Raw genomic sequence first — 72,089 nt, 5'->3', positions numbered from 1 at the left:
CATCGTATTGCACAGGGACGAAAGCTTGACACAAGTGTCTATGGAAACCACATTGGTATAAGGAACTGTTCTTACTTCATTCTTTCTGTATAATGATCAATTATCCAAGTAAGCCATTGCACATTGTTGATCTTCTTGGACTCGAATGTCACGCAGGTAGCTATAATCTCCTACGTGATAAGGTCAATTGCTGCTGTAACCACAAATGCACGACTGACTTCTGTTGTTGATTTCATTTGTATGTTATTTCCTTCTATCTTTCTCATTCTAACACTTTTCATCGTATTGCACAGGGACGAAAGTTTGACACGCCTGTCTAAGGAAACCACTTTGGTATAAGGGACTGTTCTTATTTCCTTCTTTTTGTTTAATGAACAATTATCCAAGTAAGCCATTCCACATTGCTGATTTTCTTGGACTCGGATGTAACGCAGGTAGCTATAATCTCCCACGTGGTAAGGTCAATTGCTGCTGTAACCACAAATGCACGACTGACTTCTGTTGTTGATTTAATTTGTTTGTTATTTCCTTCTATGTTTCTCATTCTAACATTTTTCATCGTATTGCACAGGGACGAAAGCTTGACACACGCGTCTAAGGAAACCACTTTGGTATAAGGGACTGTTCTTATTCCCTTCTTTTTGTTTAATGAACAATTATCCAAGTAAGACGTTCCACATTGTTGATTTTCTTGGGCTCGGATGTCACGCAGGTAGCTGTAATCTCATACGTGGTAAGGTCAATTGCTGCTGTAACCACAAATGCACGACTGACTTCTGTTGTTGATTTCATTCGTTTGTTATTTTCTTCAATGTTTCTCATTCTAACACTTTTCATCGTATTGCACAGGGACGAAAGCTTGACACGCGTGTCTAAGGAAACCACTTTGGTATAAGGGACTGTTCTTATTCCCTTCTTTTTGTTTAATGAACAATTATCCAAGTAAGCCATTCCACATTGTTGATTTTCTTGGACTCGGATGTCACGCAGGTAGCTATAATCTCCCACGTGGTAAGGTCAATTGCTGCTGTATTCACAAATGCACGACTGACTTCTGTTGTTGATTTGATTTGTTTGTTATTTCCTTCAATGTTTCTCATTCTAACACTTCTCATCGTATTGCACAGGGACGAAAGCTTGACACACGTGTCTATGGAAACCACATTGGTATAAGGGACTGTTCTTATTCCCTTCTTTCTGTATAATGATCAATTATCCAAGTAAGCCATTCCACATTGTTGATTTTCTTGGACTCGGATGACACGCAGGTAGCTATAATCTTTTACGTGGTAAGGTCAATTGCTGCTGTAACCACAAATGCACGACTGACTTCTGTTGTTGATTTCATTTGTTTGTTATTTCCTTTAATGTTTCTCATTCTAACATTTTTCATCGTATTGCACAGGGACGAAAGCTTGACACACGTGTCTAAGGAAACCACTTTGGTATAAGGGACTGTTCTTATTCCCTTCTTTTTGTTTAATGAACAATTATCCGAGTAAGCCATTCCACATTGTTGATTTTCTTGGGCTCGGATGTCACGCAGGTAGCTGTAATCTCCCACGTGGTAAGGTCAATTGCTGCTTTAACCACAAATGCACGACTGACTTCTGTTGTTGATTTCATTCGTTTGTTATTTTCTTCAATGTTTCTCATTCTAACACTTTTCATCGTATTGCACAGGGACGAAAGCTTGACACACGTGTCTATGGAAACCACATTGGTATAAGGGACTGTTCTTACTTCATTCTTTCTGTATAATGATCAATTATCCAAGTAAGCCATTCCACATTGTTGATTTTCTTGGACTCGGATGTCACGCAGGTAGCTATAATCTCCCACGTGGTAAGGTCAATTGCTGCTGTAATCACAAATGCACGACTGACTTCTGTTGTTGATTTGATTTGTTTGTTATTTCCTTCAATGTTTCTCATTCTAACACTTCTCATCGTATTGCACAGGGACGAAAGCTTGACACACGTGTCTATGGAAACCACATTGGTATAAGGGACTGTTCTTATTCCCTTCTTTCTGTATAATGATCAATTATCCAAGTAAGCCATTCCACATTGTTGATTTTCTTGGACTTGGATGACACGCAGGTAGCTATAATCTTTTACGTGGTAAGGTCAATTGCTGCTGTAACCACAAATGCACGACTGACTCCTGTTGTTGATTTCATTTGTTTGTTATTTCCTTTAATGTTTCTCATTCTAACATTTTTCATCGTATTGCACAGGGACGAAAGCTTGACACACGTGTCTAAGGAAACCACTTTGGTATAAGGGACTGTTCTTATTCCCTTCTTTTTGTTTAATGAACAATTATCCAAGTAAGCCGTTCCACATTGTTGATTTTCTAGGGCTCGGATGTCACGCAGGTAGCTGTAATCTTCCACGTGGTGAGGTCAATTGCTGCTGTAACCACAAATGCACGACTGACTTCTGTTGTTGATTTCATTCGTTCGTTATTTTCTTCAATGTTTCTCATTCTAACACTTTTCATCGTATTGCGCAGGGACGAAAGCTTGACACACGTGTCTATGGAAACCACATTGGTATAAGGGACTGTTCTTACTTCATTCTTTCTGTATAATGATCAATTATCCAAGTAAGCCATTCCACATTGTTGATTTTCTTGGACTCGGATGACACGCGGGTAGCTATAATCTCCCACGTGGTAAGGTCAATTGCTGCTGTAACCACAATTGGACGGCTGACTTCTGTTGTTGATTTCATTTGTTTTTTATTTCCTTCAATGTTTCTCATTCTAACACTTCTCATCGTATTGCACAGGGACGAAAGCTTGACTTACGTGTCTAAGGAAGCCACATTGGAATGAGGGACTGTTCTCATTCCCTTCTTTTTGTTTAATGAACAATTATCCAAGTAAGCCATTCCACATTGTTGATTTTCTTGGACTCGGATGACAAGCAGGTAGCTATAATCTTTAACGTGGTAAGGTCAATTGCTGCTGTAACCACAAATGCACGACTGACTTCTGTTGTTGATTTCATTTGTTTGTTATTTCCTTCAATGTTTCTCATTCTAACACTTTTCATCGTATTACACAGGGACGAAAGCTTGACGTACGTGTCTAAGGAAGCCACATTGGAATGAGGGACTGTTCTCATTCCCTTCTTTTTGTTTAATGAACAATTATCCAAGTAAGCCATTCCACATTGTTGATTTTCTTGGACTCGGATGTCACGCAGGTAGCTATAATCTCCCACGTGGTAAGGTCCATTGCTGCTGTAACCACGAATGCACGATTGACTTCTATTGTTGATTTCATTTGTTTGTTATTTCCTTCTATGTTTCTCATTCTAACACTTTTGATCGTATTGCACAGGGACGAAAGCTTGACACACGTGTCTAAGGAAACCACAAGGGTTTGTTCTCATTCCCTTTTTTTCTTTTTGATGAACAATTATCCAAGTAAGCCATTCCACATTGTTGATTTTCTTGGACTCGGATGTCACGCAGGTAGCTATAATCTCCCACGTGGTAAGGTCCCTTGCTGCTGTAACCACGAATGCACGATTGACTTCTGTTGTTGATTTCATTTGTTTGTTATTTCCTTCTATGTTTCTCATTCTAACACTTTTCATCGTATTGCACAGGGACGAAAGCTTGACACACGTGTCTATGGAAACCACATCGTTATACCTATAAGGGACTGTTCTTATTCCATTCTTTCTGTATAATGATCAATTATCCAAGTAAGCTATTCCACATTGTTGATTTTCTTGGACTCGAATGTCACGCAGGTAGCTATAATCTTCCACGTGGTGAGGTCAATTGCTGCTGTAACCACAAATGCACGACTGACTTCTGTTGTTGATTTCATTTGTTTGTTATTTCCTTCAATGTTTCTCATTCTAACTCTTTTCATCGTATTACACAGGGACGAAAGCTTGACTTTCGTGTCTAAGGAAGCCACATTGGTATGAGGGACTGTTCTTATTCCCTTTTTTCTTTTTGATGAACAATTATCCAAGTAAGCCATTCCACATTGTTGATTTTCTTGGACTAGGATGTCACGCAGCTAGCTATAATCTCCCACGTGGTAAGGTCAATTGCTGCTGTAACCACAAATGCACGACTGACTTCTGTTGATAATTTCATTTGTTTGTTATTTCCTTCTATGTTTCTCATTCTAACACTTTTCATCGTATTGCACAGGGACGAAAGCTTGACACACGTGTCTAAGGAAACCACAAGGGTTTGTTCTCATTCCCTTTTTTCTTTTTGATGAACAATTATCCAAGTAAGCCATTCCACATTGTTGATTTTCTTGGACTCGGATGTCACGCAGGTAGCTATAACCTCCCACGTGTTAAGGTCAATTGCTGCTGTAACCACAAATGCTCGACTGACTTCTGTTGTTGATTTCATTTGTTTGTTATTTCCTTCAATGTTTCTCATTCTAACACTTTTCATCGTATTGCACAGGGACGAAAGCTTGACACACGTGTCTAAGGAAACCATTTTGGTATAAGGGACTGTTCTTATTCCCTCCTTTTTGTTTAATGAACAATTATCCAAGTAAGCCATTCCACATTGTTGATTTTCTTGGACTCGGATGTCACGCAGGTAGCTATAATCTCTCACGTGGTAAGGTCCATTGCTGCTGTAACCACAAATGCACGACTGACTTCTGTTGTTAATTTCATTTGTTTGTTATTTCCTTCTATGTTTCTCATTCTAACACTTTTCATCGTATTGCACAGGGACGAAAGCTTGACACACGTGTCTAAGGAAACCACAAGGGTTTGTTCTCATTCCCTTTTTTCTTCTTGATGAACAATTATCCAAGTAAGCCATTCCACATTGTTGATTTTCTTAGACTCGGATGTCACGCAGGTAGCTATAATCTCCCACGTGGTAAGGTCAATTGCTGCTGTAACCACAAATGCTCGACTGACTTCTGTTGTTGATTTCATTTGTTTGTTATTTCCTTCAATGTTTCTCATTCTAACACTTTTCATCGTATTGCACAGGGACGAAAGCTTGACACACGTGTCTAAGGAAACCATTTTGATATAAGGGACTGTTCTTATTCCCTTCTTTTTGTTTAAGGTAGCTATAATCTCCCACGTGTTTAGGTCAATTGCTGCTGTAACCACAAATGCACGACTGACTTCTGTTGTTGATTTCATTCGTTTGTTATTTTCTTCAATGTTTCTCATTCTAACACTTTTCATCGTATTGCACAGGGACGAAAGCTTGACACACGTGTCTAAGGAAACCATTTTGGTATAAGGGACTGTTCCTATTCCCTCCTTTTTGTTCAATCAACAATTATCCAAGTAAGCCATTCCACATTGTTGATTTTCTTGGACTCGGATGTCACGCAGGTAGCTATAATCTCCCACGTGGTAAGGTCAATTGCTGCTGTAACCACAAATGCACGACTGACTTCTGTTGTTGATTTCATTTGTTTGTTATTTCCTTCAATGTTTCTCATTCTAACACTTTTCATGGTATTGCACAGGGACGAAAGCTTGACACGCGTGTCTAAGGAAACCACTTTGGTATAAGGGACTGTTCTTATTCCCTTCTTTTTGTTTAATGAACAATTATCCAAGTAAGCCATTCCAAATTGTTGATTTTCCTGGACTTGGATGTCACGCAGGTAGCTATAATCTCCCACGTGGTAAGGTCAATTGCTGCTGTAACCACAAATGCACGACTGAATTCTGTTGTTGATTTCATTTGTTTGTTATTTTTTCTATGTTTCTCATTCTAACACTTTTCATCGTATTGCACAGGGACGAAAGCTTGACAAACGTGTCTAAGGAAACCACTTTGGTATAAGGTACTGTTCTTATTCCATTCTTTTTGTTTAATGAACAATTATCCAAGTAAGCCATTCCACATTGTTGATTTTCTTGGACTCGGATGACACGCGGGTAGCTATAATCTCCCACGTGGTAAGGTCAATTGCTGCTGTAACCACAATTGGACGGCTGACTTCTGTTGTTGATTTCAATTGTTTGTTATTTCCTTCAATGTTTCTCATTCTAACACTTCTCATCGTATTGCACAGGGACGAAAGCTTGACACACGTGTCTATGGAAACCACATTGGTATAAGGGACTGTTCTTATTCCCTTCTTTCTGTATGATGATCAATTATCCAAGTAAGCCATTCCAAATTGTTGATTTTCCTGGACTTGGATGTCACGCAGGTAGCTATAATCTCCCACGTGGTAAGGTCAATTGCTGCTGTAACCACAAATGCACGACTGAATTCTGTTGTTGATTTCATTTGTTTGTTATTTTTTCTATGTTTCTCATTCTAACACTTTTCATCGTATTGCACAGGGACGAAAGCTTGACAAACGTGTCTAAGGAAACCACTTTGGTATAAGGGACTGTTCTTATTCCATTCTTTTTGTTTAATGAACAATTATCCAAGTAAGCCATTCCACATTGTTGATTTTCTTGGACTCGGATGACACGCGGGTAGCTATAATCTCCCACGTGGTAAGGTCAATTGCTGCTGTAACCACAATTGGACGGCTGACTTCTGTTGTTGATTTCAATTGTTTGTTATTTCCTTCAATGTTTCTCATTCTAACACTTTTCGTCGTATTGCAGAGGGACGAGAGCTTGACACACGTGTCTAAGGAAACCACTTTTTTTTGTTTAATCAACAATTATCCAAGTAGGCCATTCCACATTGTTGATTTTCTTGGACTCGGATGTCACGCAGGTAGCTATAATCTCCCACGTGGTAAGGTCAATTGCTGCTGTAACCACGAATGCACGATTGACTTCTATTGTTGATTTCATTTGTTTGTTATTTCCTTCTATGTTTCTCATTCTAACACTTTTGATCGTATTGCACAGGGACGAAAGCTTGACACACGTGTCTAAGGAAACCACAAGGGTTTGTTCTCATTCCCTTTTTTTCTTTTTGATGAACAATTATCCAAGTAAGCCATTCCACATTGTTGATTTTCTTGGACTCGGATGTCACGCAGGTAGCTATAATCTCCCACGTGGTAAGGTCCCTTGCTGCTGTAACCACGAATGCACGATTGACTTCTGTTGTTGATTTCATTTGTTTGTTATTTCCTTCTATGTTTCTCATTCTAACACTTTTCATCGTATTGCACAGGGACGAAAGCTTGACACACGTGTCTATGGAAACCACATCGTTATACCTATAAGGGACTGTTCTTATTCCATTCTTTCTGTATAATGATCAATTATCCAAGTAAGCTATTCCACATTGTTGATTTTCTTGGACTCGAATGTCACGCAGGTAGCTATAATCTTCCACGTGGTGAGGACAATTGCTGCTGTAACCACAAATGCACGACTGACTTCTGTTGTTGATTTCATTTGTTTGTTATTTCCTTCAATGTTTCTCATTCTAACTCTTTTCATCGTATTACACAGGGACGAAAGCTTGACTTTCGTGTCTAAGGAAGCCACATTGGTATGAGGGACTGTTCTTATTCCCTTTTTTCTTTTTGATGAACAATTATCCAAGTAAGCCATTCCACATTGTTGATTTTCTTGGACTAGGATGTCACGCAGCTAGCTATAATCTCCCACGTGGTAAGGTCAATTGCTGCTGTAACCACAAATGCACGACTGACTTCTGTTGATAATTTCATTTGTTTGTTATTTCCTTCTATGTTTCTCATTCTAACACTTTTCATCGTATTGCACAGGGACGAAAGCTTGACACACGTGTCTAAGGAAACCACAAGGGTTTGTTCTCATTCCCTTTTTTCTTTTTGATGAACAATTATCCAAGTAAGCCATTCCACATTGTTGATTTTCTTGGACTCGGATGTCACGCAGGTAGCTATAACCTCCCACGTGGTAAGGTCAATTGCTGCTGTAACCACAAATGCTCGACTGACTTCTGTTGTTGATTTCATTTGTTTGTTATTTCCTTCAATGTTTCTCATTCTAACACTTTTCATCGTATTGCACAGGGACGAAAGCTTGACACACGTGTCTAAGGAAACCATTTTGATATAAGGGACTGTTCTTATTCCCTTCTTTTTGTTTAAGGTAGCTATAATCTCCCACGTGTTTAGGTCAATTGCTGCTGTAACCACAAATGCACGACTGACTTCTGTTGTTGATTTCATTCGTTTGTTATTTTCTTCAATGTTTCTCATTCTAACACTTTTCATCGTATTGCACAGGGACGAAAGCTTGACACACGTGTCTAAGGAAACCATTTTGGTATAAGGGACTGTTCCTATTCCCTCCTTTTTGTTCAATCAACAATTATCCAAGTAAGCCATTCCACATTGTTGATTTTCTTGGACTCGGATGTCACGCAGGTAGCTATAATCTCCCACGTGGTAAGGTCAATTGCTGCTGTAACCACAAATGCACGACTGACTTCTGTTGTTGATTTCATTTGTTTGTTATTTCCTTCAATGTTTCTCATTCTAACACTTTTCATGGTATTGCACAGGGACGAAAGCTTGACACGCGTGTCTAAGGAAACCACTTTGGTATAAGGGACTGTTCTTATTCCCTTCTTTTTGTTTAATGAACAATTATCCAAGTAAGCCATTCCAAATTGTTGATTTTCCTGGACTTGGATGTCACGCAGGTAGCTATAATCTCCCACGTGGTAAGGTCAATTGCTGCTGTAACCACAAATGCACGACTGAATTCTGTTGTTGATTTCATTTGTTTGTTATTTTTTCTATGTTTCTCATTCTAACACTTTTCATCGTATTGCACAGGGACGAAAGCTTGACAAACGTGTCTAAGGAAACCACTTTGGTATAAGGGACTGTTCTTATTCCCTCCTTTTTGTTTAATGAACAATTATCCAAGTAAGCCATTCCACATTGTTGATTTTCTTGGACTCGGATGTCACGCAGGTAGCTATAATCTCTCACGTGGTAAGGTCCATTGCTGCTGTAACCACAAATGCACGACTGACTTCTGTTGTTAATTTCATTTGTTTGTTATTTCCTTCTATGTTTCTCATTCTAACACTTTTCATCGTATTGCACAGGGACGAAAGCTTGACACACGTGTCTAAGGAAACCATTTTGGTATAAGGGACTGTTCTTATTCCCTCCTTTTTGTTTAATGAACAATTATCCAAGTAAGCCATTCCACATTGTTGATTTTCTTGGACTCGGATGTCACGCAGGTAGCTATAATCTCTCACGTGGTAAGGTCCATTGCTGCTGTAACCACAAATGCACGACTGACTTCTGTTGTTAATTTCATTTGTTTGTTATTTCCTTCTATGTTTCTCATTCTAACACTTTTCATCGTATTGCACAGGGACGAAAGCTTGACACACGTGTCTAAGGAAACCACAAGGGTTTGTTCTCATTCCCTTTTTTCTTCTTGATGAACAATTATCCAAGTAAGCCATTCCACATTGTTGATTTTCTTAGACTCGGATGTCACGCAGGTAGCTATAATCTCCCACGTGGTAAGGTCAATTGCTGCTGTAACCACAAATGCTCGACTGACTTCTGTTGTTGATTTCATTTGTTTGTTATTTCCTTCAATGTTTCTCATTCTAACACTTTTCATCGTATTGCACAGGGACGAAAGCTTGACACACGTGTCTAAGGAAACCATTTTGATATAAGGGACTGTTCTTATTCCCTTCTTTTTGTTTAAGGTAGCTATAATCTCCCACGTGTTTAGGTCAATTGCTGCTGTAACCACAAATGCACGACTGACTTCTGTTGTTGATTTCATTCGTTTGTTATTTTCTTCAATGTTTCTCATTCTAACACTTTTCATCGTATTGCACAGGGACGAAAGCTTGACACACGTGTCTAAGGAAACCATTTTGGTATAAGGGACTGTTCCTATTCCCTCCTTTTTGTTCAATCAACAATTATCCAAGTAAGCCATTCCACATTGTTGATTTTCTTGGACTCGGATGTCACGCAGGTAGCTATAATCTCCCACGTGGTAAGGTCAATTGCTGCTGTAACCACAAATGCACGACTGACTTCTGTTGTTGATTTCATTTGTTTGTTATTTCCTTCAATGTTTCTCATTCTAACACTTTTCATGGTATTGCACTGGGACGAAAGCTTGACACGCGTGTCTAAGGAAACCACTTTGGTATAAGGGACTGTTCTTATTCCCTTCTTTTTGTTTAATGAACAATTATCCAAGTAAGCCATTCCAAATTGTTGATTTTCCTGGACTTGGATGTCACGCAGGTAGCTATAATCTCCCACGTGGTAAGGTCAATTGCTGCTGTAACCACAAATGCACGACTGAATTCTGTTGTTGATTTCATTTGTTTGTTATTTTTTCTATGTTTCTCATTCTAACACTTTTCATCGTATTGCACAGGGACGAAAGCTTGACAAACGTGTCTAAGGAAACCACTTTGGTATAAGGGACTGTTCTTATTCCATTCTTTTTGTTTAATGAACAATTATCCAAGTAAGCCATTCCACATTGTTGATTTTCTTGGACTCGGATGACACGCGGGTAGCTATAATCTCCCACGTGGTAAGGTCAATTGCTGCTGTAACCACAATTGGACGGCTGACTTCTGTTGTTGATTTCAATTGTTTGTTATTTCCTTCAATGTTTCTCATTCTAACACTTCTCATCGTATTGCACAGGGACGAAAGCTTGACACACGCGTCTATGGAAACCACATTGGTATAAGGGACTGTTCTTATTCCCTTCTTTCTGTATGATGATCAATTATCCAAGTAAGCCATTCCACATTGTTGATTTTCTTGGACTCGGATGACAAGCAGGTAGCTATAATCTTTAACGTGGTAAGGTCAATTGCTGCTGTAACCACAAATGCACGACTGACTTCTGTTGTTGATTTCATTTCTTTGTTATTTCCTTCTATGTTTCTCATTCTAACACTTTTCGTCGTATTGCAGAGGGACGAGAGCTTGACACACGTGTCTAAGGAAACCACTTTTTTTTGTTTAATCAACAATTATCCAAGTAGGCCATTCCACATTGTTGATTTTCTTGGACTCGGATGTCACGCAGGTAGCTATAATCTCCCACGTGGTAAGGTCAATTGCTGCTGTAACCACGAATGCACGATTGACTTCTATTGTTGATTTCATTTGTTTGTTATTTCCTTCTATGTTTCTCATTCTAACACTTTTGATCGTATTGCACAGGGACGAAAGCTTGACACACGTGTCTAAGGAAACCACAAGGGTTTGTTCTCATTCCCTTTTTTTCTTTTTGATGAACAATTATCCAAGTAAGCCATTCCACATTGTTGATTTTCTTGGACTCGGATGTCACGCAGGTAGCTATAATCTCCCACGTGGTAAGGTCCCTTGCTGCTGTAACCACGAATGCACGATTGACTTCTGTTGTTGATTTCATTTGTTTGTTATTTCCTTCTATGTTTCTCATTCTAACACTTTTCATCGTATTGCACAGGGACGAAAGCTTGACACACGTGTCTATGGAAACCACATCGTTATACCTATAAGGGACTGTTCTTATTCCATTCTTTCTGTATAATGATCAATTATCCAAGTAAGCTATTCCACATTGTTGATTTTCTTGGACTCGAATGTCACGCAGGTAGCTATAATTTTCCACGTGGTGAGGACAATTGCTGCTGTAACCACAAATGCACGACTGACTTCTGTTGTTGATTTCATTTGTTTGTTATTTCCTTCAATGTTTCTCATTCTAACTCTTTTCATCGTATTACACAGGGACGAAAGCTTGACTTTCGTGTCTAAGGAAGCCACATTGGTATGAGGGACTGTTCTTATTCCCTTTTTTCTTTTTGATGAACAATTATCCAAGTAAGCCATTCCACATTGTTGATTTTCTTGGACTAGGATGTCACGCAGCTAGCTATAATCTCCCACGTGGTAAGGTCAATTGCTGCTGTAACCACAAATGCACGACTGACTTCTGTTGATAATTTCATTTGTTTGTTATTTCCTTCTATGTTTCTCATTCTAACACTTTTCATCGTATTGCACAGGGACGAAAGCTTGACACACGTGTCTAAGGAAACCACAAGGGTTTGTTCTCATTCCCTTTTTTCTTTTTGATGAACAATTATCCAAGTAAGCCATTCCACATTGTTGATTTTCTTGGACTCGGATGTCACGCAGGTAGCTATAACCTCCCACGTGGTAAGGTCAATTGCTGCTGTAACCACAAATGCTCGACTGACTTCTGTTGTTGATTTCATTCGTTTGTTATTTTCTTCAATGTTTCTCATTCTAACACTTTTCATCGTATTGCACAGGGACGAAAGCTTGACACACGTGTCTAAGGAAACCATTTTGGTATAAGGGACTGTTCTTATTCCCTCCTTTTTGTTTAATGAACAATTATCCAAGTAAGCCATTCCACATTGTTGATTTTCTTGGACTCGGATGTCACGCAGGTAGCTATAATCTCTCACGTGGTAAGGTCCATTGCTGCTGTAACCACAAATGCACGACTGACTTCTGTTGTTAATTTCATTTGTTTGTTATTTCCTTCTATGTTTCTCATTCTAACACTTTTCATCGTATTGCACAGGGACGAAAGCTTGACACACGTGTCTAAGGAAACCACAAGGGTTTGTTCTCATTCCCTTTTTTCTTCTTGATGAACAATTATCCAAGTAAGCCATTCCACATTGTTGATTTTCTTAGACTCGGATGTCACGCAGGTAGCTATAATCTCCCACGTGGTAAGGTCAATTGCTGCTGTAACCACAAATGCTCGACTGACTTCTGTTGTTGATTTCATTTGTTTGTTATTTCCTTCAATGTTTCTCATTCTAACACTTTTCATCGTATTGCACAGGGACGAAAGCTTGACACACGTGTCTAAGGAAACCATTTTGATATAAGGGACTGTTCTTATTCCCTTCTTTTTGTTTAAGGTAGCTATAATCTCCCACGTGTTTAGGTCAATTGCTGCTGTAACCACAAATGCACGACTGACTTCTGTTGTTGATTTCATTCGTTTGTTATTTTCTTCAATGTTTCTCATTCTAACACTTTTCATCGTATTGCACAGGGACGAAAGCTTGACACACGTGTCTAAGGAAACCATTTTGGTATAAGGGACTGTTCCTATTCCCTCCTTTTTGTTCAATCAACAATTATCCAAGTAAGCCATTCCACATTGTTGATTTTCTTGGACTCGGATGTCACGCAGGTAGCTATAATCTCCCACGTGGTAAGGTCAATTGCTGCTGTAACCACAAATGCACGACTGACTTCTGTTGTTGATTTCATTTGTTTGTTATTTCCTTCAATGTTTCTCATTCTAACACTTTTCATGGTATTGCACAGGGACGAAAGCTTGACACGCGTGTCTAAGGAAACCACTTTGGTATAAGGGACTGTTCTTATTCCCTTCTTTTTGTTTAATGAACAATTATCCAAGTAAGCCATTCCAAATTGTTGATTTTCCTGGACTTGGATGTCACGCAGGTAGCTATAATCTCCCACGTGGTAAGGTCAATTGCTGCTGTAACCACAAATGCACGACTGAATTCTGTTGTTGATTTCATTTGTTTGTTATTTTTTCTATGTTTCTCATTCTAACACTTTTCATCGTATTGCACAGGGACGAAAGCTTGACACACGTGTCTAAGGAAACCACTTTGGTATAAGGGACTGTTCTTATTCCATTCTTTTTGTTTAATGAACAATTATCCAAGTAAGCCATTCCACATTGTTGATTTTCTTGGACTCGGATGACACGCGGGTAGCTATAATCTCCCACGTGGTAAGGTCAATTGCTGCTGTAACCACAATTGGACGGCTGACTTCTGTTGTTGATTTCAATTGTTTGTTATTTCCTTCAATGTTTCTCATTCTAACACTTCTCATCGTATTGCACAGGGACGAAAGCTTGACACACGTGTCTATGGAAACCACATTGGTATAAGGGACTGTTCTTATTCCCTTCTTTCTGTATGATGATCAATTATCCAAGTAAGCCATTCCACATTGTTGATTTTCTTGGACTCGGATGACAAGCAGGTAGCTATAATCTTTAACGTGGTAAGGTCAATTGCTGCTGTAACCACAAATGCACGACTGACTTCTGTTGTTGATTTCATTTCTTTGTTATTTCCTTCTATGTTTCTCATTCTAACACTTTTCGTCGTATTGCAGAGGGACGAGAGCTTGACACACGTGTCTAAGGAAACCACTTTTTTTTGTTTAATCAACAATTATCCAAGTAGGCCATTCCACATTGTTGATTTTCTTGGACTCGGATGTCACGCAGGTAGCTATAATCTCCCACGTGGTAAGGTCAATTGCTGCTGTAACCACAAATGCACGACTGACTTCTAATGTTGATTTCATTCGTTTGTTATTTTCTTCAATGTTTCTCATTCTAACACTTTTCATCGTATTGCACAGGGACGAAAGCTTGACACGCGTGTCTAAGGAAACCACTTTGGTATAAGGGACTGTTCTTATTCCCTTCTTTTTGTTTAATGAACAATTATACAAGTAAGCCATTCCACATTGTTGATTTTCTTGGACTCGGATGTCACGCAGGTAGCTAGAATCTCCCACGTGGTAAGGTCAATTGCTGCTGTAACCACAAATGCACGACTGACTTCTGTTGTTGATTTCATTTGTTTGTTTTTTCCTTCTATGTTTCTCATTCTTACACTTTTCATCGTATTGCACAGGGACGAAAGCTTGACACACGTGTCTATGGAAACCACATTGGTATAAGGGACTGTCCTTACTTCATTCTTTCTGTATAATGATCAATTATCCAAGTAAGTCATTCCACATTGTTGATTTTCTTGGACTCGGATGTCACGCAGGTAGCTTTAATCTCCCACGTGGTAAGGTCAATTGCTGCTGAAACCACAAATGCACGACTGACTTCTGTTGTTGATTTCATTTGTTTGTTATTTCCTTCAATGTTTCTCATTCTAACACTTTTCATCGTATTACACAGGGACGAAAGCTTGACTTACGTGTCTAAGGAAGCTACATTGGAATGAGGGACTGTTCTCATTCCCTTCTTTTTGTTTAATGAACAATTATATAAGTAAGCCATTCCACATTGTTGATTTTCTTGGACTCGGATGTCACGCAGGTAGCTATAATCTCCCACGTGGTAAGGTCCATTGCTGCTGTAACCACGAATGCACGATTGACTTCTATTGTTGATTTCATTTGTTTGTTATTTCCTTCTATGTTTCTCATTCTAACACTTTTGATCGTATTGCACAGGGACGAAAGCTTGACACACGTGTCTAAGGAAACCACAAGGGTTTGTTCTCATTCCCTTTTTTTCTTTTTGATGAACAATTATCCAAGTAAGCCATTCCACATTGTTGATTTTCTTGGACTCGGATGTCACGCAGGTAGCTATAATCTCCCACGTGGTAAGGTCCATTGCTGCTGTAACCACGAATGCACGATTGACTTCTGTTGTTGATTTCATTTGTTTGTTATTTCCTTCTATGTTTCTCATTCTAACACTTTTCACCGTATTGCACAGGGACGAAAGCTTGACACACGTGTCTATGGAAACCACATCGTTATACCTATAAGGGACTGTTCTTATTCCATTCTTTCTGTATAATGATCAATTATCCAGGTAAGCTATTCCACATTGTTGATTTTCTTGGACTCGAATGTCACGCAGGTAGCTATAATCTCCCACGTGGTGAGGTCAATTGCTGCTGTAACCACAAATGCACTACTGACTTCTGTTGTTGATTTCATTTGTTTGTTATTTCCTTCAATGTTTCTCATTCTAACTCTTTTCATCGTATTACACAGGGACGAAAGCTTGACTTTCGTGTCTAAGGAAGCCACATTGGTATGAGGGACTGTTCTTATTCCCTTTTTTCTTTTTGATGAACAATTATCCAAGTAAGCCATTCCACATTGTTGATTTTCTTGGACTAGGATGTCACGCAGCTAGCTATAATCTCCCACGTGGTAAGGTCAATTGCTGCTGTAACCACAAATGCACGACTGACTTCTGTTGTTAATTTCATTTGTTTGTTATTTCCTTCTATGTTTCTCATTCTAACACTTTTCATCGTATTGCACAGGGACGAAAGCTTGACACACGTGTCTAAGGAAACCACAAGGGTTTGTTCTCATTCTCTTTTTTCTTTTTGATGAACAATTATCCAAGTAAGCCATTCCACATTGTTGATTTTCTTGGACTCGGATGTCACGCAGGTAGCTATAACCTCCCACGTGGTAAGGTCAATTGCTGCTGTAACCACAAATGCTCGACTGACTTCTGTTGTTGATTTCATTCGTTTGTTATTTTCTTCAATGTTTCTCATTCTAACACTTTTCATCGTATTGCACAGGGACGAAAGCTTGACACACGTGTCTAAGGAAACCATTTTGGTATAAGGGACTGTTCTTATTCCCTCCTTTTTGTTTAATGGACAATTATCCAAGTAAGCCATTCCACATTGTTGATTTTCTTGGACTCGGATGTCACGCAGGTAGCTATAATCTCTCACGTGGTAAGGTCCATTGCTGCTGTAACCACGAATGCACGATTGACTTCTGTTGTTGATTTCATTTGTTTGTTATTTCCTTCTATGTTTCTCATTCTTACACTTTTCATCGTATTGCACAGGGACGAAAGCTTGAAACACGTGTCTAAGGAAACCACTTTGGTATAAGGGACTGTTCTTATTCCCTTCTTTTTGTTTAATGAACAATTATCCAAGTAAGCCATTCCACATTGTTGATTTTCTTGGACTCGGATGTCACGCAGGTAGCTATAATCTCCCACGTGGTAAGGTCAATTGCTGCTGTAACCACAAATGCACGACTGACTTCTGTTGTTGATTTCATTCGTTTGTTATTTTATTCAATGTTTCTCATTCTAACACTTTTCATCGTATTGCACAGGGACGAAATCTTGACACACGTGTCTATGAAAACCACTTTGGTATAAGGGACTGTTCTTATTCCCTTCTTTTTGTTTAATGAACAATTATCCAAGTAAGCCATTCCACATTGTTGATTTTCTTGGACTCGGATATAACGCAGGTAGCTATAATCTCCCACGTGGTAAGGTCAATTGCTGCTGTAACCACAAATGCACGACTGACTTCTGTTGTTGATTTCATTCGTTTGTTATTTTCTTCAACGTTTCTCATTCTAACACTTTTCAAGATATTGCACAGGGAAGAAAGCTTGACACACGTGTCTAAGGAAACAACTTCGGTATGAGGACTGTTCTTATTCCCTTCTTTTTGTTTAATGAACAATTATCCAAGTGAGCCATTCCACATTGTTGATTTTCTTGGACTCGGATGTCACGCAGGTAGCTATAATCTCCCACGTGGTAAGGTCAATTGCTGCTGTAACCACAAATGCTCGACTGACTTCTGTTGTTGATTTCATTCGTTTGTTATTTTCTTCAATGTTTCTCATTCTAACACTTTTCATCGTATTGCACAGGAACGAAAGCTTGACACACGTGTCTAAGGAAGCCACATTGGAATGAGGGACTGTCCTTATTCCCTTTTTTCTTTTTGATGAACAATTATCCAAGTTAGCCATTCCACATTGTTGATTTTCTTGGACTCGGATGTCACGCAGGTAGCTATAATCTCCCACGTGGTAAGGTCAATTGCTGCTGTAACCACAAATGCACGACTGACTTCTGTTGTTAATTTCATTTGTTTGTTATTTCCTTCTATGTTTCTCATTCTTACACTTTTCATCGTATTGCACAGGGACGAAAGCTTGACACACGTGTCTATGGAAACCACATTGGTATAAGGGACTGTCCTTACTTCATTCTTTTTGTTTAATGAACAATTAACCAAGTAAGCCATTCCAAATTGTTGATTTTCCTGGACTCGGATGTCACGCAGGTAGCCATAATCTCCCACGTGGTAAGGTCAATTGCTGCTGTAACCACAAATGCACGACTGAATTCTGTTGTTGATTTCATTTGTTTGTTATTTCTTTCTATGTTTCTCATTCTAACACTTTTCATCGTATTGCACAGGGACGAAAGCTTGACAAACGTGTCTAAGGAAACCACTTTGGTATAAGGGACTGTTCTTATTCCATTCTTTTTGTTTAATGAACAATTATCCAAGTAAGCCATTCCACATTGTTGATTTTCTTGGACTCGGATGACACGCGGGTAGCTATAATCTCCCACGTGGTAAGGTCAATTGCTGCTGTAACCACAATTGGACGGCTGACTTCTGTTGTTGATTTCATTTGTTTGTTATTTCCTTCAATGTTTCTCATTCTAACACTTCTCATCGTATTGCACAGGGACGAAAGCTTGACACACGTGTCTATGGAAACCACATTGGTATAAGGGACTGTTCTTATTCCCTTCTTTCTGTATGATGATCAATTATCCAAGTAAGCCATTCCACATTGTTGATTTTCTTGGACTCGGATGACAAGCAGGTAGCTATAATCTTTAACGTGGTAAGGTCAATTGCTGCTGTAACCACAAATGCACGACTGACTTCTGTTGATGATTTCATTTCTTTGCTATTTCCTTCTATGTTTCTCATTCTAACACTTTTCATCGTATTGCAGAGGGACGAGAGCTTGACACACGTGTCTAAGGAAACCACTTTTTTTTGTTTAATCAACAATTATCCAAGTAGGCCATTCCACATTGTTGATTTTTTTGGACTCGGATGTCACGTAGGTAGCTATAATCTCCCACGTGGTAAGGTCAATTGCTGCTGTAACCACAAATGCACGACTGACTTCTAATGTTGATTTCATTCGTTTGTTATTTTCTTCAATGTTTCTCATTCTAACACTTTTCATCGTATTGCACAGGGACGAAAGCTTGACACGCGTGTCTAAGGAAACCACTTTGGTATAAGGGACTGTTCTTATTCCCTTCTTTTTGTTTAATGAACAATTATACAAGTAAGCCATTCTGTGGAATGGCTTACTTGTATAATTGTTCATTAAACATCAGACAGAAGTCAGTCGTGCATTTGTGGTTACCGCAGCAATTGACCTTACCACGTGGGAGATTCTAGCTACCTGCGTGACATCCGAGTCCAAGAAAATCAACAATGTGGAATGGCTTACTTGGATGTCACGCAGGTAGCTATAATCTCCCACGTGGTAAGGTCAATTGCTGCTGTAACCACAAATGCACGATTGACTTCTGTTGTTGATTTCATTTGTTTGTTTTTTCCTTCTATGTTTCTCATTCTTACACTTTTCATCGTATTGCACAGGGACGAAAGCTTGACACACGTGTCTATGGAAACCACATTGGTATAAGGGACTGTCCTTACTTCATTTTTTCTGTATAATGATCAATTATCCAAGTAAGTCATTCCACATTGTTGATTTTCTTGGACTCGGATGTTACGCAGGTAGCTTTAATCTCCCACGTGGTAAGGTCAATTGCTGCTGAAACCACAAATGCACGACTGACTTCTGTTGTTGATTTCATTTGTTTGTTATTTCCTCCAATGTTTCTCATTCTAACACTTTTCATCGTATTGCACAGGGACGAAAGCTTGACACACGTGTCTAAGGAAACCACTTTGGTATGAGGGACTGTTCTCATTCCCTTATTTTTGTTCAATCAACAATTATACAAGTAAGCCATTCCACATTGTTGATTTTCGTGGACTCGGATGTCACGCAGGTAGCTATAATCTCCCACGTGGTAAGGTCAATTGCTGCTGTAACCACAAATGCACGACGGACTCCTGTTGTTGATTTCATTTGTTTGTTATTTCCTTCAATGTTTCTCATTCTAACACTTTTCATGGTATTGCACTGGGACGAAAGCTTGACGCATGTCTAAGGAAACCACTTTGGTATAAGGGACTGTTCTTATTCCCTTCTTTTTGTTTAAGGTAGCTATAATCTCCCACGTGGTAAGGTCAATTGCTGCTGTAACCACAAATGCACGACTGACTTCTGTTGTTGATTTCATTCGTTTGTTATTTTCTTCAATGTTTCTCATTCTAACACTTTTCATCATATTGCACAAGGACGAAAGCTTGACACACGTGTCTATGGAAACCACATCGGTATAAGGGACTGTTCTTATTCCATTCTTTCTGTATAATGATCAATTATCCAAGTAAGCCATTCCACATTGTTGATTTTCTTGGACTCGGATGTCACGCAGGTAGCTATAATCTCCCACGTGGTAAGGTCAATTGCTGCTGTAACCACAAATGCACGACTGACTTCTGTTGTTGATTTCATTTGTTTGTTATTTCCTTCAATGTTTCTCATTCTAACTCTTTTCATCGTATTACACTGGGACGAAAGCTTGACTTACGTGTCTAAGGAAGCCACATTGGAATGAGGGACTGTTCTCATTCCCTTCTTTTTGTTTAATGAACAATTATCCAAGTAAGCCATTCCACATTGTTGATTTTCTTGGACTCGGATGTCACGCAGGTAGCTATAATCTCCCACGTGGTAAGGTCCATTGCTGCTGTAACCACGAATGCACGATTGACTTCTGTTGTTGATTTCATTTGTTTGTTATTTCCTTCTATGTTTCTCATTCTAACACTTTTGATCGTATTGCACAGGGACGAAAGCTTGACACACGTGTCTAAGGAAACCACAAGGGTTTGTTCTCATTCCCTTTTTTTCTTTTTGATGAACAATTATCCAAGTAAGCCATTCCACATTGTTGATTTTCTTGGACTCGGATGTCACGCAGGTAGCTATAATCTCCCACGTGGTGAGGTCAATTGCTGCTGTAACCACAAATGCTCGACTGACTTCTGTTGTTGATTTCATTCGTTTGTTATTTTCTTCAATGTTTCTCATTCTAACTCTTTTCATCGTATTACACTGGGACGAAAGCTTGACTTACGTGTCTAAGGAAGCCACATTGGAATGAGGGACTGTTCTCATTCCCTTCTTTTTGTTTAATGAACAATTATCCAAGTAAGCCATTCCACATTGTTGATTTTCTTGGACTCGGATGTCACGCAGGTAGCTATAATCTCCCACGTGGTAAGGTCCATTGCTGCTGTAACCACGAATGCACGATTGACTTCTGTTGTTGATTTCATTTGTTTGTTATTTCCTTCTATGTTTCTCATTCTAACACTTTTGATCGTATTGCACAGAGACGAAAGCTTGACACACGTGTCTAAGGAAACCACTTTGGTATAAGCGACTGTTCTTATTCCCTTCTTTTTGTTTAATGAACAATTATCCAAGTAAGCCATTCCACATTGTTGATTTTCTTGGACTCGGATGTCACGCAGGTAGCTATAATCTCCCACGTGGTAAGGTCAATTGCTGCTGTAACCACAAATGCTCGACTGACTTCTGTTGTTGATTTCATTTGTTTGTTATTTCCTTCTATGTTTCTCAATCTAACACTTTTCATCGTATTGCACAGGGACGAAAGCTTGACACACGTGTCTAAGGAAGCCACATTGGTATGAGGGACTGTTCTTGTTCCCTTTTTTCTTCTTGATGAACAATTATCCAAGTGAGCCATTCCACATTGTTGATTTTCTTGGACTAGGAGGTCACGCAGGTAGCTATAATCTCCCACGTGGTAAGGTCAATTGCTGCTGTAACCACAAATGCACGACTGACTTCTGTTGTTGATTTCATTTGTTTGTTATTTCCTTCTATGTTTCTCATTCTAACACTTTTCATCATATTGCACAGGGACGAAAGCTTGACACACGTGTCTAAGGAAACCACAAGGGTTTGTTCTCATTCCCTTTTTTCTTTTTGATGAACAATTATCCAAGTAAGCCATTCCACATTGTTGATTTTCTTGGACTCGGATGTCACGCAGGTAGCTATAATCTCCCACGTGGTGAGGTCAATTGCTGCTGTAACCACAAATGCTCGACTGACTTCTGTTGTTGATTTCATTCGTTTGTTATTTTCTTCAATGTTTCTCATTCTAACACTTTTCATCGTATTGCACAGGGACGAAAGCTTGACACACGTGTCCAAGGAAACCACTTTGGTATAAGGGAATGTTCTTATTCCCTTCTTTTTGTTTAATGAACAATTATCCAAGTAAGCCATTCCACATTGTTGATTTTCTTGGACTCGGATGTCACGCAGGTAGCTATAATCTCTCACGTGGTAAGGTCCATTGCTGCTGTAACCACGAATGCACGATTGACTTCTGTTGTTGATTTCATTTGTTCGTTATTTCCTTCTATGTTTCTCATTCTAACACTTTTCATCCTATTGCACAGGGACGAAAGCTTGACACACGCGTCTAAGGAAACCACATTGGTATAAGGGACTGTTCTTATTCGCTTGTTTCATTTTGATGAACAATTATCCAAGTAAGCCATACCACATTGTTGATTTTCTTGGACTACGATGTCACGCAGGTAGCTATAATCTCCCACGTGTTAAGGTCAATTGCTGCTGTAACCACAAATGCACGACTGACTTCTGTTGTTGATTTCATTCGTTTTTTATTTTCTTCAATGTTTCTCATTCTAACACTTTTCATCGTATTGCACAGGGACGAAAGCTTGACACACGTGTCTAAGGAAACCAATTTGGTATAAGGGACTGTGCTTATTCCCTTCTTTTTGTTTAATGAACAATTATCAAAGTAAGCCATTCCACATTGTTGATTTTCTTAGACTCGGATGTCACGCAGGTAGCTATAATCTCCCACGTGGTAGGGTCAATTGCTGCTGTAACCACAAATGCACGACTGACTCCTGTTGTTGATTTCATTTGTTTGTTATTTCCTTCAATGTTTCTCATTCTAACACTTCTCATCGTATTGCACAGGGACGAAAGCTTGACACACGTGTCTAAAAAAATCACATTGGTATAAGGGACTGTTCTCATTCCCTTCTTTTTGTTTAATTAACAATTATCCAAGTAAGCCATTCCACATTGTTTATTTTCTTGGACTCGGATGACACACGGGTAGCTATAATCTCCCACGTGGTAAGGTCATTTGCTGCTGTAACCACAATTGGACGGTTGACTTCTGTTGTTGATTTCATTTGTTTGTTATTTCCATCAATGTTTCTCATTCTAACACTTCTCATCGTATTGCACAGGGACAAAAGCTTGACACACGTGTCTATGGAAACCACTTTGGTATGAGGGACTGTTCTCATTCCCTTCTTTTTGTTCAATCAACAATTATACAAGTAAGCCATTCCACATTGTTGATTTTCGTGGACTCGGATGTCACGCAGGTAGCTATAATCTCCCACGTGGTAAGGTCAATTGCTGCTGTAACCACAAATGCACGACGGACTCCTGTTGTTGATTTCATTTGTTTGTTATTTCCTTCAATGTTTCTCATTCTAACACTTTTCATGGTATTGCACTGGGACGAAAGCTTGACGCATGTCTAAGGAAACCACTTTGGTATAAGGGACTGTTCTTATTCCCTTCTTTTTGTTTAAGGTAGCTATAATCTCCCACGTGGTAAGGTCAATTGCTGCTGTAACCACAAATGCACGACTGACTTCTGTTGTTGATTTCATTCGTTTGTTATTTTCTTCAATGTTTCTCATTCTAACACTTTTCATCATATTGCACAAGGACGAAAGCTTGACACACGTGTCTATGGAAACCACATCGGTATAAGGGACTGTTCTTATTCCATTCTTTCTGTATAATGATCAATTATCCAAGTAAGCCATTCCACATTGTTGATTTTCTTGGACTCGGATGTCACGCAGGTAGCTATAATCTCCCACGTGGTAAGGTCAATTGCTGCTGTAACCACAAATGCACGACTGACTTCTGTTGTTGATTTCATTTGTTTGTTATTTCCTTCAATGTTTCTCATTCTAACTCTTTTCATCGTATTACACTGGGACGAAAGCTTGACTTACGTGTCTAAGGAAGCCACATTGGAATGAGGGACTGTTCTCATTCCCTTCTTTTTGTTTAATGAACAATTATCCAAGTAAGCCATTCCACATTGTTGATTTTCTTGGACTCGGATGTCACGCAGGTAGCTATAATCTCCCACGTGGTAAGGTCCATTGCTGCTGTAACCACGAATGCACGAATGACTTCTGTTGTTGATTTCATTTGTTTGTTATTTCCTTCTATGTTTCTCATTCTAACACTTTTGATCGTATTGCACAGGGACGAAAGCTTGACACACGTGTCTAAGGAAACCACAAGGGTTTGTTCTCATTCCCTTTTTTTCTTTTTGATGAACAATTATCCAAGTAAGCCATTCCACATTGTTGATTTTCTTGGACTCGGATGTCACGCAGGTAGCTATAATCTCCCACGTGGTGAGGTCAATTGCTGCTGTAACCACAAATGCTCGACTGACTTCTGTTGTTGATTTCATTCGTTTGTTATTTTCTTCAATGTTTCTCATTCTAACTCTTTTCATCGTATTACACTGGGACGAAAGCTTGACTTACGTGTCTAAGGAAGCCACATTGGAATGAGGGACTGTTCTCATTCCCTTCTTTTTGTTTAATGAACAATTATCCAAGTAAGCCATTCCACATTGTTGATTTTCTTGGACTCGGATGTCACGCAGGTAGCTATAATCTCCCACGTGGTAAGGTCCATTGCTGCTGTAACCACGAATGCACGATTGACTTCTGTTGTTGATTTCATTTGTTTGTTATTTCCTTCTATGTTTCTCATTCTAACACTTTTGATCGTATTGCACAGAGACGAAAGCTTGACACACGTGTCTAAGGAAACCACTTTGGTATAAGCGACTGTTCTTATTCCCTTCTTTTTGTTTAATGAACAATTATCCAAGTAAGCCATTCCACATTGTTGATTTTCTTGGACTCGGATGTCACGCAGGTAGCTATAATCTCCCACGTGGTAAGGTCAATTGCTGCTGTAACCACAAATGCTCGACTGACTTCTGTTGTTGAATTCATTTGTTTGTTATTTCCTTCTATGTTTCTCAATCTAACACTTTTCATCGTATTGCACAGGGACGAAAGCTTGACACACGTGTCTAAGGAAGCCACATTGGTATGAGGGACTGTTCTTGTTCCCTTTTTTCTTCTTGATGAACAATTATCCAAGTGAGCCATTCCACATTGTTGATTTTCTTGGACTAGGAGGTCACGCAGGTAGCTATAATCTCCCACGTGGTAAGGTCAATTGCTGCTGTAACCACAAATGCACGACTGACTTCTGTTGTTAATTTCATTTGTTTGTTATTTCCTTCTATGTTTCTCATTCTAACACTTTTCATCATATTGCACAGGGACGAAAGCTTGACACACGTGTCTAAGGAAACCACAAGGGTTTGTTCTCATTCCCTTTTTTCTTTTTGATGAACAATTATCCAAGTAAGCCATTCCACATTGTTGATTTTCTTGGACTCGGATGTCACGCAGGTAGCTATAATCTCCCACGTGGTGAGGTCAATTGCTGCTGTAACCACAAATGCTCGACTGACTTCTGTTGTTGATTTCATTCGTTTGTTATTTTCTTCAATGTTTTTCATTCTAACACTTTTCATCGTATTGCACAGGGACGAAAGCTTGACACACGTGTCCAAGGAAACCACTTTGGTATAAGGGAATGTTCTTATTCCCTTCTTTTTGTTTAATGAACAATTATCCAAGTAAGCCATTCCACATTGTTGATTTTCTTGGACTCGGATGTCACGCAGGTAGCTATAATCTCTCACGTGGTAAGGTCCATTGCTGCTGTAACCACGAATGCACGATTGACTTCTGTTGTTGATTTCATTTGTTCGTTATTTCCTTCTATGTTTCTCATTCTAACACTTTTCATCCTATTGCACAGGGACGAAAGCTTGACACACGCGTCTAAGGAAACCACATTGGTATAAGGGACTGTTCTTATTCGCTTGTTTCATTTTGATGAACAATTATCCAAGTAAGCCATTCCACATTGTTGATTTTCTTGGACTACGATGTCACGCAGGTAGCTATAATCTCCCACGTGTTAAGGTCAATTGCTGCTGTAACCACAAATGCACGACTGACTTATGTTGTTGATTTCATTCGTTTTTTATTTTCTTCAATGTTTCTCATTCTAACACTTTTCATCGTATTGCACAGGGACGAAAGCTTGACACACGTGTCTAAGGAAACCAATTTGGTATAAGGGACTGTGCTTATTCCCTTCTTTTTGTTTAATGAACAATTATCAAAGTAAGCCATTCCACATTGTTGATTTTCTTAGACTCGGATGTCACGCAGGTAGCTATAATCTCCCACGTGGTAGGGTCAATTGCTGCTGTAACCACAAATGCACGACTGACTCCTGTTGTTGATTTCATTTGTTTGTTATTTCCTTCAATGTTTCTCATTCTAACACTTCTCATCGTATTGCACAGGGACGAAAGCTTGACACACGTGTCTAAAAAAATCACATCGGTATAAGGGACTGTTCTTATTCCATTCTTTCTGTATAATGATCAATTATCCAAGTAAGCCATTCCACATTGTTGATTTTTTTGGACTCGGATGTCACGCAGGTATCTATAATCTCCAACGTGGTAAGGTCAATTGCTGCTGTAACCACAAATGCACGACTGACTTCTGTTGTTGATTTCATTTGTTTGTTATTTCCTTCAATGTTTCTCATTCTAACTCTTTTCATCGTATTACACAGGGACGAAAGCTTGACTTACGTGTCTAAGGAAGCCACATTGGTATAAGGGACTGTTCTTATTCCCTTTTTTCATTTTGATGAACAATTATCCAAGTAAGCCATTCCACATTGTTGATTTTCTTGGACTACGATGTCACGCAGGTAGCTATAATCTCCCACGTGTTAAGGTCAATTGCTGCTGTAACCACAAATGCACGACTGACTTCTGTTGTTGATTTCATTCGTTTGTTATTTTCTTCAATGTTTCTCATTCTAACACTTTTCATCGTATTGCACAGGGACGAAAGCTTGACACACGTGTCTAAGGAAACCAATTTGGTATAAGGGACTGTGCTTATTCCCTTCTTTTTGTTAAATGAACAATTATCAAAGTAAGCCATTCCACATTGTTGATTTTCTTAGACTCGGATGTCACGCAGGTAGCTATAATCTCCCACGTGGTAAGGTCAATTGCTGCTGTAACCACAAATGCACGACTGACTTCTGTTGTTGATTTAATTTGTTTGTTATTTCCTTCAATGTTTCTTATTTTAACACTTCTCATCGTATTGCACAGGGACGAAAGCTTGACACACGTGTCTGAAGAAATCACATTGGTATAAGGGACTGTTCTCATTCCCTTCTTTTTGTTTAATTAACAATTATCCAAGTAAGCCATTCCACATTGTTTATTTTCTTGGACTCGGATGACACACGGGTAGCTATAATCTCCCACGTGGTAAGGTCATTTGCTGCTGTAACCACAATTGGAAGGCTGACTTCTGTTGTTGATTTCATTTGTTTGTTATTTCCATCAATGTTTCTCATTCTAACACTTCTCATCGTATTGCACAGGGACGAAAGCTTGACACACGTGTCTATGGAAACCACATTGGTATAAGGGACTGTTCTTATTCCATTCTTTCTGTATAATGATCAATTATCCAAGTAAGCCATTCCACATTGTTGATTTTTTTGGACTCGGATGTCACGCAGGTATCTATAATCTCCAACGTGGTAAGGTCAATTGCTGCTGTAACCACGAATCCACGATTGACTTCTGTTGTTGATTTCATTTGTTTGTTATTTCCTTCTATGTTTCTCATTCTTACACTTTTCATCGTATTGCACAGGGACGAAAGCTTGACACACGTGTCTAAGGAAACCACTTTGGTATAAGGGACTGTTCTTATTCCCTTCTTTTTGTTTAATGAACAATTATCCAAGTAAGCCATTCCACATTGTTGATTTTCTTGGTCTCGGATGTAACGCAGGTAGCTATAATCTCCCACGTGGTAAGGTCCATTGCTGCTGTTCTCATTCCTTTTTTTTTTGTTTAATTAACACTTATCCAAGTAAGCCATTCCACATTGTTGATTTTCTTGGACTCGGATGACACGCGGGTAGCTATAATCTCCCACGTGGTAAGGTCAATTGCTGCTGTAACCACAAATGCACGACTGACTTCAGTTGTTGATTTCATTCGTTTGTTATTTCCTTCAATGTTTCTCATTCTAACACTTTTCATCGTATTGCACAGGGACGAAAGCTTGACACACGCGTCTAAGGAAACCACATTGGTATAAGGGACTGTTCTTATTCCCTTTTTTCATTTTGATGAACAATTATCCAAGTAAGCCATTCCACATTGTTGATTTTCTTGGACTACGATGTAACGCAGGTAGCTATAATCTCATACGTGTTAAGGTCAATTGCTGCTGTAACCACAAATGCACGACTGACTTCTGTTGTTGATTTCATTCGTTTGTTATTTTCTTCAATGTTTCTCATTCTAACACTTTTCATCGTATTGCACAGGGACGAAAGCTTGACACACGTGTCTAAGGAAACCAATTGGGTATAAGGGACTGTGCTTATTCCCTTCTTTTTGTTTAATGAACAATTATCAAAGTAAGCCATTCCACATTGTTGATTTTCTTAGACTCGGATGTCACGCAGGTAGCTATAATCTCCCACGTGGTAAGGTCAATTGCTGCTGTAACCATAAATGCACGACTGACTTCTGTTGTTGATTTCATTTGTTTGTTATTTCCTTCAATGTTTCTTATTCTAACACTTCTCATCGTATTGCACAGGGACGAAAGCTTGACACACGTGTCTGAAGAAATCACATTGGTATAAGGGACTGTTCTCATTCCCTTCTTTTTGTTTAATTAACAATTATCCAAGTAAGCCATTCCACATTGTTTATTTTCTTGGACTCGGATGACACACGGGTAGCTATAATCTCCCACGTGGTAAGGTCATTTGCTGCTGTAACCACAATTGGAAGGCTGACTTCTGTTGTTGAGTTCATTTGTTTGTTATTTCCATCAATGTTTCTCATTCTAACACTTCTCATCGTATTGCACAGGGACGAAAGCTTGACACACGTGTCTATGGAAACCACATTGGTATAAGGGACTGTTCTTATTCCCTTCTTTCTGTATAATGATCAATTATCCAAGTAAGCCATTCCACATTGTTGATTTTCATGGACTCGGATGACACGCAGGTAGCTATAATCTCCCACGTGGTAAGGTCAATTGCTGCTGTAACCACAAATGCACGACTGACTTCTGTTGTTGATTTCATTTGTTTGTTTTTTCCTTCTATGTTTCTCATTCTAACACTTTTTATCGTATTGCACAGGGACGAAAGCTTGACTTACGTGTCTAAGGAAGCCACATTGGTATGAGGGACTGTTCTCATTCCCTTTTTTCTTTTTGATGAACAATTATCCAAGTAAGCCATTCCACATTGTTGATTTTCTTGGACTCGGATGTCACGCAGGTAGCTATAATCTCCCACGTGGTAAGGTCAATTGCTGCTGTAACCACAAATGCACGACTGACTTCTGTTGTTGATTTCATTCGTTTGTTATTTTATTCAATGTTTCTCATTCTAACACTTTTCATCGTATTGCACAGGGACGAAAGCTTGACACACGTGTCTATGGAAACCACATCGGTATAAGGGACTGTTCTTATTCCATTCTTTCTGTATAATGATCAATTATCCAAGTAAGCCATTCCACATTGTTGATTTTCTTGGACTACGATGTCACGCAGGTAGCTATAATCTCCCACGTGTTAAGGTCAAATGCTGCTGTAACCACAAATGCACGACTGACTTCTATTGTTGATTTCATTCGTTTGTTATTTTCTTCAATGTTTCTCATTCTAACACTTTTCATCGTATTGCACAGGGACGAAAGCTTGACAGACGTATCTCAGGAAACCAATTTGGTATAAGGGACTGTGCTTATTCCCTTCTTTTTGTTCAATGAACAATTATCTAAGTAGGCCATTCCACATTGTTGATTTTCTTAGACTCGGATGTCACGCAGGTAGCTATAATCTCCCACGTGGTAAGGTCAATTGCTGCTGTAACCACAAATGCACGACTGACTTCTGTTGTTGAGTTCATTTGTTTGTTATTTCCTTCAATGTTTTTCATTCTAACACTTCTCATCGTATTGCACAGGGACGAAAGCTTGACACACGTGTCTAAAGAAATCACATTGATATAAGGGTCTGTTCTTATTCCCTTCTTTTTGTTTAATTAACAATTATCCAAGTAAGCCATTCCACATTGTTTATTTTTTTGGACTCGGATGACACACGGGTAGCTATAATCTCCCACGTGGTAAAGTCATTTGCTGCTGTAACCACAATTGGACGGCTGACTTCTGTTGTTGATTTCATTTGTTTGTTATTTCCATCAATGTTTCTCATTCTAACACTTCTCATCGTATTGCACAGGGACGAAAGCTTGACACACGTGTCTATGAAAACCACATTGGTATAAGGGACTGCTCTTATTCCCTTCTTTCTGTATAATGATCAATTATCCAAGTAAGCCATTCTACATTGTTGATTTTCATGGACTCGGATGACACGCAGGTAGCTATAATCTCCCACGTGGTAAGGTCAATTGCTGCTGTAACCACAAATGCACGACTGACTTCTGTTGTTGATTTCATTTGTTTGTTTTTTCCTTCTATGTTTCTCATTCTAATACTTTTTATCCGTATTGCACAGGGACGAAAGCTTGACTTACGTGTCTAAGGAAGCCACATTGGTATGAGGGACTGTTCTTATTCCCTTTTTTCTTTTTGATGAACAATTATCCAAGTAAGCCATTGCACATTGTTGATTTTCTTGGACTCGGATATCACGCAGGTAGCTATAATCTCCCACGTGGTAAGGTCAATTGCTGCTGTAACCACAAATGCACGACTGACTTCTGTTGTTGATTTCATTCGTTTGTTATTTTATTCAATGTTTCTCATTCTTACACTTTTCATCGTATTGCACTGGGACGAAAGCTTGACACACGTGTCTATGAAAACCACATCGGTATAAGGGACTGTTCTTATTCCATTCTTTCTGTATAATGATCAATTATCCAAGTAAGCCATTCCACATTGTTGATTTTTTTGGACTCGGATGTCACGCAGGTATCTATAATCTCCAACGTGGTAAGGTCAATTGCTGCTGTAACCACAAATGCACGACTGACTTCTGTTGTTGATTTCATTTGTTTGTTATTTCCTTCAATGTTTCTCATTCTAACTCTTTTCATCGTATTACACAGGGACGAAAGCTTGACTTACGTGTCTAAGGAAGCCACATTGGTATAAGGGACTGTTCTTATTCCCTTTTTTCATTTTGATGAACAATTATCCAAGTAAGCCATTCCACATTGTTGATTTTCTTGGACTACGATGTCACGCAGGTAGCTATAATCTCCCACGTGTTAAGGTCAATTGCTGCTGTAACCACAAATGCACGACTGACTTCTGTTGTTGATTTCATTCGTTTGTTATTTTCTTCAATGTTTCTCATTCTAACACTTTTCATCGTATTGCACAGGGACGAAAGCTTGACACACGTGTCTAAGGAAACCAATTTGGTATAAGGGACTGTGCTTATTCCCTTCTTTTTGTTTAATGAACAATTATCAAAGTAAGCCATTCCACATTGTTGATTTTCTTAGACTCGGATGTCACGCAGGTAGCTATAAGAGATTTCGTCCCTGTGCAATACGATGAGAAGTGTTAAAATAAGAAACATTGAAGGAAATAACAAACAAATTAAATCAACAACAGAAGTCAGTCGTGCATTTGTGGTTACAGCAGCAATTGACCTTACCACGTGGGAGACCACGTGGTAAGGTCAATTGCTGCTGTAACCACAAATGCACGACTGACTTCTGTTGTTGATTTAATTTGTTTGTTATTTCCTTCAATGTTTCTTATTTTAACACTTCTCATCGTATTGCACAGGGACGAAAGCTTGACACACGTGTCTGAAGAAATCACATTGGTATAAGGGACTGTTCTCATTCCCTTCTTTTTGTTTAATTAACAATTATCCAAGTAAGCCATTCCACATTGTTTATTTTCTTGGACTCGGATGACACACGGGTAGCTATAATCTCCCACGTGGTAAGGTCATTTGCTGCTGTAACCACAATTGGAAGGCTGACTTCTGTTGTTGATTTCATTTGTTTGTTATTTCCATCAATGTTTCTCATTCTAACACTTCTCATCGTATTGCACAGGGACGAAAGCTTGACACACGTGTCTATGGAAACCACATTGGTATAAGGGACTGTTCTTATTCCCTTCTTTCTGTATAATGATCAATTATCCAAGTAAGCCATTCCACATTGTTGATTTTCATGGACTCGGATGACACGCAGGTAGCTATAATCTCCCACGTGGTAAGGTCAATTGCTGCTGTAACCACAAATGCACGACTGACTTCTGTTGTTGATTTCATTTGTTTGTTTTTTCCTTCTATGTTTCTCATTCTAACACTTTTTATCCGTATTGCACAGGGACGAAAGCTTGACTTACGTGTCTAAGGAAGCCACATTGGTATGAGGGACTGTTCTTATTCCCTTTTTTCTTTTTGATGAACAATTATCCAAGTAAGCCATTGCACATTGTTGATTTTCTTGGACTCGGATATCACGCAGGTAGCTATAATCTCCCACGTGGTAAGGTCAATTGCTGCTGTAACCACAAATGCACGACTGACTTCTGTTGTTGATTTCATTCGTTTGTTATTTTATTCAATGTTTCTCATTCTAACACTTTTCATCGTATTGCACTGGGACGAAAGCTTGACACACGTGTCTATGAAAACCACATCGGTATAAGGGACTGTTCTTATTCCATTCTTTCTGTATAATGATCAATTATCCAAGTAAGCCATTCCACATTGTTGATTTTTTTGGACTCGGATGTCACGCAGGTATCTATAATCTCCAACGTGGTAAGGTCAATTGCTGCTGAAACCACAAATGCACGACTGACTTCTGTTGTTGATTTCATTTGTTTGTTATTTCCTTCAATGTTTCTCATTCTAACTCTTTTCATCGTATTACACAGGGACGAAAGCTTGACTTACGTGTCTAAGGAAGCCACATTGGTATAAGGGACTGTTCTTATTCCCTTTTTTCATTTTGATGAACAATTATCCAAGTAAGCCATTCCACATTGTTGATTTTCTTGGACTACGATGTCACGCAGGTAGCTATAATCTCCCACGTGTTAAGGTCAATTGCTGCTGTAACCACAAATGCACGACTGACTTCTGTTGTTGATTTCATTCGTTTGTTATTTTCTTCAATGTTTCTCATTCTAACACTTTTCATCGTATTGCACAGGGACGAAAGCTTGACACACGTGTCTAAGGAAACCAATTTGGTATGAGGGACTGTGCTTATTCCCTTCTTTTTGTTTAATGAACAATTATCAAAGTGAGCCATTCCACATTGTTGATTTTCTTAGACTCGGATGTCACGCAGGTAGCTATAATCTCCCACGTGGTAAGGTCAATTGCTGCTGTGACCACAAATGCACGACTGACTTCTGTTGTTGATTTCATTTGTTTGTTATTTCCTTCAATGTTTCTTATTTTAACACTTCTCATCGTATTGCACAGGGACGAAAGCTTGACACACGTGTCTGAAGAAATCACATTGGTATAAGGGACTGTTCTCATTCCCTTCTTTTTGTTTAATTAACAATTATCCAAGTAAGCCATTCCACATTGTTTATTTTCTTGGACTCGGATGACACACGTGTAGCTATAATCTCCCACGTGGTAAGGTCATTTGCTGCTGTAACCACAATTGGACGGCTGACTTCTGTTGTTGATTTCATTTGTTTGTTATTTCCATCAATGTTTCTCATTCTAACACTTCTCATCGTATTGCACAGGGACGAAAGCTTGACACACGTGTCTATGAAAACCACATTGGTATAAGGGACTGCTCTTATTCCCTTCTTTCTGTATAATGATCAATTATCCAAGTAAGCCATTCTACATTGTTGATTTTCATGGACTCGGATGACACGCAGGTAGCTATAATCTCCCACGTGGTAAGGTCAATTGCTGCTGTGACCACAAATGCACGACTGACTTCTGTTGTTGATTTCATTTGTTTGTTATTTCCATCAATGTTTCTCATTCTAACACTTCTCATCGTATTGCACAGGGACGAAAGCTTGACACACGTGTCTATGGAAACCACATTGGTATAAGGGACTGTTCTTATTCCCTTCTTTCTGTATAATGATCAATTATCCAAGTAAGCCATTCCACATTGTTGATTTTCATGGACTCGGATGACACGCAGGTAGCTATAATCTCCCACGTGGTAAGGTCAATTGCTGCTGTAACCACAAATGCACGACTGACTTCTGTTGTTGATTTCATTTGTTTGTTTTTTCCTTCTATGTTTCTCATTCTAACACTTTTTATCGTATTGCACAGGGACGACAGCTTGACTTACGTGTCTAAGGAAGCCACATTGGTATGAGGGACTGTTCTTATTCCCTTTTTTTTTTTTGATGAATTATTCCCTTTTTTCTTTTTGATGAACAATTATCCAAGTAAGCCATTCCACATTGTTGATTTTCTTGGACTCGGATGTCACGCACGTGTTAAGGTCAATTGCTGCTGTAACCACAAATGCACGATTGACTTCTGTTGTTGATTTCATTCGTTTGTTATTTTCTTCAATGTTTCTCATTCTAACACTTTTCATCGTATTGCACAGGGACGAAAGCTTGACAGACGTATCTCAGGAAACCAATTTGGTATAAGGGACTGTGCTTATTCCCTTCTTTTTGTTCAATGAACAATTATCTAAGTAAGCCATTCCACATTGTTGATTTTCTTAGACTCGGATGTCACGCAGGTAGCTATAATCTCCCACGTGGTAAGGTCAATTGCTGCTGTAACCACAAATGCACGACTGACTTCTGTTGTTGATTTCATTCGTTTGTTATTTTATTCAATGTTTCTCATTCTAACACTTTTCATCGTATTGCACTGGGACGAAAGCTTGACACACGTGTCTATGAAAACCACATCGGTATAAGGGACTGTTCTTATTCCATTCTTTCTGTATAATGATCAATTATCCAAGTAAGCCATTCCACATTGTTGATTTTTTTGGACTCGGATGTCACGCAGGTATCTATAATCTCCAACGTGGTAAGGTCAATTGCTGCTGAAACCACAAATGCACGACTGACTTCTGTTGTTGATTTCATTTGTTTGTTATTTCCTTCAATGTTTCTCATTCTAACTCTTTTCATCGTATTACACAGGGACGAAAGCTTGACTTACGTGTCTAAGGAAGCCACATTGGTATAAGGGACTGTTCTTATTCCCTTTTTTCATTTTGATGAACAATTATCCAAGTAAGCCATTCCACATTGTTGATTTTCTTGGACTACGATGTCACGCAGGTAGCTATAATCTCCCACGTGTTAAGGTCAATTGCTGCTGTAACCACAAATGCACGACTGACTTCTGTTGTTGATTTCATTCGTTTGTTATTTTCTTCAATGTTTCTCATTCTAACACTTTTCATCGTATTGCACAGGGACGAAAGCTTGACACACGTGTCTAAGGAAACCAATTTGGTATGAGGGACTGTGCTTATTCCCTTCTTTTTGTTTAATGAACAATTATCAAAGTGAGCCATTCCACATTGTTGATTTTCTTAGACTCGGATGTCACGCAGGTAGCTATAATCTCCCACGTGGTAAGGTCAATTGCTGCTGTGACCACAAATGCACGACTGACTTCTGTTGTTGATTTCATTTGTTTGTTATTTCCTTCAATGTTTCTTATTTTAACACTTCTCATCGTATTGCACAGGGACGAAAGCTTGACACACGTGTCTGAAGAAATCACATTGGTATAAGGGACTGTTCTCATTCCCTTCTTTTTGTTTAATTAACAATTATCCAAGTGAGCCATTCCACATTGTTTATTTTCTTGGACTCGGATGACACACGTGTAGCTATAATCTCCCACGTGGTAAGGTCATTTGCTGCTGTAACCACAATTGGACGGCTGACTTCTGTTGTTGATTTCATTTGTTTGTTATTTCCATCAATGTTTCTCATTCTAACACTTCTCATCGTATTGCACAGGGACGAAAGCTTGACACACGTGTCTATGAAAACCACATTGGTATAAGGGACTGCTCTTATTCCCTTCTTTCTGTATAATGATCAATTATCCAAGTAAGCCATTCTACATTGTTGATTTTCATGGACTCGGATGACACGCAGGTAGCTATAATCTCCCACGTGGTAAGGTCAATTGCTGCTGTGACCACAAATGCACGACTGACTTCTGTTGTTGATTTCATTTGTTTGTTATTTCCATCAATGTTTCTCATTCTAACACTTCTCATCGTATTGCACAGGGACGAAAGCTTGACACACGTGTCTATGGAAACCACATTGGTATAAGGGACTGTTCTTATTCCCTTCTTTCTGTATAATGATCAATTATCCAAGTAAGCCATTCCACATTGTTGATTTTCATGGACTCGGATGACACGCAGGTAGCTATAATCTCCCACGTGGTAAGGTCAATTGCTGCTGTAACCACAAATGCACGACTGACTTCTGTTGTTGATTTCATTTGTTTGTTTTTTCCTTCTATGTTTCTCATTCTAACACTTTTTATCGTATTGCACAGGGACGACAGCTTGACTTACGTGTCTAAGGAAGCCACATTGGTATGAGGGACTGTTCTTATTCCCTTTTTTCTTTTTGATGAACAATTATCCAAGTAAGCCATTCCACATTGTTGATTTTCTTGGACTCGGATGTCACGCAGGTAGCTATAATCTCCCACGTGTTAAGGTCAATTGCTGCTGTAACCACAAATGCACGATTGACTTCTGTTGTTGATTTCATTCGTTTGTTATTTTCTTCAATGTTTCTCATTCTAACACTTTTCATCGTATTGCACAGGGACGAAAGCTTGACAGACGTATCTCAGGAAACCAATTTGGTATAAGGGACTGTGCTTATTCCCTTCTTTTTGTTCAATGAACAATTATCTAAGTAAGCCATTCCACATTGTTGATTTTCTTAGACTCGGATGTCACGCAGGTAACTATAATCTCCCACGTGGTAAGGTCAATTGCTGCTGTAACCACAAATGCACGACTGACTTCTGTTGTTGAGTTCATTTGTTTGTTATTTCCTTCAATGTTTTTCATTCTAACACTTCTCATCGTATTGCACAGGGACGAAAGCTTGACACACGTGTCTAAAGAAATCACATTGATATAAGGGTCTGTTCTTATTCCCTTCTTTTTGTTTAATTAACAATTATCCAAGTAAGCCATTCCACATTGTTTATTTTTTTGGACTCGGATGACACACGGGTAGCTATAATCTCCCACGTGGTAAGGTCATTTGCTGCTGTAACCACAATTGGACGGCTGACTTCTGTTGTTGATTTCATTTGTTTGTTATTTCCATCAATGTTTCTCATTCTAACACTTCTCATCGTATTGCACAGGGACGAAAGCTTGACACACGTGTCTATGAAAACCACATTGGTATAAGGGACTGCTCTTATTCCCTTCTTTCTGTATAATGATCAATTATCCAAGTAAGCCATTCTACATTGTTGATTTTCATGGACTCGGATGACACGCAGGTAGCTATAATCTCCCACGTGGTAAGGTCAATTGCTGCTGTAACCACAAATGCACGACTGACTTCTGTTGTTGATTTCATTTGTTTGTTTTTTCCTTCTATGTTTCTCATTCTAACACTTTTTATCCGTATTGCACAGGAACGAAAGCTTGACTTACGTGTCTAAGGAAGCCACATTGGTATGAGGGACTGTTCTTATTCCCTTTTTTCTTTTTGATGAACAATTATCCAAGTAAGCCATTGCACATTGTTGATTTTCTTGGACTCGGATATCACGCAGGTAGCTATAATCTCCCACGTGGTAAGGTCAATTGCTGCTGTAACCACAAATGCACGACTGACTTCTGTTGTTGATCTCATTCGTTTGTTATTTTATTCAATGTTTCTCATTCTAACACTTTTCATCGTATTGCACTGGGACGGAAGCTTGACACACATGTCTATGAAAACCACATCGGTATAAGGGACTGTTCTTATTCCATTCTTTCTGTATAATGATCAATTATCCAAGTAAGCCATTCCACATTGTTGATTTTTTTGGACTCGGATGTCACGCAGGTATCTATAATCTCCAACGTGGTAAGGTCAATTGCTGCTGTAACCACAAATGCACGACTGACTTCTGTTGTTGATTTCATTTGTTTGTTATTTCCTTCAATGTTTCTCATTCTAACTCTTTTCATCGTATTACACAGGGACGAAAGCTTGACTTACGTGTCTAAGGAAGCCACATTGGTATAAGGGACTGTTCTTATTCCTCTTTTTCATTTTGATGAACAATTATCCAAGTAAGCCATTCCACATTGTTGATTTTCTTGGACTACGATGTCACGCAGGTAGCTATAATCTCCCACGTGTTAAGGTCAATTGCTGCTGTAACCACAAATGCACGACTGACTTCTGTTGTTGATTTCATTCGTTTGTTATTTTCTTCAATGTTTCTCATTCTAACACTTTTCATCGTATTGCACAAGGACGAAAGCTTGACACACGTGTCTAAGGAATCCACATTGGTATGAGGGACTGTTCTTATTCCCTTTTTTCTGTTAGATGAACAATTATCCAGATAAGCCATTTCACATTGTTGATTTTCTTGGACTCGGATGTCACGCAGGTAGCTATAATCTCCCACGTGGTAAGATCAATTGCTGCTGTAACCACAAATGCACGACTGACTTCTGTTGTTGATTTCATTCGTTTGTTATTTTATTCAATGTTTCTCATTCTAACACTTTTCATCGTATTGCACTGGGACGAAAGCTTGACACACGTGTCTATGAAAACCACATCGGTATAAGGGACTGTTCTTATTCCCTTCTTTCTGTATAATGATCAATTATCCAAGTAAGCCATTCCACATTGTTGATTTTCATGGACTCGGATGACACGCAGGTAGCTATAATCTCCCACGTGGTAAGGTCAATTGCTGCTGTAACCACAAATGCACGACTGACTTCTGTTGTTGATTTCATTTGTTTGTTTTTTCCTTCTATGTTTCTCATTCTAACACTTTTTATCGTATTGCACAGGGACGAAAGCTTGACTTACGTGTCTAAGGAAGCCACATTGGTATGAGGGACTGTTCTTATTCCCTTTTTTCTTTTTGATGAATAATTATCCAAGTAAGCCATTCCACATTGTTGATTTTCTTGGACTCGGATGTCACGCAGGTAGCTTTAATCTCCCACGTGGTAAGGTCAATTGCTGCTGTAACCACAAATGCACGACTGACTTCTGTTGTTGATTTCATTCGTTTGTTATTTTATTCAATGTTTCTCATTCTAACACTTTTCATCGTATTGCACTGGGACGAAAGCTTGACACACGTGTCTATGAAAACCACATCGGTATAAGGGACTGTTCTTATTCCCTCCTTTCTGTATAATGATCAATTATCCAAGTAGGCCATACCACATTTTTGATTTTCATGGACTCGGATGACACGCAGGTAGCTATAATCTCCCACGTGGTAAGGTCAATTGCTGCTGTAACCACAAATGCACGACTGACTTCTGTTGTTGATTTCATTTGTTTGTTATTTCCTTCAATGTTTCTCATTCTAACTCTTTGCATCGTATTACACAGGGACGAAAGCTTGACTTACGTGTCTAAGGAAGCCACATTGGTATGAGGGACTGTTCTTGTTCCCTTTTTTCTTCTTGATGAACAATTATCCAAGTAAGCCATTCCACATTGTTGATTTTCTTGGACTAGGATGTCACGCAGGTAGCTATAATCTCCCACGTGGTAAGGTCAATTGCTGCTGTAACCACAAATGCACGACTGACTTCTGTTGTTAATTTCATTTGTTTGTTATTTCATTCTATGTTTCTCATTCTTACACTTTTCATCATATTGCACAGGGACGAAAGCTTGACACACGTGTCTAAGGAAACCACAAGGGTTTGTTCTCATTCCCTATTTTCTTTTTGATGAACAATTATCCAAGTAAGCCATTCCACATTGTTGATTTTCTTGGACTCGGATGTCACGCAGGTAGCTATAATCTCCCACGTGGTGAGGTCAATTGCTGCTGTAACCACAAATGCTCGACTGACTTCTGTTGTTGATTTCATTCGTTTGTTATTTTCTTCAATGTTTCTCATTCTAACACTTTTCATCGTATTGCACAGGGACGAAAGCTTGACACACGTGTCCAAGGAAACCACTTTGGTATAAGGGAATGTTCTTATTCCCTTCTTTTTGTTTAATGAACAATTATCCAAGTAAGCCATTCCACATTGTTGATTTTCTTGGACTCGGATGTCACGCAGGTAGCTATAATCTCTCACGTGGTAAGGTCCATTGCTGCTGTAACCACGAATGCACGATTGACTTCTGTGGTTGATTTCATTTGTTTGTTATTTCCTTCTTTGTTTCTCATTCTAACACTTTTCATCGTATTGCACAGGGACGAAAGCTTGACACACGTGTCTAAGGAAACCACTTTGGTATAAGCGACTGTTCTTATTCCCTTCTTTTTGTTTAATGAACAATTATCCAAGTAAGCCATTCCACATTGTTGATTTTCTTGGACTCGGATGTCACGCAGGTAGCTATAATCTCTCACGTGGTAAGGTCCATTGCTGCTGTAACCACGAATGCACGATTGACTTCTGTTGTTGATTTCATTTTTTTGTTATTTCCTTCTATGTTTCTCATTCTTACACTTTTCATCGTATTGCACAGGGACGAAAGCTTGACACACGTGTCTAAGGAAACCACTTTGGTATAAGGGACTGTTCTTATTCCCTTCTTTTTGTTTAATGGACAATTATCCAAGTAAGCCATTCCACATTGTTGATTTTCTTGGACTCGGATGTAACGCAGGTAGCTATAATCTCCCACGTGGTAAGGTCCATTGCTGCTGTAACCACGAATGCACGATTGACTTCTGTTGTTGATTTCATTTGTTTGTTATTTCCTTCTATGTGTCTCATTCTAACACTTTTCATCGTATTGCACAGGGACGAAAGCTTGACACACGCATCTAAGGAAACCACATTGGTATAAGGGACTGTTCTCATTCCCTTTTTTCATTTTGATGAACAATTATCCAAGTAAGCCATTCCACAGTGTTGATTTTCTTGGACTCGGATGTCACGTAGGTAGCTATAATCTCCCACGTGGTGAGGTCAATTGCTGCTGTAACCACAAATGCTCGACTGACTTCTGTTGTTGATCTCATTCGTTTGTTATTTTCTTCAATGTTTCTCATTCTAACACTTTTCATCGTATTGCACAGGGACGAAAGCTTGACACACGTGTCTAAGGAAACCAATTTGGTATAAGGGACTGTGCTTATTCCCTTCTTTTTGTTTAATGAACAATTATCAAAGTAAGCCATTCCACATTGTTGATTTTCTTAGACTCGGATGTCACGCAGGTAGCTATAATCTCCCACGTGGTAAGGTCAATTGCTGCTGTAACCACAAATGCACGACTGACTTCTGTTGTTGATTTCATTTGTTTGTTATTTCCTTCAATGTTTCTTATTCTAACACTTCTCATCGTATTGCACAGGGACGAAAGCTTGACACACGTGTCTATGAAAACCACATCGGTATAAGGGACTGTTCTCATTCCATTCTTTCTGTATAATGATCAATTATCCAAGTAAGCCATTCCACATTGTTGATTTTTTTGGACTCGGATGTCACGCAGGTATCTATAATCTCCCACGTGGTAAGGTCAATTGCTGCTGTAACCACAAATGCACGACTGACTTCTGTTGTTGATTTCATTTGTTTGTTATTTCCTTCAATGTTTCTCATTCTAACTCTTTTCATCGTATTACACAGGGACGAAAGCTTGACTTACGTGTCTAAGGAAGCCACATTGGTATGAGGGACTGTTCTTGTTCCCTTTTTTCTTCTTGATGAACAATTATCCAAGTGAGCCATTCCACATTGTTGATTTTCTTGGACTCGGATGTCACGCAGGTAGCTATAATCTCCCACGTGGTAAAGTCAATTGCTGCTGTAACCACAAATGCACGACTGACTTCTGTTGTTGATTTCATTCGTTTGTTATTTTATTCAATGTTTCTCATTCTAACACTTTTCATCGTATTGCACTGGGACGAAAGCTTGACACACGTGTCTATGAAAACCACATCGGTATAAGGGACTGTTCTTATTCCATTCTTTCTGTATAATGATCAATTATCCAAGTAAGCCATTCCACATTGTTGATTTTTTTGGACTCGGATGTCACGCAGGTATCTATAATCTCCCACGTGGTAAGGTCAATTGCTGCTGTAACCACAAATGCACGACTGACTTCTGTTGTTGATTTCATTTGTTTGTTATTTCCTTCAATGTTTCTCATTCTAACTCTTTTCATCGTATTACACAGGGACGAAAGCTTGACTTACGTGTCTGAGGAAGCCACATTGGTATGAGGGACTGTTCTTGTTCCCTTTTTTCTTCTTGATGAACAATTATCCAAGTAAGCCATTCCACATTGTTGATTTTCTTGGACTAGGATGTCACGCAGGTAGCTATAATCTCCCACGTGGTAAGGTCAATTGCTGCTGTAACCACAAATGCACGACTGACTTCTGTTGTTAATTTCATTTGTTTGTTATTTCATTCTACGTTTCTCATTCTTACACTTTTCATCATATTGCACAGGGACGAAAGCTTGACACACGTGTCTAAGGAAACCACAAGGGTTTGTTCTCATTCCCTTTTTTCTTTTTGATGAACAATTATCCAAGTAAGCCATTCCACATTGTTGATTTTCTTGGACTCGGATGTCACGCAGGTAGTTATAATCTCCCACGTGGTGAGGTCAATTGCTGCTGTAACCACAAATGCTCGACTGACTTCTGTTGTTGATTTCATTCGTTTGTTATTTTCTTCAATGTTTCTCATTCTAACACTTTTCATCGTATTGCACAGGGACGAAAGCTTGACACACGTGTCCAAGGAAACCACTTTGGTATAAGGGAATGTTCTCATTCCCTTCTTTTTGTTTAATGAACAATTATCCAAGTAAGCCATTCCACATTGTTGATTTTCTTGGACTCGGATGTCACGCAGGTAGCTATAATCTCTCACGTGGTAAGGTCCATTGCTGCTGTAACCACGAATGCACGATTGACTTCTGTTGTTGATTTCATTTGTTTGTTATTTCCTTCTATGTTTCTCATTCTAACACTTTTCATCGTATTGCACAGGGACGAAAGCTTGACACACGTGTCTAAGGAAACCACTTTGGTATAAGCGACTGTTCTTATTCCCTTCTTTTTGTTTAATGAACAATTATCCAAGTAAGCCATTCCACATTGTTGATTTTCTTGGACTCGGATGTCACGCAGGTATCTATAATCTCCCACGTGGTAAGGTCAATTGCTGCTGTAACCACAAATGCACGACTGACTTCTGTTGTTGATTTCATTTGTTTGTTATTTCCTTCAATGTTTCTCATTCTAACTCTTTTCATCGTATTACACAGGGACGAAAGCTTGACTTACGTGTCTGAGGAAGCCACATTGGTATGAGGGACTGTTCTTGTTCCCTTTTTTCTTCTTGATGAACAATTATCCAAGTAAGCCATTCCACATTGTTGATTTTCTTGGACTAGGATGTCACGCAGGTAGCTATAATCTCCCACGTGGTAAGGTCAATTGCTGCTGTAACCACAAATGCACGACTGACTTCTGTTGTTAATTTCATTTGTTTGTTATTCCATTCTATGTTTCTCATTCTTACACTTTTCATCATATTGCACAGGGACGAAAGCTTGACACACGTGTCTAAGGAAACCACAAGGGTTTGTTCTCATTCCCTTTTTTCTTTTTGATGAACAATTATCCAAGTAAGCCATTCCACATTGTTGATTTTCTTGGACTCGGATGTCACGCATGTAGCTATAATCTCCCACGTGGTGAGGTCAATTGCTGCTGTAACCACAAATGCTCGACTGACTTCTGTTGTTGATTTCATTCGTTTGTTATTTTCTTCAATGTTTCTCATTCTAACACTTTTCATCGTATTGCACAGGGACGAAAGCTTGACTTACGTGTCCAAGGAAACCACTTTGGTATAAGGGAATGTTCTTATTCCCTTCTTTTTGTTTAATGAACAATTATCCAAGTAAGCCATTCCACATTGTTGATTTTCTTGGACTCGGATGTCACGCAGGTAGCTATAATCTCTCACGTGGTAAGGTCCATTGCTGCTGTAACCACGAATGCACGATTGACTTCTGTTGTTGATTTCATTTGTTTGTTATTTCCTTCTATGTTTCTCATTCTAACACTTTTCATCGTATTGCACAGGGACGAAAGCTTGACACACGTGTCTAAGGAAACCACTTTGGTATAAGCGACTGTTCTTATTCCCTTCTTTTTGTTTAATGAACAATTATCCAAGTAAGCCATTCCACATTGTTGATTTTCTTGGACTCGGATGTCACGCAGGTAGCTATAATCTCTCACGTGGTAAGGTCCATTGCTGCTGTGACCACGAATGCACGATTGACTTCTGTTGTTGATTTCATTTGTTTGTTATATCCTTCTATGTTTCTCATTCTTACACTTTTCATCGTATTGCACAGGGACGAAAGCTTGACACACGTGTCTAAGGAAACCACTTTGGTATAAGGGACTGTTCTTATTCCCTTCTTTTTGTTTAATGAACAATTATCCAAGTAAGCCATTCCACATTGTTGATTTTCTTGGACTCGGATGTAACGCAGGTAGCTATAATCTCCCACGTGGTAAGGTCCATTGCTGCTGTAACCACGAATGCACGATTGACTTCTGTTGTTGATTTCATTTGTTTGTTATTTCCTTCTATGTTTCTCATTCTAACACTTTTCATCGTATTGCACAGGGACGAAAGCTTGACACACGCGTCTAAGGAAACCACATTGGTATAAGGGACTGTTCTTATTCCCTTTTTTCATTTTGATGAACAATTATCCAAGTAAGCCATTCCACATTGTTGATTTTCTTGGACTCGGATGTCACGTAGGTAGCTATAATCTCCCACGTGTTGAGGTCAATTGCTGCTGTAACCACAAATGCTCGACTGACTTCTGTTGTTGATCTCATTCGTTTGTTATTTTCTTCAATGTTTCTCATTCTAACACTTTTCATCGTATTGCACAGGGACGAAAGCTTGACACACGTGTCTAAGGAAACCAATTTGGTATAAGCGACTGTTCTTATTCCCTTCTTTTTGTTTAATGAACAATTATCCAAGTAAGCCATTCCACATTGTTGATTTTCTTGGACTCGGATGTCACGCAGGTAGCTATAATCTCTCACGTGGTAAGGTCCATTGCTGCTGTAACCACGAATGCACGATTGACTTCTGTTGTTGATTTCATTTTTTTGTTATTTCCTTCTATGTTTCTCATTCTTACACTTTTCATCGTATTGCACAGGGACGAAAGCTTGACACACGTGTCTAAGGAAACCACTTTGGTATAAGGGACTGTTCTTATTCCCTTCTTTTTGTTTAATGGACAATTATCCAAGTAAGCCATTCCACATTGTTGATTTTCTTGGACTCGGATGTAACGCAGGTAGCTATAATCTCCCACGTGGTAAGGTCCATTGCTGCTGTAACCACGAATGCACGATTGACTTCTGTTGTTGATTTCATTTGTTTGTTATTTCCTTCTATGTGTCTCATTCTAACACTTTTCATCGTATTGCACAGGGACGAAAGCTTGACACACGCATCTAAGGAAACCACATTGGTATAAGGGACTGTTCTCATTCCCTTTTTTCATTTTGATGAACAATTATCCAAGTAAGCCATTTCACATTGTTGATTTTCTTGGACTCGGATGTCACGTAGGTAGCTATAATCTCCCACGTGGTGAGGTCAATTGCTGCTGTAACCACAAATGCTCGACTGACTTCTGTTGTTGATCTCATTCGTTTGTTATTTTCTTCAATGTTTCTCATTCTAACACTTTTCATCGTATTGCACAGGGACGAAAGCTTGACACACGTGTCTAAGGAAACCAATTTGGTATAAGGGACTGTGCTTATTCCCTTCTTTTTGTTTAATGAACAATTATCAAAGTAAGCCATTCCACATTGTTGATTTTCTTAGACTCGGATGTCACGCAGGTAGCTATAATCTCCCACGTGGTAAGGTCAATTGCTGCTGTAACCACAAATGCACGACTGACTTCTGTTGTTGATTTCATTTGTTTGTTATTTCCTTCAATGTTTCTTATTCTAACACTTCTCATCGTATTGCACAGGGACGAAAGCTTGACACACGTGTCTATGAAAACCACATCGGTATAAGGGACTGTTCTCATTCCATTCTTTCTGTATAATGATCAATTATCCAAGTAAGCCATTCCACATTGTTGATTTTTTTGGACTCGGATGTCACGCAGGTATCTATAATCTCCCACGTGGTAAGGTCAATTGCTGCTGTAACCACAAATGCACGACTGACTTCTGTTGTTGATTTCATTTGTTTGTTATTTCCTTCAATGTTTCTCATTCTAACTCTTTTCATCGTATTACACAGGGACGAAAGCTTGACTTACGTGTCTAAGGAAGCCACATTGGTATGAGGGACTGTTCTTGTTCCCTTTTTTCTTCTTGATGAACAATTATCCAAGTGAGCCATTCCACATTGTTGATTTTCTTGGACTCGGATGTCACGCAGGTAGCTATAATCTCCCACGTGGTAAAGTCAATTGCTGCTGTAACCACAAATGCACGACTGACTTCTGTTGTTGATTTCATTCGTTTGTTATTTTATTCAATGTTTCTCATTCTAACACTTTTCATCGTATTGCACTGGGACGAAAGCTTGACACACGTGTCTATGAAAACCACATCGGTATAAGGGACTGTTCTTATTCCATTCTTTCTGTATAATGATCAATTATCCAAGTAAGCCATTCCACATTGTTGATTTTTTTGGACTCGGATGTCACGCAGGTATCTATAATCTCCCACGTGGTAAGGTCAATTGCTGCTGTAACCACAAATGCACGACTGACTTCTGTTGTTGATTTCATTTGTTTGTTATTTCCTTCAATGTTTCTCATTCTAACTCTTTTCATCGTATTACACAGGGACGAAAGCTTGACTTACGTGTCTGAGGAAGCCACATTGGTATGAGGGACTGTTCTTGTTCCCTTTTTTCTTCTTGATGAACAATTATCCAAGTAAGCCATTCCACATTGTTGATTTTCTTGGACTAGGATGTCACGCAGGTAGCTATAATCTCCCACGTGGTAAGGTCAATTGCTGCTGTAACCACAAATGCACGACTGACTTCTGTTGTTAATTTCATTTGTTTGTTATTTCATTCTATGTTTCTCATTCTTACACTTTTCATCATATTGCACAGGGACGAAAGCTTGACACACGTGTCTAAGGAAACCACAAGGGTTTGTTCTCATTCCCTTTTTTCTTTTTGATGAACAATTATCCAAGTAAGCCATTCCACATTGTTGATTTTCTTGGACTCGGATGTCACGCAGGTAGTTATAATCTCCCACGTGGTGAGGTCAATTGCTGCTGTAACCACAAATGCTCGACTGACTTCTGTTGTTGATTTCATTCGTTTGTTATTTTCTTCAATGTTTCTCATTCTAACACTTTTCATCGTATTGCACAGGGACGAAAGCTTGACACACGTGTCCAAGGAAACCACTTTGGTATAAGGGAATGTTCTCATTCCCTTCTTTTTGTTTAATGAACAATTATCCAAGTAAGCCATTCCACATTGTTGATTTTCTTGGACTCGGATGTCACGCAGGTAGCTATAATCTCTCACGTGGTAAGGTCCATTGCTGCTGTAACCACGAATGCACGATTGACTTCTGTTGTTGATTTCATTTGTTTGTTATTTCCTTCTATGTTTCTCATTCTAACACTTTTCATCGTATTGCACAGGGACGAAAGCTTGACACACGTGTCTAAGGAAACCACTTTGGTATAAGCGACTGTTCTTATTCCCTTCTTTTTGTTTAATGAACAATTATCCAAGTAAGCCATTCCACATTGTTGATTTTCTTGGACTCGGATGTCACGCAGGTATCTATAATCTCCCACGTGGTAAGGTCAATTGCTGCTGTAACCACAAATGCACGACTGACTTCTGTTGTTGATTTCATTTGTTTGTTATTTCCTTCAATGTTTCTCATTCTAACTCTTTTCATCGTATTACACAGGGACGAAAGCTTGACTTACGTGTCTGAGGAAGCCACATTGGTATGAGGGACTGTTCTTGTTCCCTTTTTTCTTCTTGATGAACAATTATCCAAGTAAGCCATTCCACATTGTTGATTTTCTTGGACTAGGATGTCACGCAGGTAGCTATAATCTCCCACGTGGTAAGGTCAATTGCTGCTGTAACCACAAATGCACGACTGACTTCTGTTGTTAATTTCATTTGTTTGTTATTCCATTCTATGTTTCTCATTCTTACACTTTTCATCATATTGCACAGGGACGAAAGCTTGACACACGTGTCTAAGGAAACCACAAGGGTTTGTTCTCATTCCCTTTTTTCTTTTTGATGAACAATTATCCAAGTAAGCCATTCCACATTGTTGATTTTCTTGGACTCGGATGTCACGCAGGTAGCTATAATCTCCCACGTGGTGAGGTCAATTGCTGCTGTAACCACAAATGCTCGACTGACTTCTGTTGTTGATTTCATTCGTTTGTTATTTTCTTCAATGTTTCTCATTCTAACACTTTTCATCGTATTGCACAGGGACGAAAGCTTGACTTACGTGTCCAAGGAAACCACTTTGGTATAAGGGAATGTTCTTATTCCCTTCTTTTTGTTTAATGAACAATTATCCAAGTAAGCCATTCCACATTGTTGATTTTCTTGGACTCGGATGTCACGCAGGTAGCTATAATCTCTCACGTGGTAAGGTCCATTGCTGCTGTAACCACGAATGCACGATTGACTTCTGTTGTTGATTTCATTTGTTTGTTATTTCCTTCTATGTTTCTCATTCTAACACTTTTCATCGTATTGCACAGGGACGAAAGCTTGACACACGTGTCTAAGGAAACCACTTTGGTATAAGCGACTGTTCTTATTCCCTTCTTTTTGTTTAATGAACAATTATCCAAGTAAGCCATTCCACATTGTTGATTTTCTTGGACTCGGATGTCACGCAGGTAGCTATAATCTCTCACGTGGTAAGGTCCATTGCTGCTGTGACCACGAATGCACGATTGACTTCTGTTGTTGATTTCATTTGTTTGTTATATCCTTCTATGTTTCTCATTCTTACACTTTTCATCGTATTGCACAGGGACGAAAGCTTGACACACGTGTCTAAGGAAACCACTTTGGTATAAGGGACTGTTCTTATTCCCTTCTTTTTGTTTAATGAACAATTATCCAAGTAAGCCATTCCACATTGTTGATTTTCTTGGACTCGGATGTAACGCAGGTAGCTATAATCTCCCACGTGGTAAGGTCCATTGCTGCTGTAACCACGAATGCACGATTGACTTCTGTTGTTGATTTCATTTGTTTGTTATTTCCTTCTATGTTTCTCATTCTAACACTTTTCATCGTATTGCACAGGGACGAAAGCTTGACACACGCGTCTAAGGAAACCACATTGGTATAAGGGACTGTTCTTATTCCCTTTTTTCATTTTGATGAACAATTATCCAAGTAAGCCATTCCACATTGTTGATTTTCTTGGACTCGGATGTCACGTAGGTAGCTATAATCTCCCACGTGTTGAGGTCAATTGCTGCTGTAACCACAAATGCTCGACTGACTTCTGTTGTTGATCTCATTCGTTTGTTATTTTCTTCAATGTTTCTCATTCTAACACTTTTCATCGTATTGCACAGGGACGAAAGCTTGACACACGTGTCTAAGGAAACCAATTTGGTATAAGAGACTGTGCTTATTCCCTTCTTTTTGTTTAATGTGTAACGACCTTTTTGCGTCACTGGCGCCTCTGCCAATTGCCCTTCAGCACTTTGCAGTAGTATCTCGAGCGCCAGCCAATTTTAGGGAGAAATTGACAAACCTTACCAGGGCAGCTTAGTGAAGACAGGATTCGGTGTCACCTAGGATGGTAGCGGTGACCAAGTAACAAACAACGCAACAAAATTAATAGGTTTATTGATTCAATTATACAATACAGACAATCTCAGTAAAAACGGGAAATCAGAAAAAGTATAAACTATATCAATCTGTATACTTCAATTCGGTTACTGAGATGATTTGTACTGTCTACAACTACTGTGTCCTTACCTCACCAATTTAATGTCAGTCAGAACCGTTGAACAAGTTAGTCGGATCCGGGAGCCGGGAAATTATGATATTTGGAGATTGAGAATCGTGGATTTTGTAGAGTCGGGAAGGAATGAAAACTAATCCTAACGCGTTGAAAAACTCCACCGGTACACCACCCTCTCGTTGTCTCTATCAAATGAAACCCTTGAATATTCACTCGCAAGAAAGTCACAAGTAAAAATTAGCAAACTCCCCAGAAAAAGACTAACAAGTAAGTTTACTGATGAAAATGGCGATTTTCGACCTCAGAAACGGATTTGTAATTATTGGCGTTCAATTACCAATTTTACTATTTTCCGGTCACCTGGTAACCACTTAACCAAAATGTCTTTTCTAAAACTAAAACTACTGCCTAAACTTCTAAATCTAACTAACTAACTACTGAACTAACTACTACCTAAATCTATCTGAATAACTAACTTTACTATACTACTGAAAACTACTAAGCAACCATCTGAATGCCTGAACATCAATTTTCTACTACTATCTGAATCTACTAAATGCCTAAACATGAATTACCGATTTTGGGTCGGTTACCCCCTTTTATAACTTCGGTGCGGGACGGTGAAGGAATTCGGTCCACGTGACTCTTCATGTCGACAAAAACCTCGTTTTTCGAGAAAATTCTCTTGGCGGAACGTAATCTGACATATGGAAAAAAATATATCAGCGGTAAAAACGCCGAAATAAATAATTTCTTATATTATTTCACTCGGATTATTCGAGGCCCTGGTCGGTTGAAAAACATGAAGCATGGACTTTTTCATTATCGCGGTGAACAATTAATAAATTATTTCCAATATTTACGGAATATATCAGAATGATTAATTTAAACGGAAAACAATAAAATATTCTTTAGACGGAGCCTGATCATTCCTATGGGAATAATCAGACTTCGTTACATCCCCCCTGGTTCGGAAAAATTCAAGTTACGGTGAAACAGAAATTTGAATTCTAAAAAAAAACAAACAAAAAAAAATAACCGAATACTATCCTGTCTTATTACGCGGGATATATGGGAAGTACGGGTCTGACTGTTACGTTACGCTATCAAAGATTACAATGTTGTTGTAGACAGTATGACATATAAAAATAAAACTTTGCTCTATGAATCGATGTCAAATTCAAACGTCGTCTTCTTTCTTCTGTCATCCGGGGTGATTTGAATGTTTGGAAATTTCTTCATCTCGGGGTTGTGGAGTAGAACTCATTCCCATTTCCATGAAGTTTCCAAGTGTCGGTGAAAAATTCAAACGCCGTCTTCCTTCTTCGGTCATCCGGGGTGATTTGAATGTGTACATGTTTGGGGAATTTCTTCATCTCGGGGTTGTGGAGTAGAACTCATTCCCATTTCCATGAAGTTTCCAAGTGTCGGTGAAATAATCTGATGTCAGGTGTGGATTATCCCATTTTCCGGTGAGTAGTTCCGTGATTTCCATATCTCGATGAATCATGCCCTATTATTTCAGAAGGACGTCGAAGTTCCCAGTCAGATGAGTCGAAACCATTCCAAACTCATTGATATACTGGTTGATTTACCTGTGGATATTACAAGGAATCAGTAACTGTATGGTGAAATTTTCAGAACGGTGAAAATTCTTCCAGTTATACAGTTTAAATTATCTATATGAAAATTGAAATGGAATCCAGATGTCCACCAGAGTAATAATTGACAGGTCATGATGTCCAATTCTTCAAGTACTTCTTTATTGGATGATGATATGAATAAATCTTCAGGAATCATGTCTTCGGTGGAATTGGGCTTACAGCTGATCATCCGATGAAAGGTGTGTTGCCTATCTCCAGCATTTATTCTCATCGGTGAGTATCTAGCCTCTTAGAAAATTTCATCTGTAACACTGCGGAATATTTCAGTTATTTATCAGAACAGTAAGAGATTAGAAATGGCATTCTTCAAATAGATTACACAGTGAAACTACTAATTTATATCTGATGGCCTTTGAAATTCAGGGCAAGTGACTGGAATTGTTTTTATTGCATAATATTCACTGACTTATTATGTACTATTCGGTTTCATCAACATTTACATATTAAAAATCAGTCTACTAGACTTGAATATAATGTTATAAGATATTGGGTTAGGCCCTATATGGTTTTACACAGTTTACAGGATTATGAAACAAAAACAACGGTATCTTCTTTTTAATTCTATCTCATTTTCTTGCTCTCTCTTCTCTCCGCTGCGTGGCTTCCCTCTCTGTGCATCTTGCACATGGACGCCGGGCTGGTTGTTCCAATCTAGTTGCTGTCGGCCGTGGGGCCAGTTTCCTGGGTACGCATTCGCAGTACCTGGTCTGCGTACCTATCAAACCACATCTGCTGCAAAATAGGAGTGGTGGACCTCGACACTCCTGCCGCGAGGGACATGTCTTGCCGCACTTCCAGCAAGTGTTGGGCCTAACCTCTAGGTACACTTTATTTCCCATCGTACCTACAATACGAACACTCCTGGGGGCCGGTGTGGTTTGATCTGAAACATATGGTTTAGTTATGACAGTGTTATCTTCCACACTCGTCCTGAATGAAATTTTGGAACCGGTATCTTGCTTACTGGTACGCAGCTGGCACAAAGGGGGTGTTTGTGTAGACTGTGTAGTGGTCCGTTTCACCACCCTCTCCACTCTTGCTAGGGTGTTTCTCCCTCGCACTGACGACACCGAGCTCTGGGGGGGTTCCGGGCATCCGCATCTCCGTCGTTGTTCTCCTCCTTAACGCCGGTACTTCCTTGAACGGCGCATCCACCATCTTTCGAGGTTGCATCTTTCCTGCCAGTTGCTGTTGGGGTACTTTGAACTTTTGGCACGAAGTGCAGTTCCGGACATATTTCGCAATGTCCCTAAACATACCTGGCCAGTAATAATTCCGCGAGATCTTCGCAATCATCCTAGCTATTCCCAGATGTCCAGCCAAGGCAGAGTCGTGGTTTTCTTCCAGTACTTTGGTCCTCTGTTCGGTGGGTATACACAACTTCCAGGGATGGCCTGTTCCAGCTTCCCTGACGTCTGGTGAATCCCAAAAGTGTCGGTGCAATCTTCCATTGATGATGGAATACTCGGGGCAGTGCTCTGGTCCTTTCTCTACTTCCTGAAACTTATTTTTGTACCACTTACATTGCATACCTGTTTCTTTCAGTTGGACACAGTTGAGTGTCGGCAATGGATTTCTCAACGAGCTCTCAGCAAGTCTGTTGTGGGATCCTCTTCGGTTCTGGAGGTGTTTTTCGGGAGTCTGCACCTCTATGACCTCTTGGCTAACCTGTTTAGCTCTGGGGATCCGTCGTCCTTCCAGATAACATTCTGTGTTCTTGATATCCAGGGAGAAGTTGTATGTCTTCAGCATCTCTATTCCCAGGATTAAGTCGACTGGTAAGTTGGGTACAAGTAAGAATTCTATGTTCTTCAGGGCATAATCGGCTATCACCATTGACAAGTGATACATCTTCGGTATGGCTGTAGTTTGTCCATTCGCTACCATGACAGCTTCAGTCGTTGATTTTTCTCCCTTGATTCCATTCCTTTCACACAGCTGGGCCACCCTCTGACTACAGCAGCTCTTTGCCGCACCAGTATCTATCAACGCATGGAATAACTTTCCCTCAATGTGCACTTCTACCAAAGGCCAGCTGTCGTTGCTAACAATAGGAATTACTGTAGTTAGGAGTCCTGCTGAAGTTGACGGTGTCGTTCCTCTCCGGTTTTGAGGACATGGGCAGTCTCGTGAGAGGATATTTTCTCGTTGACATCGGGAGCAAAACATTTTCGGTGTCCCTCGGCAGTCTCGACGTAGGTGGCCATATCCCCCGCATCTGAAGCATTGTGTCTGGGAGGACACTCTTCGCTCCGGTGCTGATCCATTCCGATCCTGGGAGGTGTTGGCATTTCCTGTTCTGTTGGTCGAGTATTCCGGTGGCCTCGAGGGCAGATGGGGACGATCTGGTCCAGGGGATACTGAGCAATTCCAGTCTCCTATCCTTCTGGCTGTGGTTAGCGGTCTTGACGGGCCCTTCTTCGGAGATGGAGATGGTGTGGGAGCTTCCTGACGAGTACTGTGGTTTCGTTGTCTAGTATTCTCCGAAATTGCAGAGAGGTTGGCCGGGTAGTCCTGTTGACGACGTTGATGATATGTTAGATGTGGTTCATCGATGAGGCTGGGTTTAACCGGTGGTTTGGTATAATGTCCCATCTGCCATTGAACCATTTCAAAAACTTTTCCCTTTTTCAGGAGTTCATCGTAGGTGGTCGTCTCCTGGAAAGCCAAGGCCTGTTGCAGTGATGGCAATAACCTCTGTCTTATCAGTCGAATCTGTTCACTCTCCGTGAAAACTACTAAGCAACCATCTGAATGCCTGAACATCAATTTTCTACTACTATCTGAATCTACTAAATGCCTAAACATGAATTACCGATTTTGGGTCGGTTACCCCCTTTTATAACTTCGGTGCGGGACGGTGAAGGAATTCGGTCCACGTGACTCTTCATGTCGACAAAAACCTCGTTTTTCGAGAAAATTCTCTTGGCGGAACGTAATCTGACATATGGAAAAAAATATATCAGCGGTAAAAACGCCGAAATAAATAATTTCTTATATTATTTCACTCGGATTATTCGAGGCCCTGGTCGGTTGAAAAACATGAAGCATGGACTTTTTCATTATCGCGGTGAACAATTAATAAATTATTTCCAATATTTACGGAATATATCAGAATGATTAATTTAAACGGAAAACAATAAAATATTCTTTAGACGGAGCCTGATCATTCCTATGGGAATAATCAGACTTCGTTACAAATGAACAATTATCAAAGTAAGCCATTCCACATTGTTGATTTTCTTAGACTCGGATGTCACGCAGGTAGCTATAATCTCCCACGTGGTAAGGTCAATTGCTGCTGTAACCACAAATGCACGACTGACTTCTGTTGTTGATTTCATTTGTTTGTTATTTTATTCAATGTTTCTCATTCTAACACTTTTCATCGTATTGCACAGGGACGAAAGCTTGACACACGTGTCTATGAAAACCACATCGGTATAAGGGACTGTTCTTATTTCCTTTTTTCTTTTTGATGAACAATTATCCAAGTAAGCCATTCCACATTGTTGATTTTCTTGGACTCGGATGTCACGCAGGTAGCTATAATCTCCCACGTAGTAAGGTCAATTGCTGCTGTTACCACAAATGCACGACTGACTTCTGTTGTTGATTTCATTCGTTTGTTATTTTATTCAATGTTTCTCATTCTAACACTTTTCATCGTATTGCACAGGGACGAAAGCTTGACACACGTGTCTATGAAAACCACATCGGTATAAGGGACTGTTCTTATTCCCTTCTTTTTGTTTAAAGAACAATTATCCAAGTACGCCATTCCACATTGTTGATTTTCTTGGACTCGGATGTCACGCAGGTAGCTATAATCTCTCACGTGGTAAGGTCCATTGCTGCTGTGACCACGAATGCACGATTGACTTCTGTTGTTGATTTCATTTGTTTGTTATTTCCTTCTATGTTTCTCATTCTAACACTTTTCATCGTATTGCACAGGGACGAAAGCTTGACACACGCGTCTAAGGAAACCACATTGGTATAAGGGACTGTTCTTATTCCCTTTTTCCATTTTGATGAACAATTATCCAAGTAAGCCATTCCACATTGTTGATTTTCTTGGACTCGGATGTCACGTAGGTAGCTATAATCTCCCACGTGTTGAGGTCAATTGCTGCTGTAACCACAAATGCTCGACTGACTTCTGTTGTTGATCTCATTCGTTTGTTATTTTCTTCAATGTTTCTCATTCTAACACTTTTCATCGTATTGCACAGGGACGAAAGCTTGACACACGTGTCTAAGGAAACCAATTTGGTATAAGAGACTGTGCTTATTCCCTTCTTTTTGTTTAATGAACAATTATCAAAGTAAGCCATTCCACATTGTTGATTTTCTTAGACTCGGATGTCACGCAGGTAGCTATAATCTCCCACGTGGTAAGGTCAATTGCTGCTGTAACCACAAATGCACGACTGACTTCTGTTGTTGATTTCATTTGTTTGTTATTTCCTTCAATGTTTCTTATTCTAACACTTCTCATCGTATTGCACAGGGACGAAAGCTTGACACACGTGTCTAAAGAAATCACATTGGTATAAGGGACTGTTCTCATTCCCTTCTTTTTGTTTAATTAACAATTATCCAAGTGAGCCATTCCACATTGTTTATTTTCTTGGACTCGGATGACACACGGGTAGCTATAATCTCCCACGTGGTAAGGTCATTTGCTGCTGTAACCACAATTGGAAGGCTGACTTCTGTTGTTGATTTCATTTGTTTGTTATTTCCATCAATGTTTCTCATTCTTACACTTCTCATCGTATTGCACAGGGACGAAAGCTTGACACACGTGTCTATGGAAACCACATTGATATAAGGGACTGTTCTTATTCCCTTCTTTCTGTATAATGATCAATTATTCAAGTAAGCCATTCCACATTGTTGATTTTCATGGACTCGGATGACACGCAGGTAGCTATAATCTCCCACGTGGTAAGGTCAATTGCTGCTGTAACCACAAATGCACGACTGACTTCTGTTGTTGATTTCATTTGTTTGTTTTTTCCTTCTATGTTTCTCATTCTAACACTTTTTATCGTATTGCACAGGGACGAAAGCTTGACTTACGTGTCTAAGGAAGCCACATTGGTATGAGGGACTGTTCTTATTCCCTTTTTCTTTTTGATGAACAATTATCCAAGTAAGCCATTCCACATTGTTGATTTTCTTGGACTCGGATGTCACGCAGGTAGCTATAATCTCCCACGTAGTAAGGTCAATTGCTGCTGTTACCACAAATGCACGACTGACTTCTGTTGTTGATTTCATTCGTTTGTTATTTTATTCAATGTTTCTCATTCTAACACTTCTCATCGTATTGCACAGGGACGAAAGCTTGACACACGTGTCTATGAAAACCACATCGGTATAAGGGACTGTTCTTATTCCATTCTTTCTGTATAATGATCAATTATCCAAGTAAGCCATTCCACATTGTTGATTTTCTTGGACTCGGATGTCAAGCAGGTATCTATAATCTCCCACGTGGTAAGGTCAATTGCTGCTGTAACCACAAATGCACGACTGACTTCTGTTGTTGATTTCATTTGTTTGTTATTTCCTTCAATGTTTCTCATTCTAACTCTTTTCATCGTATTACACAGGGACGAAAGCTCGACTTACGTGTCTAAGGAAGCCACATTGGTATGAGGGACTGTTCTTATTCGGTTTTTTCTTTTTGATGAACAATTATCCAAGTAAGCCATTCCACATTGTTGATTTTCTTGGACTAGGATGTCACGCAGCTAGCTATAATCTCCCACGTGTTGAGGTCAATTGCTGCTGTAACCACAAATGCACGACTGACTTCTGTTGTTGATTTCATTCGTTTGTTATTTTCTTCAATGTTTCTCATTCTAACACTTTTCATCGTATTGCCCAGGGACGAAAGCTTGACACACGTGTCTAAGGAAACCAATTTGGTATAAGGGACTGTGCTTATTCCCTTCTTTTTGTTTAATGAACAATTATCAAAGTAAGCCATTCCACATTGTTGATTTTCTTAGACTCGGATGTCACGCAGGTAGCTATAATCTCCCACGTGGTAAGGTCAATTGCTGCTGTAACCACAAATGCACGACTGACTTCTGTTGTTGATTTCATTTGTTTGTTATTTCCTTCAATGTTTCTCATTCTAACACTTCTCATCGTATTGCACAGGGACGAAAGCTTGACACACGTGTCTAAGGAAACCACTTTGGTATAAGCGACTGTTCTTATTCCCTTCTTTTTGTTTAATGAACAATTATCCAAGTAAGCCATTCCACATTGTTGATTTTCTTGGACTCGGATGTCACGCAGGTAGCTATAATCTCTCACGTGGTAAGGTCCATTGCTGCTGTAACCACGAATGCACGATTGACTTCTGTTGTTGATTTCATTTGTTTGTTATTTCCTTCTATGTTTCTCATTCTAACACTTTTCATCGTATTGCACAGGGACGAAAGCTTGACACACGTGTCTAAGGAAATCACATTGGTATAAGGGACTGTTCTCATTCCCTTCTTTTTGTTTAATTAACAATTATCCAAGTAAGCCATCCAACATTGTTTATTTTCTTGGACTCGGATGACACACGGGTAGCTATAATCTCCCACGTGGTAAGGTCATTTGCTGCTGTAACCACAATTGGACGGCTGACTTCTGTTGTTGATTTCATTTGTTTGTTATTTCCATCAATATTTCTCATTCTAACACTTCTCATCGTATTGCACAGGGACGAAAGCTTGACACACGTGTCTATGGAAACCACATTGGTATGAGGGACTGTTCTTATTCCCTTCTTTCTGTATAATGATCAATTATCCAAGTAAGCCATTCCACATTGTTGATTTTCATGGACTCGGATGACACGCAGGTAGCTATAATCTCCCACGTGGTAAGGTCAATTGCTGCTGTAACCACAAATGCACGACTGACTTCTGTTGTTGATTTCATTTGTTTGTTTTTTTCTTCTATGTTTCTCATTCTAACACTTTTTATCGTATTGCACAGGGACGAAAGCTTGACTTACGTGTCTAAGGAAGCCACATTGGTATGAGGGACTGTTCTTATTCCCTTTTTTCTTTTTGATGAACAATAATCCAAGTAAGCCATTCCACATTGTTGATTTTCTTGGACTCGGATGTCACGCAGGTAGCTATTATCTCCCACGTGGTGAGGTCAATTGCTGCTGTAAGCACAAATGCTCGACTGACTTCTGTTGTTGATTTCATTCGTTTGTTATTTTCTTCAATGTTTCTCATTCTAACACTTTTCATCGTATTGCACAGGGACGAAAGCTTGACACACGTGTCCAAGGAAACCACTTTGGTATAAGGGAATGTTCTTATTCCCTTCTTTTTGTTTAATGAACAATTATCCAAGTAAGCCATTCCACATTGTTGATTTTCTTGGACTCGGATGTCACGCAGGTAGCTATAATCTCTCACGTGGTAAGGTCCATTGCTGCTGTAACCACGAATGCACGATTGACTTCTGTTGTTGATTTCATTTGTTTGTTATTTCCTTCTATGTTTCTCATTCTAACACTTTTCATCGTATTGCACAGGGACGAAAGCTTGACACACGTGTCTAAGGAAACCACTTTGGTATAAGCGACTGTTCTTATTCCCTTCTTTTTGTTTAATGAACAATTATCCAAGTAAGCCATTCCACATTGTTGATTTTCTTGGACTCGGATGTCACGCAGGTATCTATAATCTCCCACGTGGTAAGGTCAATTGCTGCTGTAACCACAAATGCACGACTGACTTCTGTTGTTGATTTCATTTGTTTGTTATTTCCTTCAATGTTTCTCATTCTAACTCTTTTCATCGTATTACACAGGGACGAAAGCTTGACTTACGTGTCTAAGGAAGCCACATTGGTATGAGGGACTGTTCTTGTTCCCTTTTTTCTTCTTGATGAACAATTATCCAAGTAAGCCATTCCACATTGTTGATTTTCTTGGACTCGGATGTCACGCAGGTAGCTATAATCTCCCACGTGGTAAGGTCAATTGCTGCTGTAACCACAAATGCACGACTGACTTCTGTTGTTAATTTCATTTGTTTGTTATTTCATTCTATGTTTCTCATTCTCACACTTTTCATCATATTGCACAGGGACGAAAGCTTGACACACGTGTCTAAGGAAACCACAAGGGTTTGTTCTCATTCCCTTTTTTCTTTTTGATGAACAATTATCCAAGTAAGCCATTCCACATTGTTGATTTTCTTGGACTCGGATGTCACGCAGGTAGCTATAATCTCCCACGTGGTGAGGTCAATTGCTGCTGTAACCACAAATGCTCGACTGACTTCTGTTGTTGATTTCATTCGTTTGTTATTTTCTTCAATGTTTCTCATTCTAACACTTTTCATCGTATTGCACAGGGACGAAAGCTTGACACACGTGTCCAAGGAAACCACTTTGGTATAAGGGAATGTTCTTATTCCCTTCTTTTTGTTTAATGAACAATTATCCAAGTAAGCCATTCCACATTGTTGATTTTCTTGGACTCGGATGTCACGCAGGTAGCTATAATCTCTCACGTGGTAAGGTCCATTGCTGCTGTGACCACGAATGCACGATTGACTTCTGTTGTTGATTTCATTTGTTTGTTATTTCCTTCTATGTTTCTCATTCTTACACTTTTCATCGTATTGCACAGGGACGAAAGCTTGACACACGTGTCTAAGGAAACCACTTTGGTATAAGGGACTGTTCTTATTCCCTTCTTTTTGTTTAATGAACAATTATCCAAGTAAGCCATTCCACATTGTTGATTTTCTTGGACTCGGATGTAACGCAGGTAGCTATAATCTCTCACGTGGTAAGGTCCATTGCTGCTGTGACCACGAATGCACGATTGACTTCTGTTGTTGATTTCATTTGTTTGTTATTTCCTTCTATGTTTCTCATTCTAACACTTTTCATCGTATTGCACAGGGACGAAAGCTTGACACACGTGTCTAAGGAAATCACATTGGTATAAGGGACTGTTCTCATTCCCTTCTTTTTGTTTAATTAACAATTATCCAAGTAAGCCATCCAACATTGTTTATTTTCTTGGACTCGGATGACACACGGGTAGCTATAATCTCCCACGTGGTAAGGTCATTTGCTGCTGTAACCACAATTGGACGGCTGACTTCTGTTGTTGATTTCATTTGTTTGTTATTTCCATCAATATTTCTCATTCTAACACTTCTCATCGTATTGCACAGGGACGAAAGCTTGACACACGTGTCTATGGAAACCACATTGGTATGAGGGACTGTTCTTATTCCCTTCTTTCTGTATAATGATCAATTATCCAAGTAAGCCATTCCACATTGTTGATTTTCATGGACTCGGATGACACGCAGGTAGCTATAATCTCCCACGTGGTAAGGTCAATTGCTGCTGTAACCACAAATGCACGACTGACTTCTGTTGTTGATTTCATTTGTTTGTTTTTTTCTTCTATGTTTCTCATTCTAACACTTTTTATCGTATTGCACAGGGACGAAAGCTTGACTTACGTGTCTAAGGAAGCCACATTGGTATGAGGGACTGTTCTTATTCCCTTTTGCTTGACACACGTGTCTAAGGAAATCACATTGGTATAAGGGACTGTTCTCATTCCCTTCTTTTTGTTTAATTAACAATTATCCAAGTAAGCCATCCAACATTGTTTATTTTCTTGGACTCGGATGACACACGGGTAGCTATAATCTCCCACGTGGTAAGGTCATTTGCTGCTGTAACCACAATTGGACGGCTGACTTCTGTTGTTGATTTCATTTGTTTGTTATTTCCATCAATATTTCTCATTCTAACACTTCTCATCGTATTGCACAGGGACGAAAGCTTGACACACGTGTCTATGGAAACCACATTGGTATGAGGGACTGTTCTTATTCCCTTCTTTCTGTATAATGATCAATTATCCAAGTAAGCCATTCCACATTGTTGATTTTCATGGACTCGGATGACACGCAGGTAGCTATAATCTCCCACGTGGTAAGGTCAATTGCTGCTGTAACCACAAATGCACGACTGACTTCTGTTGTTGATTTCATTTGTTTGTTTTTTTCTTCTATGTTTCTCATTCTAACACTTTTTATCGTATTGCACAGGGACGAAAGCTTGACTTACGTGTCTAAGGAAGCCACATTGGTATGAGGGACTGTTCTTATTCCCTTTTTTCTTTTTGATGAACAATAATCCAAGTAAGCCATTCCACATTGTTGATTTTCTTAGACTCGGATGTCACGCAGGTATCTATAATCTCCCACGTGGTAAGGTCAATTGCTGCTGTAACCACAAATGCACGACTGACTTCTGTTGTTGATTTCATTTGTTTGTTATTTCCTTCAATGTTTCTCATTCTAACTCTTTTCATCGTATTACACAGGGACGAAAGCTTGACTTACGTGTCTAAGGAAGCCACATTGGTATGAGGGACTGTTCTTGTTCCCTTTTTTCTTCTTGATGAACAATTATCCAAGTAAGCCATTCCACATTGTTGATTTTCTTGGACTAGGATGTCACGCAGGTAGCTATAATCTCCCACGTGGTAAGGTCAATTGCTGCTGTAACCACAAATGCACGACTGACTTCTGTTGTTAATTTCATTTGTTTGTTATTTCATTCTATGTTTCTCATTCTCACACTTTTCATCATATTGCACAGGGACGAAAGCTTGACACACGTGTCTAAGGAAACCACAAGGGTTTGTTCTCATTCCCTTTTTTCTTTTTGATGAACAATTATCCAAGTAAGCCATTCCACATTGTTGATTTTCTTGGACTCGGATGTCACGCAGGTAGCTATAATCTCCCACGTGGTGAGGTCAATTGCTGCTGTAACCACAAATGCTCGACTGACTTCTGTTGTTGATTTCATTCGTTTGTTATTTTCTTCAATGTTTCTCATTCTAACACTTTTCATCGTATTGCACAGGGACGAAAGCTTGACACACGTGTCCAAGGAAACCACTTTGGTATAAGGGAATGTTCTTATTCCCTTCTTTTTGTTTAATGAACAATTATCCAAGTAAGCCATTCCACATTGTTGATTTTCTTGGACTCGGATGTCACGCAGGTAGCTATAATCTCTCACGTGGTAAGGTCCATTGCTGCTGTGACCACGAATGCACGATTGACTTCTGTTGTTGATTTCATTTGTTTGTTATTTCCTTCTATGTTTCTCATTCTTACACTTTTCATCGTATTGCACAGGGACGAAAGCTTGACACACGTGTCTAAGGAAACCACTTTGGTATAAGGGACTGTTCTTATTCCCTTCTTTTTGTTTAATGAACAATTATCCAAGTAAGCCATTCCACATTGTTGATTTTCTTGGACTCGGATGTAACGCAGGTAGCTATAATCTCTCACGTGGTAAGGTCCATTGCTGCTGTGACCACGAATGCACGATTGACTTCTGTTGTTGATTTCATTTGTTTGTTATTTCCTTCTATGTTTCTCATTCTAACACTTTTCATCGTATTGCACAGGGACGAAAGCTTGACACACGTGTCTAAGGAAATCACATTGGTATAAGGGACTGTTCTCATTCCCTTCTTTTTGTTTAATTAACAATTATCCAAGTAAGCCATCCAACATTGTTTATTTTCTTGGACTCGGATGACACACGGGTAGCTATAATCTCCCACGTGGTAAGGTCATTTGCTGCTGTAACCACAATTGGACGGCTGACTTCTGTTGTTGATTTCATTTGTTTGTTATTTCCATCAATATTTCTCATTCTAACACTTCTCATCGTATTGCACAGGGACGAAAGCTTGACACACGTGTCTATGGAAACCACATTGGTATGAGGGACTGTTCTTATTCCCTTCTTTCTGTATAATGATCAATTATCCAAGTAAGCCATTCCACATTGTTGATTTTCATGGACTCGGATGACACGCAGGTAGCTATAATCTCCCACGTGGTAAGGTCAATTGCTGCTGTAACCACAAATGCACGACTGACTTCTGTTGTTGATTTCATTTGTTTGTTTTTTTCTTCTATGTTTCTCATTCTAACACTTTTTATCGTATTGCACAGGGACGAAAGCTTGACTTACGTGTCTAAGGAAGCCACATTGGTATGAGGGACTGTTCTTATTCCCTTTTTTCTTTTTGATGAACAATAATCCAAGTAAGCCATTCCACATTGTTGATTTTCTTGGACTCGGATGTCACGCAGGTAGCTATTATCTCCCACGTGGTGAGGTCAATTGCTGCTGTAAGCACAAATGCTCGACTGACTTCTGTTGTTGATTTCATTCGTTTGTTATTTTCTTCAATGTTTCTCATTCTAACACTTTTCATCGTATTGCACAGGGACGAAAGCTTGACACACGTGTCCAAGGAAACCACTTTGGTATAAGGGAATGTTCTTATTCCCTTCTTTTTGTTTAATGAACAATTATCCAAGTAAGCCATTCCACATTGTTGATTTTCTTGGACTCGGATGTCACGCAGGTAGCTATAATCTCTCACGTGGTAAGGTCCATTGCTGCTGTAACCACGAATGCACGATTGACTTCTGTTGTTGATTTCATTTGTTTGTTATTTCCTTCTATGTTTCTCATTCTAACACTTTTCATCGTATTGCACAGGGACGAAAGCTTGACACACGTGTCTAAGGAAACCACTTTGGTATAAGCGACTGTTCTTATTCCCTTCTTTTTGTTTAATGAACAATTATCCAAGTAAGCCATTCCACATTGTTGATTTTCTTGGACTCGGATGTCACGCAGGTATCTATAATCTCCCACGTGGTAAGGTCAATTGCTGCTGTAACCACAAATGCACGACTGACTTCTGTTGTTGATTTCATTTGTTTGTTATTTCCTTCAATGTTTCTCATTCTAACTCTTTTCATCGTATTACACAGGGACGAAAGCTTGACTTACGTGTCTAAGGAAGCCACATTGGTATGAGGGACTGTTCTTGTTCCCTTTTTTCTTCTTGATGAACAATTATCCAAGTAAGCCATTCCACATTGTTGATTTTCTTGGACTAGGATGTCACGCAGGTAGCTATAATCTCCCACGTGGTAAGGTCAATTGCTGCTGTAACCACAAATGCACGACTGACTTCTGTTGTTAATTTCATTTGTTTGTTATTTCATTCTATGTTTCTCATTCTCACACTTTTCATCATATTGCACAGGGACGAAAGCTTGACACACGTGTCTAAGGAAACCACAAGGGTTTGTTCTCATTCCCTTTTTTCTTTTTGATGAACAATTATCCAAGTAAGCCATTCCACATTGTTGATTTTCTTGGACTCGGATGTCACGCAGGTAGCTATAATCTCCCACGTGGTGAGGTCAATTGCTGCTGTAACCACAAATGCTCGACTGACTTCTGTTGTTGATTTCATTCGTTTGTTATTTTCTTCAATGTTTCTCATTCTAACACTTTTCATCGTATTGCACAGGGACGAAAGCTTGACACACGTGTCCAAGGAAACCACTTTGGTATAAGGGAATGTTCTTATTCCCTTCTTTTTGTTTAATGAACAATTATCCAAGTAAGCCATTCCACATTGTTGATTTTCTTGGACTCGGATGTCACGCAGGTAGCTATAATCTCTCACGTGGTAAGGTCCATTGCTGCTGTGACCACGAATGCACGATTGACTTCTGTTGTTGATTTCATTTGTTTGTTATTTCCTTCTATGTTTCTCATTCTTACACTTTTCATCGTATTGCACAGGGACGAAAGCTTGACACACGTGTCTAAGGAAACCACTTTGGTATAAGGGACTGTTCTTATTCCCTTCTTTTTGTTTAATGAACAATTATCCAAGTAAGCCATTCCACATTGTTGATTTTCTTGGACTCGGATGTAACGCAGGTAGCTATAATCTCTCACGTGGTAAGGTCCATTGCTGCTGTGACCACGAATGCACGATTGACTTCTGTTGTTGATTTCATTTGTTTGTTATTTCCTTCTATGTTTCTCATTCTAACACTTTTCATCGTATTGCACAGGGACGAAAGCTTGACACACGCGTCTAAGGAAACCACATTGGTATAAGGGACTGTTCTTATTCCCTTTTTTCATTTTGATGAACAATTATCCAAGTAAGCCATTCCACATTGTTGATTTTCTTGGACTCGGATGTCACGTAGGTAGCTATAATCTCCCACGTGGTGAGGTCAATTGCTGCTGTAACCACAAATGCTCGACTGACTTCTGTTGTTGATCTCATTCGTTTGTTATTTTCTTCAATGTTTCTCATTCTAACACTTTTCATCGTATTGCACAGGGACGAAAGCTTGACACACGTGTCTAAGGAAACCAATTTGGTATAAGGGACTGTGCTTATTCCCTTCTTTTTGTTTAATGAACAATTATCAAAGTAAGCCATTCCACATTGTTGATTTTCTTAGACTCGGATGTCACGCAGGTAGCTATAATCTCCCACGTGGTAAGGTCAATTGCTGCTGTAACCACAAATGCACGACTGACTTCTGTTGTTGATTTCATTTGTTTGTTATTTCCTTCAATGTTTCTTATTCTAACACTTCTCATCGTATTGCACAGGGACGAAAGCTTGACACACGTGTCTAAAGAAATCACATTGGTATAAGGGACTGTTCTCATTCCCTTCTTTTTGTTTAATTAACAATTATCCAAGTAAGCCATTCCACATTGTTTATTGTCTTGGACTCGGATGACACACGGGTAGCTATAATCTCCCACGTGGTAAGGTCATTTGCTGCTGTAACCACAATTGGACGGCTGACTTCTGTTGTTGATTTCATTTGTTTGTTATTTCCATCAATGTTTCTCATTCTAACACTTCTCATCGTATTGCACAGGGACGAAAGCTTGACACACGTGTCTATGGAAACCACATTGGTATGAGGGACTGTTCTTATTCCCTTCTTTCTGTATAATGATCAATTATCCAAGTAAGCCATTCCACATTGTTGATTTTCATGGACTCGGATGTCACGCAGGTAGCTATAATCTCCCACGTGGTAAGGTCAATTGCTGCTGAAACCACAAATGCACGACTGACTTCTGTTGTTGATTTCATTCGTTTGTTATTTTATTCAATGTTTCTCATTCTAACACTTTTCATCGTATTGCACAGGGACGAAAGCTTGACACACGTGTCTATAAAAACCACATCGGTATAAGGGACTGTTCTTATTCCATTCTTTCTGTATAATGATCAATTATCCAAGTAAGCCATTCCACATTGTTGATTTTCTTGGACTCGGATGTCACGCAGGTAGCTATAATCTCCCACGTGGTAAGGTCAATTGCTGCTGTAACCAGAAATGCACGACTGACTTCTGTTGTTGATTTCATTTGTCTGTTATTTCCTTCAATGTTTCTCATTCTAACTCTTTTCATCGTATTACACAGGGACGAAAGCTTGACTTACGTGTCTAAGGAAGCCACATTGGTATGAGGGACTGTTCTTATTCCGTTTTTTCTTTTTGATGAACAATTATCCAAGTAAGCCATTCCACATTGTTGATTTTCTTGGACTAGGATGTCACGCAGCTAGCTATAATCTCCCACGTGGTGAGGTCAATTGCTGCTGTAACCACAAATGCACGACTGACTTCTGTTGTTAATTTCATTTGTTTGTTATTTCCTTCTATGTTTCTCATTCTGACACTTTTCATCGTATTGCACAGGGACGAAAGCTTGACACACGTGTCTAAGGAAACCACAAGGGTTTGTTTTCATTCCTTTTTTTCTTTTTGATGAACAATTATCCAAGTAAGCCATTCCACATTGTTGATTTTCTTGGACTCGGATGTCACGTAGGTAGCTATAATCTCCCACGTGGTGAGGTCAATTGCTGCTGTAACCACAAATGCTCGACTGACTTCTGTTGTTGATTTCATTCGTTTGTTATTTTCTTCAATGTTTCTCATTCTAACACTTTTCATCATATTGCACAGGGACGAAAGCTTGACACACGTGTCCAAGGAAACCACTTTGGTATAAGGGACTGTTCTTATTCCCTTCTTTTTGTTTAATGAACAATTATCCAACTAAGCCATTCCACATTGTTGATTTTTTCGGACTCGGATGTCACGCAGGTAGCTATAATCTCCCACTTGGTAAGGTCCATTGCAGCTGTATCCATGAATGCACGATTGACTTCTGTTGTTGATTTCATTTGGTTGTTATTTCCTTCTATGTTTCTCATTCTGACACTTTTCATCGTATTGCACAGGGACGAAAGCTTGACACACGTCTCTAAGGAAACCACTTTGGTATGAGGGACTGTTCTTATTCCCTTCTTTTTGTTTAATGAACAATTATCCAAGTAAGCCATTCCACATTGTTGATTTTCTTGGACTCAGATGTCACGCAGGGAGCTATAATCTCCCACGTGGTAAGGTCAATTGCTGCTGTAACCATAAATGCACGATTGACTTATGTTGTTGATTTCATTCGTTTGTTATTTTCTTCGATGTTTCACATTCTAACACTTCTCATCGTATTGCACAGGGACGAAAACTTGACACACGTGTCTAAGGAAACCACTTTGGTATAAAGGACTGTTCTTATTCCCTTCTTTTTGTTCAATGAACAATTATCCAAGTAAGCCATTCCACATTGTTGATTTTCTTGGACTCGGATGTCACGCAGGTAGCTATAATCTCCCACGTGGTAAGGTCAATTGCTGCTGTAACCACAAATGCACGACTGACTTCTGTTGTTGATTTCATTCGTTTGTTATTTTCTTCAACGTTTCTCATTCTAACACTTTTCAAGGTATTGCACAGGGACGAAAGCTTGACACACGTGTCTAAGGAAACAACTTTGGTATAAGGACTGTTCTTATTCCCTTCTTTTTGTTAAATGAACAATTATCCAAGTAAGCCATTCCACATTGTTGATTTTCTTGGACTCGGATGTCACGCAGGTAGCTATAATCTCCCACGTGGTAAGGTCAATTGCTGCTGTAACCACAAATGCACGACTGACTTCTGTTGTTAATTTCATTTGTTTGTTATTTCATTCTATGTTTCTCATTCTCACACTTTTCATCATATTGCACAGGGACGAAAGCTTGACACACGTGTCTAAGGAAACCACAAGGGTTTGTTCTCATTCCCTTTTTTCTTTTTGATGAACAATTATCCAAGTAAGCCATTCCACATTGTTGATTTTCTTGGACTCGGATGTCACGCAGGTAGCTATAATCTCCCACGTGGTGAGGTCAATTGCTGCTGTAACCACAAATGCTCGACTGACTTCTGTTGTTGATTTCATTCGTTTGTTATTTTCTTCAATGTTTCTCATTCTAACACTTTTCATCGTATTGCACAGGGACGAAAGCTTGACACACGTGTCCAAGGAAACCACTTTGGTATAAGGGAATGTTCTTATTCCCTTCTTTTTGTTTAATGAACAATTATCCAAGTAAGCCATTCCACATTGTTGATTTTCTTGGACTCGGATGTCACGCAGGTAGCTATAATCTCTCACGTGGTAAGGTCCATTGCTGCTGTGACCACGAATGCACGATTGACTTCTGTTGTTGATTTCATTTGTTTGTTATTTCCTTCTATGTTTCTCATTCTTACACTTTTCATCGTATTGCACAGGGACGAAAGCTTGACACACGTGTCTAAGGAAACCACTTTGGTATAAGGGACTGTTCTTATTCCCTTCTTTTTGTTTAATGAACAATTATCCAAGTAAGCCATTCCACATTGTTGATTTTCTTGGACTCGGATGTAACGCAGGTAGCTATAATCTCTCACGTGGTAAGGTCCATTGCTGCTGTGACCACGAATGCACGATTGACTTCTGTTGTTGATTTCATTTGTTTGTTATTTCCTTCTATGTTTCTCATTCTAACACTTTTCATCGTATTGCACAGGGACGAAAGCTTGACACACGCGTCTAAGGAAACCACATTGGTATAAGGGACTGTTCTTATTCCCTTTTTTCATTTTGATGAACAATTATCCAAGTAAGCCATTCCACATTGTTGATTTTCTTGGACTCGGATGTCACGTAGGTAGCTATAATCTCCCACGTGGTGAGGTCAATTGCTGCTGTAACCACAAATGCTCGACTGACTTCTGTTGTTGATCTCATTCGTTTGTTATTTTCTTCAATGTTTCTCATTCTAACACTTTTCATCGTATTGCACAGGGACGAAAGCTTGACACACGTGTCTAAGGAAACCAATTTGGTATAAGGGACTGTGCTTATTCCCTTCTTTTTGTTTAATGAACAATTATCAAAGTAAGCCATTCCACATTGTTGATTTTCTTAGACTCGGATGTCACGCAGGTAGCTATAATCTCCCACGTGGTAAGGTCAATTGCTGCTGTAACCACAAATGCACGACTGACTTCTGTTGTTGATTTCATTTGTTTGTTATTTCCTTCAATGTTTCTTATTCTAACACTTCTCATCGTATTGCACAGGGACGAAAGCTTGACACACGTGTCTAAAGAAATCACATTGGTATAAGGGACTGTTCTCATTCCCTTCTTTTTGTTTAATTAACAATTATCCAAGTAAGCCATTCCACATTGTTTATTGTCTTGGACTCGGATGACACACGGGTAGCTATAATCTCCCACGTGGTAAGGTCATTTGCTGCTGTAACCACAATTGGACGGCTGACTTCTGTTGTTGATTTCATTTGTTTGTTATTTCCATCAATGTTTCTCATTCTAACACTTCTCATCGTATTGCACAGGGACGAAAGCTTGACACACGTGTCTATGGAAACCACATTGGTATGAGGGACTGTTCTTATTCCCTTCTTTCTGTATAATGATCAATTATCCAAGTAAGCCATTCCACATTGTTGATTTTCATGGACTCGGATGTCACGCAGGTAGCTATAATCTCCCACGTGGTAAGGTCAATTGCTGCTGAAACCACAAATGCACGACTGACTTCTGTTGTTGATTTCATTCGTTTGTTATTTTATTCAATGTTTCTCATTCTAACACTTTTCATCGTATTGCACAGGGACGAAAGCTTGACACACGTGTCTATAAAAACCACATCGGTATAAGGGACTGTTCTTATTCCATTCTTTCTGTATAATGATCAATTATCCAAGTAAGCCATTCCACATTGTTGATTTTCTTGGACTCGGATGTCACGCAGGTATCTATAATCTCCCACGTGGTAAGGTCAATTGCTGCTGTAACCAGAAATGCACGACTGACTTCTGTTGTTGATTTCATTTGTCTGTTATTTCCTTCAATGTTTCTCATTCTAACTCTTTTCATCGTATTACACAGGGACGAAAGCTTGACTTACGTGTCTAAGGAAGCCACATTGGTATGAGGGACTGTTCTTATTCCGTTTTTTCTTTTTGATGAACAATTATCCAAGTAAGCCATTCCACATTGTTGATTTTCTTGGACTAGGATGTCACGCAGCTAGCTATAATCTCCCACGTGGTGAGGTCAATTGCTGCTGTAACCACAAATGCACGACTGACTTCTGTTGTTAATTTCATTTGTTTGTTATTTCCTTCTATGTTTCTCATTCTGACACTTTTCATCGTATTGCACAGGGACGAAAGCTTGACACACGTGTCTAAGGAAACCACAAGGGTTTGTTCTCATTCCCTTTTTTCTTTTTGATGAACACTTATCCAAGTAAGCCATTCCACATTGTTGATTTTCTTGGACTCGGATGTCACGTAGGTAGCTATAATCTCCCACGTGGTGAGGTCAATTGCTGCTGTAACCACAAATGCTCGACTGACTTCTGTTGTTGATTTCATTCGTTTGTTATTTTCTTCAATGTTTCTCATTCTAACACTTTTCATCATATTGCACAGGGACGAAAGCTTGACACACGTGTCCAAGGAAACCACTTTGGTATAAGGGACTGTTCTTATTCCCTTCTTTTTGTTTAATGAACAATTATCCAACTAAGCCATTCCACATTGTTGATTTTTTCGGACTCGGATGTCACGCAGGTAGCTATAATCTCCCACTTGGTAAGGTCCATTGCAGCTGTATCCACGAATGCACGATTGACTTCTGTTGTTGATTTCATTTGGTTGTTATTTCCTTCTATGTTTCTCATTCTGACACTTTTCATCGTATTGCACAGGGACGAAAGCTTGACACACGTCTCTAAGGAAACCACTTTGGTATGAGGGACTGTTCTTATTCCCTTCTTTTTGTTTAATGAACAATTATCCAAGTAAG

General features: G+C 39.3%; 1 protein-coding gene across 1 annotated transcript; it reads right to left on the bottom strand.

The window, feature by feature from the left end:
• Positions 1 to 51,994: 51,994 nt before the first annotated feature.
• On the bottom strand, positions 51,995 to 54,708 carry LOC123675357. The gene is made up of 2 exons (XM_045610710.1): positions 52,865 to 54,708; positions 51,995 to 52,783 (listed from the first exon to the last, which is right to left on the bottom strand). The coding sequence occupies exons 1-2, from the start codon at positions 54,706 to 54,708 to the stop codon at positions 52,729 to 52,731; spliced, it is 1,899 nt and encodes a 632-aa protein (XP_045466666.1). The 3' UTR covers positions 51,995 to 52,728.
• Positions 54,709 to 72,089: the final 17,381 nt, after the last annotated feature.

This window comes from Harmonia axyridis, chromosome 3 (genome assembly GCF_914767665.1).
Source record: "Harmonia axyridis chromosome 3, icHarAxyr1.1, whole genome shotgun sequence".
Lineage (NCBI taxonomy): Eukaryota > Metazoa > Arthropoda > Insecta > Coleoptera > Coccinellidae > Harmonia > Harmonia axyridis.
This window is presented reverse-complemented; position numbering and strand designations above follow the sequence as displayed.

Coding starts and splice junctions, on each gene's coding strand:
- LOC123675357 (XM_045610710.1), bottom strand. CDS start 54,708: ATGTTTAGGCATTTAGTAGATTCAGATAGTAGTAGAAAATTGATGTTC. Junction 52,784..52,864: donor TTTGTGCCAGCTGCGTACCA/GTAAGCAAGATA, acceptor CATATGTTTCAG/ATCAAACCACACCGGCCCCC.